Source organism: Cetorhinus maximus, chromosome 15 (genome assembly GCF_964194155.1).
Source record: "Cetorhinus maximus chromosome 15, sCetMax3.hap1.1, whole genome shotgun sequence".
NCBI lineage: Eukaryota > Metazoa > Chordata > Chondrichthyes > Lamniformes > Cetorhinidae > Cetorhinus > Cetorhinus maximus.
Window position 1 is genome coordinate 25,585,844 of NC_135893.1, and position 72,089 is coordinate 25,657,932.

The following is a 72,089-nucleotide window of genomic DNA, read 5'->3' on the forward strand; positions in this document are numbered from 1 at the left end:
ATTAGTTGGGGGGGGTCAATAACCAGAGGGTATAGATTTAAGGTAAGAGGTAGAAGGCTAAGAGAGGAGTTGAGGAGAAATCTTTTCACCCAGAGGAAGGTGGGAGTCTGGAACTCACTGCCTGAAAAGATGGTTGAGTCAAAAACTCTCATAACATTTAAGAAGTATTCACTTGCGTTGCTATAGCCTCCAGGGCTATGGCCCAAGTGCTGGAAAATGGGATTTGTGTTGTCAGATCTTTGTTAACCAGTGCGTACATGATGGGCCAAATGGCCTCCTTCTGTGCTGTAAACATCTATGAGTCTATTAATTTTATTTTTAAGCAATTTCTGGAAACGGATAAAGCACAACAACTAAAACCAAGTGCATTTTTGTAACAATATCTTTAATTGTTAGAAACAAAAATACATATTATAAAAACACTGTTTTGTTGAAGGTATTTCATATTATGGCAATTGTTTACAGAAGAATGAAAAGTTATTTTATTCATACATTTGTAAATATCAGTGTCCCTTACACTTCCTGGAGCAGGATTATGACTTTTCGTGGGGTCCTGCAACAGAGTCAGTCATTTATAGATTCTGGTTAATGGATAGGAACATTCGCATAGAGAAAACTAGTGAAAATCTGCTGCCCTGCTCGTTAACTGAAGGGTCTAAATTCTGCACATAAATGTGGAAACAGTTTTTTTTCCAAGTGACATTTCCTACAAAAAAACCTGGAAAAATCCTCAGCGTCTCCAGCCACTGAGAGCTTTAACCCAAGGCAGATAAAGTGCTTAAGGAGGTACCTATTTGGTTCACTCTCTGCTCTGTATGTTCTGCACCAGGCAGAGCATTTATCAACAGAGCCATCGGAGGATCTCCAGACAGCTGACTAAAGCCATTGGAATTAATAAATGTTCAATGAGTTCTGGGAATCACAAGTCTGCTGTCATTTTAAGTATTCTCATCTTCACTCTTCACCCAGTGACAGCATCAAATACTCCCAGGAGGTAATGCATAAGCCAAAAGCTTTTCAGAGCTCCTAATACTCATCCAAAAATTTATCCCAATGGCCCAATCTCAGAAGAGCATCACAAAGGTCAGACGAAGAAAGCTCCTTGGCCAATTTGATTCCATTCCTTTCAAAATACAAATCCTACCCTTTTCCCAGCACAACATCAAGCTGTTCCTTAAGTGTCCAATTTCACTGGGGTAGAGAGAATAAAGATAATAGAAAACAAGTAAAAATATCTGGAGGAGAGCTTAAAGTACTTTGGTGAGCAAAACTCTCAGTTACCCCATGTAAAATACATACAATTGGACCTGTATTAAATGACAATCCCATCCCCCCCTTCCTCCCTCCTCCTACCCCCCACCCCCACCCCCAACCCAAAGTAAATGATTCCAGGCCTTTTTAAGAGCAAACGGCAGATTTCACCCAGCTCTCAGAGTCAGACAGTTGCTGGATCCGAGGAGAGTTGGAAAGGGTGACTCAAATTTTATTTCAGTGACTCCAGTTGTCCTGGTATAAATGACTTCATTCTCAATTCAGAACCACCGGTTAGTCATCTCTGCTCATCTAAGCAGCTCAGGGCCTGTGGACATTTAGAAAGGACTGCATCAGAACAATGTAAGAATGTACAGTATGAAATAATTGTCTGCCTAGACCCTTGCTATGCATAGGTTAATTGATACCATAATGCTCAACTGTATTAGTTCCACAGCACATGTGAAAAGTTATGGAAAGTTGGAAGAAAAAAATTACATTCATTAAATACTTGCAGTTCTGCTGGAAGGTTTTCTTAAAGACACGCTACAAACATTAATATGTCCTAGATTTTACTTTAAGATTATCCTCTTTTAAATTTTTCCTTATAGTTTCTTTCTTTTTAACCCTGTCTTGATGGTGATCATGCTGGAGTACTGTTTCACGAGTGACAGTAGCCTCTTGTAGTAGCTTATTTACTGCTGAAACCCTCATTCATGCTTTTGTTACCTCTAAACATGACAATTCCAATGCACTCCTGGCTAGTCTCCAACATTCTACCCCCTGAAAACTTGAGGTAATCCAAAACCCTGCTACCTTAACTCTGTGTCGTAACTCTGACCAAGTCCTGTTCACCATCATCCACATTTTTTTTCTTTATTCTTTCATGGGACGTGGGCATCGCTGGCAAGGCCAGCATTTGTTGCCCATCCCTAATTAACCTTGAACTGGGTGGCTTACAAATACATTTCAGAGGACAGTTAAGAGTCAACCACATTGCTGGAGATCTGGAGTCACATGTGGGCCAGATCAGGTAAGGTTGGCAGATTTCCTTCCCTAAAGGGCATTAGTGAACCAGATAAGTTTTTATGATAATCGATGATAGTTTCATGATCACAATTACTGAGACTAGCTTTCAATTCTAGGTTTTATTCATTGAATTTAAATTCCGCCTGCTGCCGTGGTGGAATTTAAACACATGCACCCAGAGCATTAGCCCAGACCTCTGGATTAATAGTCCAGTGACATTACCACTATGCCACCATCTCCCCCATGTGTTTAATGATCTACATTAGCTCCTGGTTAAACAACATCTTGATTTTAAAATTCTCATTATTGTTTTCAGATCCCTCCCTGGCCTCACCTCTTCCTATTTCTGTAATCTCCTACAGACCCACAACCCTCCAAGATATGTGCACTCCTCCCTGAATGTAGAATTAGGTCAATCACAGTGGCTTCAATTTTCCTTTATTATGGAGCAGATCTATCATTTCGTCTCCAGTGTCAGCGAAGAACAGGCTTTCATCTGTCTTTTCAGACACAAGACCATTGACTGTCTGCTCCTACAGCCACACATCCTCCAGAAACTCCTCCACTTCAGTAATGTCGCTGTGTTTGCTCCAGTCCCTCTACTTCTGGCCTCTTGAGCATCCCCAATTTTAATTGCTCCATGATTGGGGCCACACCTTTAGTTGCCTAGGCCCTAAGCTCTGTAATTTTTCTCTCTAAACCTCTCCACCTCTCTACTTCACTTTCCTCCTTTAAGACACTCCTTAAACCTTACATCTTTCATTAAGCTCTTGGTCATCTGACCTAGCATCTCCTTATGTGGCTCAGTGTCATATTTTGCCTTATAATTTTCCTGTGAAGCGCCTTGGGATGTTTTATTACATTAAAGGTGCTATATAAATAGAAGTTGTTATTGTTGGTAGTTCAACATAGTAGTCACTTTTGATGTGTGAGGCTGGACACTGGTTGGTGGTGGGTTATATGGTTGTTGGGGACATCACAGACAAGCCCAATTCTCTGTATTCTAACTTCACACTCAGCCATTTTCGAACAGGGGGTCACTAGGCAATGATCAGGAATGGGAACCCAGCCAATCCATACTGGTGTTTATGTTCCACTCTAGCCTCCTCCCATGTTTCCTCATCTAAATCTACCATCATAATCCATCTATTCCCTTCTTCCTCATATACTTGTCTAGTTTCCCCTTATCTGTGTCTAAACTATTCACTCAACCATTCCCTGAATTCTACATTCTTACCACTCTTTGGATGAAGAAGTTTCTTCTTAATTCCCTATTGGATTTTTTTTTCTTTCATGGGATATGGGTGTCTCTGTCAAGGCCAGGGTTTGTTGTCCATTCCCTTATTACCCTTGAGTGGGTAAGTGGCTTCTTGGGCCATTTCGGAGGGCAGTTAAGAGTTAACCACATTGCTGTGGGTCTGGAGTCACATGTAGGCCAGACCAGGTAAGGGTGGCAGATTTCCTTCCCTAAAGGACCTCAGTGAACCAGATGGGTTTTTTTGATAATCAATGATAGTTTCATGGTCATCATTGCTGTGACTATCTTTATATTTCACCAGCTGCCCTGGTGGGATTTTTACCCATATCCCCGGAGCATTAGCCTCTGGGGATCACTCGTCTCTGGATTACTAGTTCAGCAACATCACCTTGTCTCCCTTGTGACTATGATTTCTTGGTGACTAACTCGTATTGATGATCTCTAGTTATGCTCTCCTCAACAAGGGGAAACATTCTCTCTGTATGCACTCTATCGAAAGCTTTCATAATTTTAAAGACTTCCATTAGGTCACCCTCAGCCTTCTTTTTTCAAGAGAAATGAGACCCAGTCTGTCAATCCTTTCCTGATATGTGTGCCCACGCCTTTCCGGTATCATCCTTGTAAATCTTCTCTGCACCCTCTTCAATGCTTCTGTATCTTTTTTTTAATCATCAGGCGACCAGAACGGCATACAGTACTCTAAGTGTGGTCTAACCAAAGTTTTATACAGGTTTAGCATAACTTTCCTACTTTTCAATTCTATCCCTCTAGAAATAAAAATAAAGAAATTTGGTTTGGTGTTTTTATGGCCTTGCTAACCTGTGGTGCAATTTTCAATGATTGGTGTATTTATAGTCTTGGATCTTGTTGTTTCCCTGCCCCACCTAGAGTTGCTGTTTCCAAGTAGTAAATGACCTCCCTATTCTTCCTACCAAAATGTACTACCTCACATTTATCTGTGTTGAACTTCCTCTGTCAATTATTTGTCCATTCTGCAAGTTTACTTGTGCCCTCCTGTAATTTGTTGCAGTCCTCCTCAGTATTCACTATCCCCTTGCAATTTGGTATCACCAGCAAATTTATAAACTGTATTTCTAAATGTTCTGTTGGGTTTGAATGTTTTGGCTCAATGTAGAGATCTTGACCTTTGGCCCTTTACCTTTTTGGGGAGGCAGCATCAAAACAAGACTGTTTCACTTCACCAGACAGTTATTTACTTACGAGTATCCACCAGACATTTTCTTAATGATGACAACAATAATTGTTAGAACGATGATCACAGCTACAATGGCACCAACTATTATTCCGATCAGGGTGAGCATTTCTAGGAAGTCCTTCCCTGGAAAGAGGACACAGGAACAATGTTATTAGGTAAATGAAACTGACTCATGCTCTTATCATGTTGTGTCTTGTGAATGAATTAGATGTGATCCTCAATCAGCCCGAGTGTTTTCATTTCTCGCTGGTGCTGACTTTTGCTGCTAGTGTATGCTTTCACAGGGAGGCACTATCCTCTGGTACCTCCCACAAATAGCCATTCTTCTTATGTGCCCTTAGGCAGGGTGTTATTAGGCTATTCCACCATGGGTGGCAGCAAAGCTGAGCTTGATCCTGCCCTTGGTCAATGTCCACATACCTTCTGTCTAAAAAGGGTTGATGGATGGTGATCAGGAGCAAGTATTCTGTCTGATATCTCCCTCCTTAACCTTCAGTTGCCCTGTATCCTATTTAGACCTTTAACTTATGTCATGGTTTCCACCTCAATTTCAAATGTGGTAAAGCAGTTCATGCTTTAATAACCCTCTATGTGAAATAAATCTCATCACACTTTCTCTTCATTCTTTAAGTGATAATCCTCTGTCTATGCCACTTTATTACTGATTCACCAATCATTGACTTTCTACCTTTGCAAAACATTTTGAAAAATACTATTTAACCTTGTATTGAATCCTCCTTTAACCTTCTGCTCCAATGAATAAAACAGTTCTTGAACCTTTGTTTATAATTTTAACCTCTCGTTTATGGAATAATTGTAGTGAGATTGGAGTGCTGCAATATTACCTCTTTGCTTTTATATTCTGTACCTCTTGTGACAAAGACTAGCATATCATTAACTTTCTTAAGCTGCCACACAGTATTAAGCAATTCATTTCAGAAAAGTACCTTCAGTGTCATCAATGTCAGGTATGCCATCCTCAGTTGAATTTGACTCTGTTGAAGATGCGGTGCTTGATTCATTGCTGTCTTCGTCAGTGCTAGTCCTTTCATTTCCTGGTACAGGGGTTGCAGACATTGCGGAATCATTTTTGTCCTCAGTTCCTCCAAATGTTACCACTTCACCTTCATTTGAAATGTTATCTGTAGTAGGAAATAAAATATAGAAGTTAATTAGTCATAAGCGTGCTCTTTTCCCAACCCTTGTGCAATCAGCCCTATCAAATACCTGACACATTTAATTTCTTTCCACAACCCACGTGCAACCTAGCACAAGAGCAAAATATTGGGTTGCTGGAAATCTGAAATAGTCCCAGAAAATGCTGGAGATGCTCAAAAGATCTGGCATCATCTGTGGAGAGTGAAACAGAGTTAACATTTCAGTACTGACAAAGAGTCATCAACCTGAAACGTTAACTCTGGTTCTCTCTCCACAGATACTGCCAGACCTGTTGAGTACTTCCAGCATTTTCTGTTTTTATTTCATTTACAATCAACCCCATCAACTACCCAAACTCATCCATTTACTCTTCTTCCACAGGCCATGTACAAAGTACCCCTTCAACTACCCAACCCCATTTATTTAATCTTCTTCAACAGGCAATGTATGATCTACCCTGTTAACTACAAAACCACATGTATTGATCTTTTCCGATGACCATTGTTACAATTATGAGGTTTATAAGATTGTAATGACTGGGGCTGTTTCTTTAATTTAAGGTAGAATGAAGGGGTCATGTAACCTATTATATAGTCTGCCTGAACAACAGGCCTTGGTGGGGGGGCTGTTAAAGATTAAAAGAAGGCCTAGATTGTTTTGCTGGGAAGAATGTCTAAGGTTGGAGACAATGGCAGCAGCATCTGTGTTTACAGTGATTAGATTGGTAGTCTCCAAAGTCCCAGGAAGGTTTTGAGAATGTCAGGTTGTAAACAGTTATGTTTTAAACTGTCCATTTAATTCAAAGAAAGAAGAGAATTAGTGTCTAAAAGATAGCTAATCAACATTTTTACCTGGATACAAGGCCCATGAAATTCATTTTGCCATGGGGGTGGGCTATGAGGGGGGGAGGGATTCTACGATATTCCTGAAACTCACAGAAACTGTCAGTCTACCAGTATCTGGGAGAGAGGGAGCAGCTAGAGGCTGGAAGTCTCTATGGGTAGAACTTTATGGCCCCATTGCAGTAGGGGCAGGGCCATAAAATGCAGAGAGCTATTCAAAAGTCCATTGACTTCGGCAGGAACGGAAAATCCCACTGCCTCAAAATTCAGCCCTATTGTTCACTGTGCAGGAATGCAGTTGGGAGCTCATGCTCAGATTAAAAAGACTAAATTCATGAGGATTTGAAATAAGGCTAGAAGATTTGCCTAGCTTGTGCTAGAGAGAGAATCACCAGTGAAAGACATTTCTGGGATTAAAAGTTACGAGCTGAGAAAGGAAAAGAACAGAAGTAAACCCTCAGGCACTAAGAATCACTTTGGACTGGATCTGGGAGAATTGAATGCCTACTTAAAAGACAATATAAAGTATATCTGTGAAATGTGTTTTTTCAGTTGTGTTAAAAGTAAAAGGGGAAGTACTGTTCTGTGGTTCAATGTTTAAGTTGCCTACAAAGATATTGTTTAGTCAATAGTGATTTTAGCCTATTTGTTACAGTAAAAATCTTAAAACGTGAAATCTTGTTGTGTCATCCTTTCAGCTATCAACTGAAAGTTTGAATTTTTTTTAAAGTTATCAGTCTTTGCATGGATCGTAACACCATATAAAATCTATCTTATCAAATCTATCTACCCTGCTCATTTAATCTACTTCCATAACCCATATATAAACTACCCTATAAAATGCCTGATAGGTCCATTTAACCTCCTTGGATAGATCATGCACATTCTACCCTACTCCACCCAGTTAATTTCCTGAAGGAGCCTTGTGCTCATGATCCAAGACAAATAGCTTGATACATTTACATCATTTGTACCTCACAGATTTTAAAAGACCAGCCATGTCTCTCCTGGATCCTCTTTTCTCCAGTTAAGACAAATTTAGTTCTTTTGTGAATTTTAGATTTCTTTTGTGGATTTTAGTTAAAAAAATACGTGTGTAAAATGGGAATAAATGGGTTGATACGCTTTTGAAGGTGGAATGTCCAAAATCAGATACAGTACAAGTGTTTCACCTGTTATCTGTAAAATGTTGGAGTAATTTAGTTCCACAAATATTAAACTACCGTTGAGATGTTCCCCAGTGGTTGAGTAGCATTGTTTAGGACATTTTCACTGGAAGCTTTCCATTAAGAATCAATAATCACATCCAGATCATTTTCCTTTTCTCGTATTGCTAAGAGGTATCCTTTCATATATCCAATTGTTGGCAGTTTCTTGTGCCAATATGCATTGTCTACTTATATTTACAGGGATACCCAGGATTAAAGGTACATACTGTTAACTGTTTCTGCTGACTGCAAGTAATATACGTTATGGCCTTAGTTGCAAAAGAGTCACTACAGATGTATTGCTCATAAGAAATATTTCTTGTCGCTTTTCAATTTAGATTTCAACTGTGGCTTAGTTTATTGCACTCTTGGCAAAAATTTTTGTGGCAACAGAAAGCCAAAATGGCACTGTAGCCCCAAATCTGGAAGTCCTGCCCCCACCATTTTCACCAGGGGCATGCAGTTCACGGAGGCAGTGACACATTTAAAAGTGCAGCTGTCTTCACTCAGAAGAAACTCTTGTCAAAGAGGTTTCTGAAACACGACTTGTGGGATTTACGAATTTAAGGAACAGGTCCAAACCTACTGGTGTTCTTTGGAATGGTCAGGTACCGCTTTCGGGATTGTTAAGATTGGACACAAAGGTGTGTAAAAGATGGATAAGATCTGTTGAACTCTCAGGCATCAATTTTTCGGCCCTGTTGGCATCGGGCATCATGGCGGTTGGTGGGGGTGGGGGGTGGGGGGTACAATATGGCTTGAAGGCTAAAAATTGATTTCATGCCAGTGTGAAAGCACAGCATGATCATCCGAAGGTGTTGGCCATGATGGAACGCTAATCCTGCTGGAGGTCAGCTTGAACCTGTTTTACATCCCGCTAATGAGATGCAAAGTAAGGCCCGACCAGAATCGTCTCCCCACGCCCGACTTACTGTTACACGGCGGGAAAACACGCCGGCCCAGAACACATCTAGACAAGTGTGACATGCAGAAGTCGGGACTTACCGTTAGGGCCTTGCTCAGATGGCAGACATCCAAGGAGCAGAATATGCTGGAGGCCTACAGCTACTGGACACTGGGGGAACATGTGCATCACATGCAGGGTGGATTCTCAGGGACATGTCTCTTGCCGTGAAGTGGCTTACAGAAAGTGGGAGGTCTCCGTTGATGTCTCAGGTCTGCTTTGGAACATCATAGTATTAGCCATGGGCTGCTATGGATGATCGGCAAGGGAGTGTGGAGACAGGAAGGTCCAGCTGTGAGTGGGGGATGAAGGTATACCTGGGGGTAGGGGGGTGGGAGAGGAAGGTCTAGGTTTGACTGGGAGAGGAAGGTGTACTGGGGCGGGGTGAGGTTGGGGGGGTGAAGTTGGGGAGGGAAGAAGGTGTCAGGCGGGGTTGAGGTTGGGAAGCGGTGGGGGGTAGGTGTCGGTGGGTGAGGTTAGGAGAGGGGGAAGAGGCAGTACAGGCAGAGGAGGGTGTAAAGGAAGGGGTTCGGAGGGGGTAGGAGTTCAGAGAGGGGAAGGAGTAGGCTCGCGCTATGGTGTGCTTTAAATATGACGCCTAGAGCAAGGAAGCGCCGAGGTCATGGCAGGGTAGGAAAATCCTAGCCAGCCTGCCAGTGATCCAGCGTGTTTCCCATGAATGCATTATTAATGTGATGAACGCAGTTGAATGGGATAATACAGCGCAAAAACCCACTATTGTGGCCAGCAGGCAAAATGTCCTTTTTCCCGCCTGCCACCACACTTTGTGCAAATCTGGGATGATTACATCCTCAAGCTATCAAGTCCTTCAAATCCTCTGCTCTTTAAATTTTTAAAGAAAACAGCTGGCTGTGTCTCTCAGTGAAAAATATTGGTGCTTGCAATTTCTATAGCTACTTATTATCGTAAGCCTGATGGTTATCATTATAGTATTAGTACTGCTTGACTTCTTCCACAACTTATCATTTATCACAGTGGGGAGGCTTGTAAGTTCACAGATTGATTGACAGCATCAAGTGGTTATAAAGGGATTAGCTGTCTTTGCTGTAGGGATTAGGTACTTGAATGGATTTAAATATATCAAATGGGCTTTTATAAATGATATTTTTAAAAATATAATAAAGTCTGTAATAGATACTTAGAACTTTTTTAATTTTATCTCACCATGGTTCCTGAGGTCTGCCTATGGTGGAGTCTGGATGAGTTAGCATGGAGGGTGTAATGGCAAGGGATGATGGGTGGGGGCTCATGAGTTGGCATAGGGGCTATAAAGGGCCATGGGACATGGGAATGTGGGGATCATGGATTGACATGAGTTGGAAGTTAGCATAGAGGTTATAAGGGACCATGGGGCTGGGTGGGGGTCATATTTTGGCATGGAGAGTATGAGGGGCCATGGCATGGGTGTGGGAGTCATAGTTGGCATGGAGGGTATGAGGGGCCATGGGGGTGGATGGGAGCATGAGTTGGCATGGATGGAGCATTGGGAATATGTGGGGAGTTAAGGGGTGTGAAGGTGAGGGCTAGAAAACTTTATTGTTTTATTATAACTGGGACAAAGACACAGAGCACTGAGGCGGGCCTTTTAAACAGCTCACCTTGACACTCAGCAGCCCCTGTGGCTGACTCTGCATTGCTTCCAGGGACGGCGGGCCTGACTTTTTAGCATTTGCCCTACTCCAGATTGGGTTCAGAGAGTCAGGAAGTTTTCCGACTCTGCACGTCTGACTCAAGAGCAAAGATTTGGGCCCTTGCCTCCAAGCTGAAAGATTGTGGGTTGGAGCCTCACTTGCAGAAACTAGCAGAAAATCTATGTTGACATTTCACAGCAGTACTGAAGGAGTGTTGCACTGTTGAAGGTGCTGTCTCTCAGATGAGATATTTTGCCAAGACTCTGCCTGCCCTCTCAGAGAAAAGCAGTGTCCTGGCCAATACTCAACACTGCTAAAAAACACATTACTTTGTTGTTGTTTATGGGTGCTTGCTGTGTGCAAATTGCCTTCCAAGCTACAACAGTGACTACACTTTAAAAATACTTCATTGGCTATAAAGCCCTTTGGGATATCCGTAAGGTTGTGAAATGCACTATTTAAATGCAAGTTTCTTCTTTTTGATTTTAGGCGTTCTATTCAATTTAGTCAGCTGGACGCTTTGGTCAGATATAGACATGCTAGAAGACCTCTGAACTCCTCAGTAAATGACTGCTGCCTTTGTGTGGAAACCAGTGAATAGATGGGCATCTGATGCAGTTAAGGAAAAAACAGTATTTGTTACCTTTTGCTCTGGGATATTTTCAAAGGAATTTGGGGTTACAATTTAATTGAATTATATCCAGATACAGTCAACCTGAAGCCAACAGAGGCACAGGGCTAGTCAATGGAGCCTATGATGAAGGATAGCCACCTAAGATGCAAAGGTATAATTTCTTAAGGAGCTCATGTGTCTTTGTTACTCAGAGGTATTAAGGTATAATGGCAAGGGTGGGCAGACTGTCCTCAGTCATGGTTGATGGAATGGCAGAACAGGCTCAAGGAGCTGAATGGCCTACTCCTTCTTCTAAGTTTTTGACATTGCAAAGAGATTAGTAAAGATTTTAATTGCTGTAATATATAGTTTGTGCTCAATTCTGCCCATTCAATTAATCTGTCTAGTGGTTTATAACCCTGAAATCTAACAAGATGTTATTGTTCCAGCCTACTGAAGACAAGAAGGTTAGAGGACGATGCGTGATATATTCCCGGAAGCCAAGGGCAGTACAAGACATTTCTCTTTCACCCTTGGTCTTGCTATATTTACCCAGATATTGGACTGGTGAAGACAAACATGGCTTGTAGAAGAAACAAAACCTGTCTACGGAAGAGGGAACAACCCTAGAACCTGAGGAACTATTGAGCATGCAAATCCTAAACATAACAATCTGTCTATGATGAAACCATTTTTGTGCTGTTTATTGAACTGCACCATAGCAATATCCTGAAAAAATAATTTGCCAGGGCTTACATATGGTTCGCTAGGCAAGGTACTAAAGGGCACTGGTGAAACCATACTCCAGCATAGAGAAGACAAAGGGAGCAAATTGACAAAAAAATGGAAAGAAAAAAGGATCAGTAATTATGAATATGCAAAACATCATTAACATTGTCAACACAGCATATTTAAGGGGAGATTTTCAACTTTGACATTCCCAGATGTCAGAAAGATATAATAATTTTCATAACGTTATTGGAATTTATTGTAAAATAAAGTAATAGTGGGGTGTGTGTGTGTGAATCAAAGGCAGCTGGTCTGAAGGCTTTGATGTAACAGAAGATAAGCTAGGTTTGAAATGTTAAGTAGGTAAACTTAGGTGTAAAGGGAACATTTGCATTTCTAAATAAACCAAACTAGATTGATTTCAAAGGAGGGGTGAAATGTGTCACCTAGCCAGGAGAAGTTAAGAAACAGTGTGTTTATTTTTCCCAAAGATTACCGGTAAAATTGGTACTATGAGAGATTTTAATTATCAGAGAGGTAAAGTCCAAAGACATAGTGAAACAATGGGATTTTGCATACAAAAGGGAAAATATGTATAAAGCAGCGAAGGCTGTGTACAAAGGAAGGCATTCTAAGATCTCACAAGTGTGAAAACCCCCAGCATCTAAGCCTCAAGCTGCTGTTTACAAAGAACTGAAGTTAAGAAAACTCACTTTGAATTGGATTGTTCAGGGTACTGTGCATCGTGTACATAAAATAATTTCTTCTATTAATAAAGGTTTAATTTAGTTTTGTAAGAAACCTATAAGACTTGGTGGTCTTATTACTACTGAATTCAAAGCACACATCTCAAAATTATACAAATTGCAAAACAGTTGTGGCAATTGTTTCAAGTTTCTCTCTGGGACTTCAGCGGCTCAGCATTTACCCTTGGCTGTGCCTTTACAAAGTTGGGGGCTGTTTGTGGGATATATTTGAGATCCCTTACTTGGTTTGGAGTTGGTGAATCTTAAGGCTATGCGTACGAGAAGTGCTTTGAATTCAGGAGTTGGTGTGAGGTTTTTTTTGGAGTTGTGAGACTGCAATATGGCTTTGGCAGTTGCTAAGATTTGTCTGGGAGTTGAAGTTATAATTTTGGATGGTTTATAAAAGGTAAATAAAGTTAAGTTAATGGAATTGGCAGGTCAATTATAATTGTGGTCACCTGCAGGTGCAAAGGAAACAGGCATAATTGAAGGTATAGTGCAGCATTTAAAGTTGGAAGTGATACCTGACACTAGTGAGACACAACTGGAAGTGGCGAGAATTCAGTTACAAGTGAAGAGGCTAGAACTTGAACAATCAAAGGAAATGAAAAAACTTAAGCTAGAGGCAGCAAAAAAAAAGAAAGGGCAGAGAAAGAAAAAGAACAAGAAAGAGAAAAGGCATTTCAAACTGAGCAAACGGAAAGGCAGGAGAAAGAAAGGAAGCTGGAACTGGAATTCCAGGCAAGAGAGAAGGATAAAGAAAGAGAGGCAAGAGAGGGAGAGAGAAGGAAAGAGAAAGGGAATACCAGCTTAAAAGGCTGTGAGTTAAAAAAGAAATCTCACATTCTGAGGAAAGTTCTGATGATGAAAAGACCTTTAAGCTAAAACCCAGTGGGGAGATGTTTATGTTTGTACAATCTCTTCCAAAGTTTGAGGAAAGAGATGTGGAAGCATTCTTTATTTCATTTGAGAGGATAGCTAAACAGATGAAATAGCCGCAGGGAAATTGGACATTGTTGTTACAATTCAGATTGGTGGGTAGAGCACATGAGGTTTATGCTTCACTGTCTGAAAAAATGTCGGTGAACTATGATCTGGTGAAAATGGCTATTTTGAGTGCATATGAGTTGGTTCCTGAGGCACACAGGCAGAAATTTAGGAATATGAGAAAACAACCTGGGCAAACTTATGCTGAGTTTGAAAGAGTAAAAAAAAGTAATTTTGACTGGTGGATTTGGGCATTAAAGATAGAAACAACATATGCAGCTCTGAGAGAGGTAGTTCTTTTGGAAGAATTTAAAGATGAAATTCCTTCGATGGTGAGAACTCATGGGGAGGAACAGAGGGTTCAAACGGTAAGACAAGCAGCAGGTGATTATGAGGTAGTTCATAGAGCTAAACCTTTCTTTCACCACCCTTTTAAATCAGAGAAGGGTAGAAAGCGGGAAGGTGAAAGGAAGGCACGTAGTCAGGGAAGAGAAGGAGTAGGTGGAAATTCCCAGGAAGTTTTTTCTCAGCACAAAAACAGAAACAGAACCTGGAAAAACACAGCAGGTCTGGCAGCATTGGCGGAGGAGAGCACAATTGATGTTTCGAGTTCTCATGATCCTTCAACAGAACTAAGTAAAAATAGGAAAGGGGTGAAATATAAGCTGGTTTAAGAGGGGGGTTGTTGTTGGGACAAGCAGCCAGTAATAGGTGGAGATAACCAAAAGCTGTCACGGAAAGGAAGGTGCTGAGGGTAGAAGTGACATTTGAAAATTGAGAGGATGAATTTTTCCCTCGTCAGGCGGGCGTGTGCCCGACCCGAATGAGTGTAAAATGACGTCATCGCGCACTCGCACGATATTTCGGTTGGCGGGCGTGTACAGGAGTCAGCAGCCCATCTGCCGACATTCAAGCAGCCTTAATCAATTAATTGACTGGAGTTTTTCACTACCCATCCGACTGTTAGGTTGGCGGGCGGGAGAAAAGGCCAAGCGGCCTTTACATTTGTGGCGATACCTCATCCACAGGCGGGATGAGGTTTCGACCAGTGTTTAAAAAGATAAAAACTTTTAACACTCCTACTTAACATGTCCCAGAGTCACATGAGGGGACATGTTTTCATTATTTTAAACATCTTTATTTTTATTGTTAAAAATCTTCAGCCCCCTGAGACAGCTTTTGCTGTGCGCACCCACGCGCACTTCAGCGCTCACGCTCCTCCCGCCCCCACCCCACAGCACTGAGCGCTGCAGCACGCGTTTCACGCTAGCTGGCCGTTAATTGGCCAGCCAGCGTGAAATTGCAGTCAGGGCCTGATCGCAGGCAGCGGTTGACTTCGCGACCACTCCCGGGCCTGCTTGCCACGCCCGCCTGACAAGGGCAAAATTTTGTCCGAGATATTTTCATTGTAATAAAGTCGCACACACAAAATTTGTGTGTTGGAAATTGCAGGGAAAATCTGTTGGAATTATAGGGGTAAAGAAAAGTTCTGGAAGTAAAAGTACTGTGGGTTCTGAGGTTCAGGTCCAGGAAAAACCAGTGATTTGTGTACAGGTAAAACCAGAAGAATCAATGGTAGGTAAAGAAGAGGGAATGTGTTTACCCAAGAGAATTCTGAGGAGTAGGTTGCAGAAATGTTTAAAGATTTCGTATGTGAAGGGGAAGTTTTTCCATGTGGACAGGGCGGAGTAGGTAAAGATGTTAAAAATTTAAGAAACACAGGGAATTCTTAATGTTGTGGGATAGTGACATTTGTTGTTCAGAGGAAGTGTTGCAGGAACAGATGCTAATAAGTGGGGTCCATGGAGATGCACAACCTATTCCATTGTGGAAGGTAAATTTAAAGAGTAAGTGGAAATCAGGTGAGGTGATTGTTTGAGTGGTGGAAAAATTGCCCATTGCAGGGGTTCAATTTATTCTGGGTAATGATACAGCTGGGTCACAGATGTGAGTGATGCCTATGGTAGTTGAGCAGCCTGCAGAAGTGTTTTCAACAAAAGTGTTGCAGAGAGAGCATCCTGGATTGTTTCCTGATTCTGTGATAACAAGATCAGAGGCTCACAGGTTGAAACAAGAAGAACAAGAAGTTTGAAGGCAGAGAGAAGGTGTGGAAGTCCAATTAGCTGGCAATGTGTTTGATAAGGTTGTTCAGGAAGAAAGACTGGAAAACAATGCAGCTGAGGTGTTCAGTTCAAGGCAGTTGGTAGATTTACAGAAAAAGGAGACACAAATAAAACATTTATATTAGACAACACAGAAACAGAGGCAAAATGTGTTCCAGAATGTTATTACCTTAAGGGTAATGTTTTAATGAGAAAATGGGGGCCTTATTATTTCAGCAAATGAAAGTTGGAAGGAGGGTAATACCATTTGGATATAGAAATGAGATTCTGAGGATAGCTCAAAAAATTCCAATGGGGGTACATTTAAGAATTGGAAAGACACAGGTGAAGATACAAAAACATTTTTTTTGGCCTGGATTACATAGGGATGTAGTCAAATTCTGTAGAACGTCACATATGTCAGGTGATAGGAAAAATACAAGCCGGCACCTTTAATTCCCATTCCAGCATTTGAAGAACTTTTTACTATGGTCATGATTGATTGTGTAGGACCCCTCCCCAAGACCAAGGGCAGCATTTTTCACTGAGTGGGTGGGTGTGTGCCTGACCCGCTCGAGCGTAAGATGATGCGTGATGACGTCAGGCAAGCGTCCCAACATCATGGTGCACTCACGCAATATTTCACACGGTCCCGCCGACAATTAAAAGGCCTATTAAGGCCATTAACAATGTAATTGAATTAAATTTTCTGCTGCACGTCCAACCTTATGGTTGGCAGGCAGGCGAAAAGGCCAAACAGACTTTGCATTTTTTGCGAAACCTCCTTCACGGGCAGGATGAGGTTTCAATCCGTCATTTAAAAAAAGTTTTTTAATTTCATCCTAATTCTTAACACGTCCCTGCTCCTGTGACAGAGTCACATGAGGGGACATGTTTTATGACATTTTAAAAATCTTTATTTTTAATTTTCAAAACTCTTCATCTCCCTGAGGCAGCTCTGTGCCTCAGGAAGCTTTGCCTGTGCGCACTTGCGTGTATGCGCGAACTTGTGCGCTCGCCCTCCTTCCCCCTCAACACTGGCAGTGCTGAACGCTGAAGCACACGTTTCACACTAGGCAGGCTTTAGTTGGCCCACCAGCGTGAAATCGCGGTCTGGCCCTGATCGCGGGCAGCGGCCGGCTTCCTGACTGATCCCGCCCACCCCCATTGAGCCCGCCCGACAAGGGAAAAATCCTGGCCTAAAAGTGGAAATCAGTATTTAATAATGGATGTGTCTACCAGGTTTCCTGAAGCAATATCTTTGAGAAATATTACAACCAAAAAAATTGCGGAGGAGTTAACTAAATTATTTTTTACAATATACGGTTTTCTTAAGGAAATACAATCAGATCAGGGTTCAAATTTCATGTCACAGCTGTTTAAGGAAGTTAATGAATAGTTTGGGAATAAAACAATTTAAGTCAACAGGTTACCATCCTGAGTCAGAATGGGCTTTAGAAAGATGGCATCAAACTTTAAAAACTATGATGAGAATGTATAGTCAGGATTATCCACTGGATTTGGATAGGGGAATTCCATTCTTGTTATTTGCTACTAGGAATGCTCCTAATGCATCGACTGGTTTTAGTCCTTTTGAACTAGTTTATGGTCATGAGGTAAGGGGAACACTGAAATTGATTCATGAGAAACTGGTGAGTCAAAATTCAGAAACTATTCACCTGGATTACGCATCAAATTTCAAACAGAGATTGGACAGAGCAAATGAGTTGGCTAGGGAACATTTAAAGATATCACAGCAAGTGATGAAAGTGAAGGCAGACAGGAAAGCTACAGCTCGTAGTTTTGTTGCTGGGGGAAAAGTGATGGTTCTGTTACTGGTACTAAATGCAAGGGTTAGTGGGCCTTACACGATTGAAAAGAAATTGAATGAAGTAAATTATTTAATAACTACTCCAGATAGAAGAAAGAAGCAGAGGTTGTGTCATGAAAATATGCTTAAGATGTACTTTGACAGGGAAGAGGACCAAAAGGAGGTGTTAGTAGTGGTAGATAATGAGAAAGAAGTAGAAATGCAAGATTCTGAAATTGATTTTCCTCTAATCAAACTGGATAATGAGGGGGTACTTGAAAATTTAAATGTAATATTGAGTTACCTTCCAGACAAGTGTCAAAGTGATTTGGAGAAGCTATTGTGATCACACAAAGATATAGGTGGGAATAATCTGGGAAGGACAAACTTAGCTATATATGATGTATGTGTAGAAGTTTCATCTTCACTAAGGCAATGTTCTTATAGATTAAATCTGGCAAAGTTATCACAAATACAGAAAGAAATCAAATTCATGCTTCGAAATTATATAATTGTGTCTAGTTGTAGTAACTGGAGTTATTACAACTAGCCTATTGTGCTGGTACTGAAACCAGATGGAACACAAACACTATGTGTGAACTATCAAACGGTGAATGCAATGACAAAAGCAGATTAATATCCTTTACCACTGTTGGAAATTGTATTGAGAAAGTGGGACAATCAAAATTTATCACAAAGATTGACTTGCTAAAAGGATATTGATAATTACCATTGTTGGAAAGAGCAAAGGAGATATCAGCTTTTGTGACACCAGATGGACTTTATCAGTTTAAAGTCATGCCGTTTGGTATGAAAAATGCACCTGCAACATTTCAAAGGCTGACAAAGTAATTGCAGGTCTGATCAATAGTGCTGTTTATATTGACGACTTGATGGTTTTCAGTTAGACATGGGAGGAGCATTTACAACATCTGGAAGAGTTATCTACTCAATTACAAGAAGCTAATTTGGTGGTGAGCTTGGCTAAAAGTGAATTTGCAAAAGCACAAGTTACGTATCTAGGCCAAACCATTGGGCATGGTGAGGTGGCTCTGAGAGGCGTGAAAGCTCAAGGCTATCGTGGATTTCCCCGTACCTACAACAAAACGATAAGTTTTGAGATTTCTGGGCATGAGTGGGTTTTATTGGAAATTTGAACCAAATTTTAGCAGTGTGGTTGCTCCATTGATTGAACTATTAAAAAAGAACAAAAAGTTTCAATGGACACAGGAGTGTCAGAAGATATTTGACAGTTTGAAAACTGTAACACCAGTTTTGGTCATACCCAATTACACCAAGCAATTTAAGTTGGCCATTGACGCAAGTGATATAGGCATTAGGGCCATACTGTTACAAGAAGATGACACTGGAATTGAAAAACTGAGAAGGTATTTTTCACAGAAGTTGAATATACAATAGAGAAGATATTTAACGATCGAAAAGGAGACTTTGGGGTTGATGTTAGCATCGCAGGGTTTTGAAATTTATGTTGCAAACAATTCATCAGAAACAATTGTTTATACAGACCACAATTCTTTAAAGTTTCTGGACAAATTTTGAGACAGAAGTGCAAGACTATTCAGATGAGGTTTATTACTGGAACCATTTAATCTACAGATTATACATGTGATGGGACAAGAAAATATGATTGCAGATGCATTGTCAAGAGTTGAAGCTTAAAGGGAAAATTGGACATTTAAAACCTGGATACTGGACTGGAATGATTTCTGTTGATACCAAGGATTTATATATATTATGTTAATGCATGCATCTGGTAATGTAATAGTGTAATAAATGTAGGAGGTAATGGAAGATGGGTTCAGAAAATGAAGCTGTCTTTTTAAATTATGATGGTTCATTCTTTAATAAGGAGGGGGGTGTCAGGAAGATATAATATTTTTCATAATGTTTATTTTTCCCAAAGGTTACTGGTAAAATTAGTACTATGAGAGATTTTTATTATCAGAGAGGTAAAGTCCAAAAATAGTGAAACAATGGGAATTTGCAAAAAAAGGGGAAAACATGTATAAAGCAGCAAAGGCTGTGTGTAAGGGAAGGAATTCTAAGATCTAACAAATGTGAAGACCTCCAGCATCAAAGTCTCAAGCTGTTGTCCACAAAGAACTGAAATTAAGAAAACTCACTTTGAATTGGATTATTCAGGGTATCGTGTTTCTTTGCCTGGATCTTTTAAAATCTATGTGTCTTACTGTTGTCTTAACAAAAGTGTAACTGGGAGTTTAGATTAAGTAGGGGATTTAGAAGTTATCATAGTAGTAATTTGCGGATTTACGTATGCACTTAAAATCATTTATTCTATTAATAAAGGTTCAGTTTCATTTTGTAGGAAACCTATAAGAGTTAGTGGTCTTATTACTACTGAATTCAAGGCATGCATCTCGAAATTTATACAAATTGCAAAACAATTGCGGCAGTTGTTTCAAGTTTCCCCCTGGGATTTGAATAGCTCAGCATTTACCATCGGTTGTGCCATAACACAGAACATGTCACCTGTACATATTGGATAATGGCTCCCCTGCAGCTTGTACGCTGCAAGGGTACAAGACATTCTCCATACACCTTTCTTCTACCTGAAGTTCTGAAGGTGGTACTCTGGCAGGAAAATACTATTTCTGGTGGCAGAAATGGCCATTTTTTCTCACTGCCAAAAGTGGCTGATCCACCCCACACAACTCCAGAAGGCAGTTCTTTGTTTGTTGGCCTGAGCAGACTTGGAGGTGCCAAAATGAATTGCGGAATTGTGACTTTAAAAAAGTAGTGCATTCACAAGCTTGTACATTCAGTCCAGGATATAAACAGGGTGATTTGTACTGCTCCAGGAGCCCAAGGTAACTGCTACAGGATTACTTCTTGAAGCAGTTCTTCAATATAAATAGACCATAAATCAGCAGAACACAAACAGGTCAGTGTCAGAGGTGAATACTTTTGGATCAGAGAATAAAGGAGAGACAAACCAGGCACAGAGACAAGGTTCCAGCTGTAAATCTTTTCCCAATCTGAGTACAAATCTAGGAACAAAGCGTACTTTTCCGTGAGGAGTGTGAGGAAGAATCAGCACTGAAAACAAAGCGAATAACAACGGACTGGAAGTTTAATTTGGGCAGTAGAAAATTAGATCTGAATTTTAGCTGCAACTAGAATCATTCAACTTGAAGCAGTTTGTTCCTTTGTTCTAGATTCTGGCCTTTAGGTGTGTCTGTCTTGGTCTCTGTACTTCATTGACACTCAGGCTGTACTTTGGGAAAAAGTTAAAAATGAATCTCGTTTCGGCGATGCATGCAACATGTAACAAAGCATTCTTTTGATAGTTGAGAAGTTTCCAGCTCATCAGAACGTGAAGAGATGGTGGAGGTTATTAGGGGAAATTCCATGATTTGAAGCAGAATAGAAAAAGGAGAATATGGGGAGAGAAGTGTACAATTTACCCCAAAGAATTGGGGAGGGCACATCCATCTTAATACCACCCCCCCCACCCCACCACCACCCCGCCCACCCCGCCATGCCTGTGGATGATCAAAGATTAGTTGCCAATTCCGGTTTTGAATTTTTGTGTTTTGGCCCCGTTGCCTTGCTTTACCAATGTTGACAACTTGAAACGCCCCACGTCTTCCAATGCTCTGGCGAACACCAACTAAGTTTATAACAGTAACTGTGCTAAAGTGGCTGGCACCCCCTGAATCAGGATGCCAGCTTCTCTGTGTTTCTCACAATGAGGTGCAAAAGCATAATATTCTCTTTCTGATCCTCAGTTCACAGAATCAAACCCCATCCCAGCTTCCAGTGAAAGTGCTAAATATTGAGAAACATTGGGAGCTGAATGCTGTGCTCCACATCCCAGCCTCAGCAGGGATGGTAGCGTCAGTTAGAATGCAAGACATGGCATTGTGAGTACGAAAAATTAACATGAATATGCTTTTCTTTTGGCGGTGTTTATTCAATATCTCTGTTATACAGACCAGAGGTTCTCAGGATTAATCCAGTCTGTTGGCTGAATTAGTTGATCATAGACAAAGTGACAGTGGACACTGCAATTGGCTTCACCACTTTTGGGTTGCGGGAGAGCAACAAGTTGTCCTCTTTTGATTGCTATTTACCTTCTGAAAGTACAAATCTGTAGACTTTGTTTGTGGACAAGGATTTGGCTTGGCTGAGAAAGCTCCTGTGTGTTCATTAAAAGATTCACAAAATGAATAATGGCATTTTGGTGAGTTAGCAACCAGTGTCCAGTATCTGTGGATCTCTAACCCATCAAGAAGCCAGCATTTATTGAGAGAGAGAGAGAGAGAGAGGGAAAACATACCAAAGAAAATTGGCGATAGTCAAAAAGTTGGCAGGACATTTAGCCTTGGAAAGCATCAGATACAAGCTCCAGTCTGTTTTTTCCCCTGGTATTGAAACACACACATACACACTGCGTAGTAATCAAGAGTAAGAACACCATTGATGTTTTTTGCTCCCAGCTTAGGACTAATGTATGACCCCTTCTGGAAACCTGGCTGGGATCAGCTAACTCAACACAGATTGAAACTCAAACTTTCATCTGTATAGTTCTGTGCACACCCGGCAATTCATTGATCTATTGAGCCATCAAGGCATCTAACCGGCAAATGAATTTTAATGGAGAATTTGATGTCTCTGTGTGCATGTCTGTGTTTAGGTTAACATGTGTATTTTAATATCTGTGTATCTATCTGTACTTTTTTCCTGTGTGTTCGTGCGTGCATGGTACATTTTTGTGTATTTGTACAAACTTGTTTGTATCTGGAAGAGCAGACTGAGGGAGCAGACAGAAAGTAGGAATCGGTTCCAAAGTAGCTCTGAGGTGATAAGTATATAAATATGGAAAATATTCTCCCAGCTCACAGCCACGAAATAAATCATAATTAGCCAACTTGGGACCTGTTCCAGTCATTCACATATTTACTTACTGATGTCTCATCAGAATGTGCAAAAGTAAAGTGAGGTTATCCCTCTAATCATTTCTCCCTCTGCTCAGAGTACTTGAATCTCACTACTCCTCTCCCAATAGGCTGATAGAAAACTTCCTGTGAGGGGATGGGGAGGAGCGAATGGGAAGCAACTAGAGAACATAACCTTACACCTAGCTGCTTCTTGGTAGAACCAACCTCTGTGAACTTTTTTTATTCATTCATGGGATGTGGACATCACTGGCAAGGCCAATATTTATTGCTCATCCCTAATTGTAGTGGTGAGCTGTTTTTGAACCATTACATTCTGTGTGGTGTAGGTACACCCATGATGCTGTTTGCTGGGAGTTTCAGGATTTTGACCCAGCCTCGATGAAGGAGTGATGATATGGATCCAAGTCAGGATGGTGTTTCACTTGGAGGAGAACTTGCAGGTGGTGGGGTTCCCATATGCCTGATGCTCTTGTCCTGGGTAGCACAGATGTCAGATTTGAGAGGCACTGTCAAAGCAAGTTGCTCCAGTGCACCTTGTGGATGGTACACACTGCAGCCGCAGTGCACCTTGTGGATGGTACACACTGCAGCCGCAGTGCACCAGTTGTGGAGGTTGTGAGATGTAAGAGACACAATTTGTATCTTATTTTTTCTTTAGGTTTTTAGCAACATTCCCAGTTATCTTACGTACAGGTGGCAACAGGCTGTATTTATAAATAATGAAGTGATCACTCCTGACCTTGACAGAAAAAAGATGGCCTCTTAATCCTCCATTGGCAACCAATTGTGACTCATGTTGGCTGAGACAATGGGAATCTGAGTCCAGGTAAAGCCTTAAGTGAACAAGCTCCGTGTTTTTGGCGAATGAAACAAAAAATCACAGCCTTAAAATAAATTCTCTTTTGCCCAGTGGCCTGCCAATTTTTCAGTGATAATTCCAATGTGTCCCTTTGACTTACTCTTGGTGATCATATCTTCAGTGGCCTGAGATCCATGTCCTGGAATTTCCTCCCTTAATCCCTTTGATTTTCTATCTCCCTCTGTTAGGATTCTTCTTAATAACCACCTCTTTAACCAAGCTTTTGGTCACCTCTCCTGATATCTCTTTCTTTGACTCAGCTTCCATTGATTTTTTACTACACAGGTTTTGGGATGTAAGTTTATAACGCTACATTTTGTTTGAGGTGCCTTGTATTTTTCCGTGATAAAGATGCTACATAAATTCAAGTTGTTGTTTATCCTTTAACCAGACTGAAATGTTCCTCAAAATCAACTTAATAAAGAAGCAGTGTTAACATTACAATCCTCCAGCCAACATTGCAAGCTCCCAGCAATGCATAACTGGAATAAAAGTTACCATTTAATATGAAACTTTACAGTCACACTGGCTTTTATGAGAGGAAAATGTTGTTGTGTCAATTTGAAAAGTAAGAAAAAAAACATTAGTCCACCGGACCTGATGCATCTGGGCAACAGTGAAAGCTCATACACCATTAACCCACCCTCTAACCACAGTATTCTCCCAGAGGAAGCTGAGAAAAACCTGAGGCCGATTCAGGAAAAGGTCCAGAAAACTCACCTCCGACTCCCAAAGACAATCAAGCAAAGCTACAGGATACCGAAGTAGCACTTAACTCCTCAAAATCACAGCAATCTGTAACTGAAATGTCCTCTCTTCAAGAGCTTATCAAATTCTCTTTTAATCAATTATAGCAATTGTTTATCAATCACATTTTTGGGCAATTTGTTCCAAAGGCATAACATACAATGTTGTTTATGTTGCTTTATTCACTGATTTCCCCCCTGCCACTATTTTCTCCCCTCCTATCCTGAAGGTGCTGACTTTTGCTATGGTGCTATCTGCCCTCAAGGATACTGAGAGGATACAGCAGCAAGCAATCAGAATAATTGAGATTGGATTATGAGGAGCAATTACATACTTTGGTCATGTTCCTACTGGAACAACCAAGGTTGAAGAGGTGCCATGATTTTGTTTTTAACCTTCTACAGAGACTAGATAACGTAGACAATGACAAGCTGTTTCATTTTGTCTAGAATAGTAGAACTAAAGGATGTGGCCTGTGCTTACAGGAAGAGAAATTCAAAGTAATCTGTGGAAACATTTTAGTGAGTAAATGATAAATGAATTAGCTCCCTAGGGAAATGGTGAAAGCATATAAGTGTTGATTCATCTGAATCTAAATTAGATTTCTTTCAGAAAATAATATTTTGGGATGCAGTGTATGAGTAATTTGAGACATGACATATGGCAAGTGTTGTATGGTTAGTTCCCAAAGCTCTCCACCATGGTGGGTTTTTTCTCTCCTCATGTCTGGGCCTCTTGTAGACTAATTGATGGGAGATTGATTGCTATGGCTAGCCAACAAGTCCATTATTGTTATATCATGGAACTACCAGAATAGCGCAAGGCAAACTAACAAACCTTGATCTTCCATCATCCTGCAATTCCTATGTTCTTGTTGGCTTCTCTGTGGCACCTCAAACAAAATGTTGGAGGAGTTATAACTTACATCCCAGAACTGTCTAGTAATGCAGCAGAAAGCAACCAGGAAGGACTGCAAGCTGTAAACTGATGTCAAGTGTAATAATAACTACATAAACTACTCCAGCCTCGTACTCGTGGTTCATGATGTTATCTGGGCACCAGTGAAGGCGACAGCCTTAAAAACACTGCCTGCTTCCTATTACTTTGAATGTTATACTAACTATAGCAGTAATCTGAAGGTGACAGTCCTGTTCTTAAACCCACAAATACTTTGCAATTCATTTGTGAAACAATTGGAAACAACGGCCAGGATTTTACAGACACGCCTTGGCGGGGCTGTAACACTCGGGCCCACATGAGGGCAGTGGATGATGTTGGGGGCGGGGGGGGGGTGGGTACACAGGATTCAAGGAGAGCTTTTATTTACTTCAGTTGCTGGGGCAAGTTTGAGATGTAGAGTAAGTGACACAAATACAGTTGGTGTATACAGCTTTTGTACCATCTGATATTTTTGTTAGTGCGCTGCATACTTTCTCAGGGACTTTGGTCATTTTAGAAGCCGGTGATAGCTTAGGAAACATAAAGACATATTACCAGCTGCTCAGGTTCATGGTCAGGCTTCAGAAGTGTATGAAGTAACCAATGTTATTGCTGATGCCGGGTCAAGTGAGTGCTACACATGTCCTGTCGTATGATGGTGAGCTTTAACCAAATAACGGCAGCTCAAAGTTGAGTTTGCACCACTGTTAGGACAGACAGGTGGCGTCTCTTGCAGTAAAGAGTTTTGTTACAAGCAGCTCAAAGAGCACCGTGTGTCTGTCAGAGTTTTAAAACCCCTTTTGAAATAGAAAAGGTTTGGTTAGGTACAACATGCCTGTTCTTGGCACCTCTTACACACCTTCTTAATAAATAGAGAAATGGGACTTGCATTTGTGTAGCACCTTTCAAGATGTCAGGATGTTCCAAAGGACTTTACAGCCAATGAATTACTTTGTTGTAATGTAGGAAGTACAACAGCCAATGGTCCCACAAACATCAATCTGTTAAATGAACTGACAACCAGTTGTTAAGGGACAAATGCTGGCTGGAATTCTGAGGAGAACTCCCCTGCTCTTCTTCAAAATGGTGCCATTGGATCTGTTACATGGAGCTGAGAGGGCAGGCAGGTTAATGTCCCATTGGAAAGATGGCACCTTTACAGGTGCAGCACTCCTAAAGTGGTGTGCTGGACTGTCAGCCTAGATATTCTCACCATATCCCTCAGTCCCATCCCTCTCTCCAGAAACACATTCAATTGTCTCCTGACTCATTTGTTCTATCCCTTGTGGTGATTTTCACACTAAATTATTTCCCATTCCAGTCCATGCTTAGGATAAAAAAAAGGTTTTTTCTGACCAGCACCTTTCTTTATTTTCCTTTCTAATTTTACTTTGAACCTTTCAAACAGGGAGCAATACATTGGTATCAACATTGTGAATTTCCTTTAAAATCTCAAGATCTCTTGCATTGAGTTATATAGAAATTTCAACATGGAAGCAGTCAAACCACGTTCATATTGGTGTTTATCCTTCACACAAGCATGTAGTCATCCTTATCCCATGTCTCCACTCTGTTTTCATCTGCCTTTGTCCTACAACAATCAGTGTAACCTGTCCATAAATGTTAAGGATCTGCTTCAATATCTCTGCTGATGTGTTTCACAGTCTCACAACTCTTTGTTAAAAAGGTCCTCCTTCTTTCTGTCCTAAATTTCTTGCATTTAATAAGATATGCTCAGTTGTTCTAGTCCCATCAATCATTGGTTGATCCATCAATCATTTGGCTGGATCTAGTGGAGCCCACAGGTGGACTGGACATGGTGGTGGGTGGGGGGGTTTGTGGGGGGGGGGGGGGGGGGCAGGAAAATTAGGCAGGAATATCCGCATCAGATTCCTGATGTTGGGAAAACTGTACCCAATTAAGGAGGTTGTGAAGGGCCTGTTGCGGCACTCCCACCTGCCAGCAGCAGGAAGGCAATTAGGCTCATTAATGAGTCACTAAAAGCCAATTATCCCTGAGCCCACCAGGATTTAATAGTTGCTCAGGAATTCTTTCAAGCCTGCATAGCTTTCCCATGCCTCTCAAACTGCAAACTGAAGGGTTGGGTGAGGTGAATCCCACTCTGTGCCTGATCAAGGGACCTGGCATCGGGAAGGGGGTGCACTGAAGGCCACTTCCCTGTTTTTCCCTCTGACCAGCCCCCCTCCTCGCCAACAATCCCTCCCTGCGATCCCTATCTTGCCCTCACTCATCTGTGTCTTGGGATCCAGTGTCAATCCTGAGTCTGGGCCTCAGTGCGTTACCAGTAGCAGCCACTGCACCTGGCAAGGCTGCCTATAATGGGAAACTCTGCCCTCCAGGAGCCTTAATTGCATGGGAGGAAAAATATGGCTGACGGGCAAGTAATTGCCTGTAGCCTCCTCCCTTGGAAGCAACACAGGGTTCCCACTGATTCTCTAACTGATGGGGGCGACCCATGAAGCTAGAACAAAATCCAGCACAGTTGTTCCTTTCTACTCTGTCCCACTCTACTTTTAAACACCTCTTTCATATACTGGTGCTTGTCACACCCACACTTCGCAACCCCAGCCTCACCCTCCCCTTTATCTCCCAAAGGTGGTGATTAAGTAGAATGTGCCTATGTTCTCAGGAGTTTAGAAAAAATGAAAAGTGATTACATTGAAACATATGTGATCCTGAGAGGCCTGACAGGGTAGATGCTGAGAGTTATTTCCCTTGGCTAGAGAGTCTAGAACTAGGGGGCACAGTCTCAGGATAAAGGGACAGTTATATAGGATCAAGTTAAAGAAACATTTCTTCATTCAGAGTGTTGTGAATCTTTAGAATTTAAAAGGGCCGTGGATGCTCAGTTGTTGTGTATATTCAAAGATGAGCTTGATAGATCTTTTGGAGAATCGGGGGATAAGGGGATTAGGCGGGAAGGTGGATTTGAGGTTGCGGATCGACCATGATCTTATCAAATGATGGAGCAGGTTTGAGGGGTCATTGGACCTATTCATGTTCCTATTCCTTAAATCCTTTTGTTTTTTTCCTTATGTCTGAGCATGGACAGTGAATTCCCAGAAGCTGTTCAATGATGGTGATCATCACAGAGGAGCTCGAGGGCAATTAATTCATGTGCGATGGAAAGTGATTAGGAACAGGAGCCCTGGCTCCCTTCCATGAACCTAGAGCACTACTGCCATCCCGGATGAGAAACTCAGCACAGAGCAGGAAATTAACCTTGGGCAGAATTTTTCCGTTGGTGAGCTGGGGGAGGGGCCCGCTCGCCGACACGAAAATGATGCGGGATGACGTTGGGAGGAACCCCCGATGTCATCCCACCCCATTTAAATATTCAGGAAGGCGGGGGCACAGAGCGATCAGCTGTCCACCCGCCGACCTGTCAATGGCCAATTGAGGCCATTGACAGGATAATTAAGCCAATTAAAAGCCCTGTCCGTCCAACCTTAAGGCTGGTGGGCAGGCCAGGAGCCCCAGCGGGCTTCTGAAAAAACATGAAACCTCAACCACCAGCGGGCTGAGGTTTCATGTCTGTTTTTAAAAACTTTAATAAAGTTTATGTGATATTTATTAACATGTCCCATCTCGTGTGACTTTGTCACATGAGGAGGATATGTTAATAATTTTTAAATTTTTCCATTTTTGAAGTTTATAAAACTTTCGGTGCTCTCCCTGAGACAGCACTTAGTCTCAGGGAGATGTGTGCTCTATCATGCGCATGCGCGAAACAGCGCACTCTGACAGTTGGGGATTCCCTCCCCTCACCCCACGCAGGAAGCGCATAGCGCTTCCCATCGGGCGGCCTGCTGGGCGGGCCCACTCAAAATGGCGGCGGGGCCCGTTTCAGCGGCAGCAATTAGCTGCCCGCTCGCCGCTGAGTCGGTCGGGCCTGCCCGCCCATCAAGGGCAAAATTCTGCCCCTTGAGTTCCTGGCTTACATGGCCCCAGTGGATAAATACACTGAACTATCAGAGCAGTCTTTAAATTCCATACTGGAACAATAGTGTAAAGGGCGGAGAGGGGTAAAAGTTCCTCGATTGTGTTCAGGAAAATTTTCTACAGCCGTATTTGTCCAATCCAACAAGAAAAGACACACTGTGGGACATGGTTCTTGGAAATGAGGTGGGCCAAGTAGACCAAGTGTCAGTGGGGGAACATTTAGGAGACAGTGATCATTGTATTGTACATTTTAGGATGATGATAGAAAAGGACAATGTGCAATCCAGAGTAAGAATAATTAACTGGACAAGAGCCGACTTCGATGGGGCAAGAACAGAGCTGGGCCAGATAGACTAGAACGAAAGATTGGCCTGAAACTGTAGCTGAACAATGGGCTACCTTCAAAAAAGAATTGGTTTGGTCACAGTCAAGATATATTCCATCGAAAGGGAAAGGTAGGGCAAACAAATCCAGAGCTACCTGGATGAAAAAGGAAATAGAAATTAAGATGAAGAAAAAGTGTGCTTATGACAGGTGTTGGGTAGAAAATACAACTGAGAACCAAGGGGAATACAGGAGGTTCAGAGGGGAGGTGAAAAAGCATATTAGAGAAGTGAAGAGGGATTATGAGAAAAGACTGGCAGCCAACATAAAGGGGAATCCTAAAGTCTTCCATAGGCATATAAATAGTGATCGGGTGGTAAAAGGAGGAGTAGGGCTGATTAGGAACCTAAAAGGGAATTTACACATGGACGGAGGGGTCATGGCTGAGGTATTAAATGAATACTTTGCATCCTTCTTTACCAAGGAGGTAGATGCTACCCATGCCATGGTGACAGATGAGGAAACTCTGTCTCTAGAAGGGTTTAAAATTGATAAGGAGGTAACAGAAAAGGTCAATGATGGTAATGCTGTTGATGTGGTGTACATGGACTTTCAAAAGGCTTTTGATACAGTGCCACACAACCGACTTGTGAGAAAAGTTATTGCTCATGGAATAAAAGGAACAGTAGCAACGTGGATACAAAATTGGCTGAAAAATAGGAAGCAGAGAGTAATGGTCAATGGATAGTTTTGGAAGAAGCTTTATAGTGGAGTTCCCCAGAAGTCGGTGTTGGGACTTTTATGCCTTGGGTAAATGAGTTCATTGGCCAACCGAGCTCTAACTGCACCCCTTCCTATGTTCTCCTCAATTGCTGCTTGCAATCAATAATGGGGAGAGACTGATGTAAGAATAAACAGTGATGGTTCATTGAGACATAGGGCAGAGCACCAGATCATACATGCTCATTCAGAAACCTCCAGAACTAAACTTACAGTTCCCAGTTGCCCACACTGTGCAATGATTCATCAATGCTGTCAGATGATTCAGCACACTTGCATTCTCTTAAAGAGACAGGGTACCTCACTTTATCCCATTGACAGGGTACCTCGCTTTACCACAGGGACCCTTGCTTTTCCTGATATATATATAAATTATCTAGATCTTGGTGTGCAGGGGACAGTTTCAAAGTTTGCGGATGATCCGAAGATTGGGAGTGTTATAAACTGTGAGGAGGACAGTGTAGAACTTCAAAAGGACATAGACAAGTTGGTGGAGTGGGCAAATAGGTGGCAGATAAAGTTCAATGTGGAGAAGTGTGAAGTGATACATTGAGCTTGGCGGGCGGATGCGCTCATGACCCGGCCGAGCGTAAAATGACGCGCGATGGCATTAGGTGAGCGCCCCGACGTCATCGCGTAGTCTCGCGATAGTTAGGTCGGCGGGCGTGCCAGAGCTGGCAGCTCACCCACCAACAATTAAAAGGCCTATTAAGGCCATTAAGTTAACAATTATCCTGAATTTTTCACTGCCCGTTCAACCTAATCATTGACGAGCTGGCGAAAAGGCCAAGCGGCCTTTGCATTTTTTAGGAAACCTCATCCATGGGTGGGATGAGGTTTCATAAAACAAATAAAAATAAAATAACAATTTAACACTTGAATTAAAAACACGTCCCTGCTCATGTGACAGAGTCACATGTGGGGACATATTTTATGACATTTTTATTTTTGTGCATTAGTTTTTTTAAACAAAGTTTCATCTCTCTGAGGCAGCTCCATGCCTCAGGGAGATTAAGCGCTCTTTCGCACGCATGTGCAAAGTTTGTGCTAGACCCGCTCGCCCTCGTCCTCCCGCCTGCACAGGTAGCGCTGAGCGCTGCCGCTCGCGTTCCACGTTGAGTGAGCCTTAATTGGCCCGCCCACGTAAAATCGCGGTGCAGTGCCGATCGTGGGTGGTGATTGGCTTTCCGAATGCCCTTCCCGTCCCCACCGAGCACCCCCGCGAAGGGTAAAATTCTGCCCACGGACAGACAAAATAAGGGGTGAAATTTTGAAGGGGGTTCAGGAGCAAAAAGACCTGGGTGTATGTGTGTATAGATCATTGAAGGTGGCAGGACAGGTGGAGAAGGCAGTTAATAAAGCATAAAGTATCCTGGGCTTTATTAATAGGGGCATAGAGTACAAGAGCAAGGAGGTTATGCTGAATTTATGCTGGATTATTGTGTGCAGCTCTGAGTGCCACATTATAGGGTGTGAACACATTGCAGTGTGTGCAGAAGAGGTTTATAAGAATGGTTCCAGGGATGAGAAACTTCAGACAAAGATAGATTGGAGAAGTTGGGACTGTTCTCCTTGGAGAGAAGAAGGCTAAGGAGAGATCTGATAGAGATGTTCAAAATCATGAGGGGGCTGGGCAGAGTAGATAGGGAGAAGCTGTTCCCACTCGTAAAAAGGTCAAAAGCGAGAGGACACAGATTTAAAGTGATTTGCAAAAGAAGCAAATGTGACGTGAGAAAGAACTTTTTCACACAATGAGGATTTGGAATTCACTGCCTGGGAGTGTGATGGAGGCAGGTCCAAAAGAGGGCAATAGGTGATAATTTGAAGAGAAGCAATGTGCAGGGTTATGGGGAAAAGGCAGGGCAATTGCACTGGCAATAATGCTCACTTGGAGAACCGGTGCAGACACGATGGGCTGAATGGCCTCCTTCTGTGCCGTTAAAATGCTGTGATTCTGTGATGTGACACCTGGAGGAGCTGCAAATGCTGAATGAACTATAGATGCTTGGTCATAACAAAAGTGAGTTAAATGGGGTAGGTCCACCGTGTTGGAAGACGTTTCAGCTCAACCCCTCCTGCAATAAAATGCTTTGAAAACTGAAATATGTAACACCAATCTGGTATTGCATCAGCCAGCATGTTTTTTTACATACTTCTAATCAAGTATTTTGATATAACATTTGAAAAGACTAATATTCCCTGTTTCCAGTGGAGGGACTCAGGTCTTAGATCTCAGCCTTGGTGGCAGTTCGTGTTATTATGGACCTCAGTGGCCCAGAACATGAACAGTTCCTGGACACCAACAGAGCGCCATATCAGGCGCGCCTGTGATATCCTCCGAGGTCAAATAGCCAGTAGATTCTTTGTACAATTAACTTTTCAATTTCTACTGTTAAATTCCCATTTTTGCCCTTTCTCCCCATTCTTAACTGACAGCAGAAAAATGCCAGAAATGCACAACAGGTTAATCAGCTTCAGAGAAACGGGTGGTGGAGATGGGGCCTAACATTAGGACAATTCTGAAGAAGAGTCCTTAGCCAAGATGTTGGATTTTATTGTCTGGATGATGAACTGACCTTGTGGCATTTGCCATTTATAAGCTTAGATTTCTAATATTTGCAGTTCTACAAATTTAGAGGCCATTTAGACAAGTAACAGCTGGTGACAGGGATCCTCACCATGGCAACACATAATGTGGAATGCTGCCTGCAATACTCCCACAATCAGAGGACAGGAGCCCGCAGCCCCAATATTCCAAATATGCATTGTTGGTGAGCAAGCTTCCCCATCTCCAGTGTGACCTCAGAGGATTCCCTGCTCCTGGCTTTTCTCCCTTTAAACTTTGTGCTATTCCAACGCTTTCTGCCCATATGCGCCCTCTGGCCTATTAGTTGTCGCAGGGATCAATGCCTTTTTGATTTTTGTCCACCTGTGTCAATGGGAGAGCTAACTGAGCAGCAAAATACTGTCTCATAGTCTGATTAAAAAGGGACTGCATTGAGGGCTGAGATAATTAGGCAAATACCTAACACATGAGACCCATTTCCACAGGCGCAGTGAGCAAAAAGAACAACATTTCCTTAGCAACACTCAGCGGCCTGTTGGAGAAAGCTTAACCAAATCAGGAAAAAGTTTGGACACAAAGGAGGAAATGTGCCAAAAATCCCGGAATGGGGTGGAGAAAGAAGACATAAAAGGGAATGGAATGTTTGAGAAGTGTCCTGAGGGGATTGGAGAAAGAACAAGTTCAAATATTTCTTGCATGTGATCTGAACTGTATGCACGTTTACAGAATGCTGCTGTTTAGGAGCCCTCGCCCTCCCCCCAAACCCACCCCCCCACCCCCCAAGCAAGGGTCTGGTAAGCCACCGTTTGTAGTACACGGCCGTACCAATCCTCCAACACGTCTCAAAGGATCAGTTCCCCATTGAACGAACCTAACGCCAAGAGAGTCTTCTGAGAAGCCAGTATTCTTTTGCATTTCGACAGCATTGTCTTGTAAGCCCACCGCGAGTTTCACTGTCACACAAGTTACTCTGGGACTTGGACTGGACAAAGAGATTCAAATCCTGCTGCTAACCCATCACTGACCAGCCACCATAATGACATATAAATAGCCCCGCTTACAGCCCCACTGTGTTGAAATAAAAACTGGAACCATCTCCTAACCCATTCTCCCTTCAAAACTGTGGAACGCTCCACTTCCCTAAGTATTCCCATCCTTTTACAATCTGCAGGCATTTAAAGCCAGGACTCGAAGTTGGTTAACCATTACAAGAACATTATCCTGTGCTCTACTCCCTATAGTGACACTGTAATTAAAACACAGATTATGGGCAGGATTTTCCGCTCGTCGGACGGGCGGGACCGGGAACGGCCGGGATACAGCCCGCTGGCCACGGTCAGGGGCTGATCGGCCCCCCCGACTGCGATTTCACGCTGGCTGGTCAATTAATGGGGGTGCATGCACTGAAAGCTCCCTGAAGGCACAGAGCTGCCTCAGGGAGCTGAGGAATTGTGGATCCAAAAATAAAGATTTTAAAAATGAGAGAAACATGTCCCCACATGTAATTCAGTCACCTGAACAGGGACGTATGAAAAATGATGTTTAAAAATTTTAAAAAAATTATTTTTGGAAACCTCATCCCGCCCGTGGCTGAGGTTTCCTAAAAAATGCAAAGGCCTGGCCAATTCGCCCACCCGTCAACTGATTGGTTGAGGGGACAGCAAAAAATAGGTTTAACTTCATTGATTAAGGGCCTTAATAGGCCCCTTAATTGTTGGTGGGTGCGTTGGCGACTCCCTCACGTGCCCGCCAACTGAAGTCGCGTGTGATTTTACGTCCAATCGGGTTGGGTGTGCTCCCACCCACGGGACATAAAATCTTGTCCTATGAGTTTTCAAAGCTCAAAATTCATAAGTAATATGGTTTGCGTTTTAAACACAGGAGTGGGTGAACAAGTGGTACAAATGTGCATGATGCATATATAATTCTACGCATACTGATACACACAGTGTTTGTGCATTGTCAAAAATTTAGAGAGGTTTTAAGCGCTTACATCATTTTGTGCAAACTATTCTTGTAATATTGTACCTTTGGTGTCACAGATGCATCTTGTCCTTCATTCATCGCGGGCATAATTTTTCCCAGTGAATGGCAGGAAGGAAGCTGGGAAGTGGGGGGGGCAGGTGGGGGTTACAGGAGATCAGGTGTTTGCTTACAGAAAATAGTGCACTTCCAAAGGATTGTTAATCTATTCAAGGGGTAGCTCGGGGAGTACAGGCAAGATAAGCTGAGCGGGCTGGCAAGGTCCCAAGGCTGTAGATTTTGAATGCCAGAGGCCAGGACTCAGATCCTGTTTAAAACAAATCTGCTTTATGAGCACCGAATGGCAGTTTAACCGCTGCCTGCAGGCACTGTTTACTTTTCCCTGAGACTCATGGCACATCCTGTATCCGATCACATCTCCTCACCTCAGCCAAGCGGAACTCTTAAACCTCCAACTTTTTTTTAGGTTCAACAACGCCTAATTAATCTTAGGCATGTTTCATTCGTCTAAAATTGACCCAGCAAGGAAAAGGAAGACTCACATCTATATAGTGCTTTCTATGACTACCTGTGCCACAGGATCTTTGACATCTACTAAAGCAGGTAGATGGGGACTTGGTTTAACATCTTATCTGAAAGATGGTAGCTCCGACAGTGTATTACACTGGAGCGTCAGTCTTTATTTTTTGTCCTCAAGCCCTAGGAGTAGGATTTGAACACGAAACCTTGTTATTCAGAGGCGGGTGTGCTACCAACTGAGACACAGCAGCAAATATTGATAAAATAGATGTAAAATACTGATGATTGGAGCTCCCCCAGATGTCTTAGTGGGCGTATAAATTGCCTACTGCAGCAAGGAACCACCCAGACCACAATAAGTGTTTGCCCAGCTTTTAAGACTCTTCAGGAGTCTTCATCAACCTCCAGGAGACTGATGCAGGAGAAAAATCATAGAGGCATTAAAAAAAAGTATTTTATTTTCCCATTTTCCCTAATCACTTTCAATTATAGGTTATAAAAATACTGGGCGTGGGGAGGGAAGGTGATTTGAAGGGGCGGGAGGTCACATGATGAAACCTCCAGGATTATCACCAGCCAGAGTTTGCAACTGCAAAGCAAAATACTGCAGATGCTGGGAATTTGAAATTGAAGCAGGAAATGTTGGAAATACTCAGCAGGTCACAGGTAGCATCTGAGGAGATAGAAACAGAGTTAACACTTTAGATTTGGCGACCTTTCATTATTGGAACTGACAAAATGTCATTGACCTGAAATGTTAATCTGTTTCTCTAACCCTTCCACACTGCTTGCAAAATCATCCTTGGCTTGGTTTCTACTCATATCCATTCACTCATCCGTACAACTCCAATGTTCAACTTTATCCTGCTGCCCTCCACAGGCATTCTCTCCATCCTCCTCCCTTCCTCCATTCAGCAGCAAAGGAACAACCCCATCCCATGTAGAATTTCAGCATCTCAGTTTGTACCTGCACAACATCCAATCATGTTCCCGACCGCACACGTTCAAATCCTTTTAAAAGTAGTGTTTCTTATCTTTTGTAAACTGGTAGTAAATGGTTACTCGCCTGGCGCCTCAGCTGTGGGGACAGCACCGAGTATCACCATCTGAGGCCGGCAGCAAAAAACAGACTTCAAAACAAAAATCCCACTATTTTCAGCTCTTCTGAAGGCTGTGTCCCAGCTCTCTGATAAATTAGCTGATTTTGGTCATGGCAATAGTAATGGTGGCACAGTTGGCCTTGGTGTTCCTTTACTAACCAGCGAGCCATGTGTGTGTGCGTGTGTGTGCGTGTGTGTGTGTAGAGCGAGGGGAGGTTGGGGACTTAGTTCTCACTGTCTCACCTCATGGGGCTCAGGGTAGCTACTGGACCCATAGAATGATACTGCACCATGTGGCCTCACTGTAAGGCCCTCCAGAGACCAGGGGAGAGAGCTGGAGGGTAGGTAGAGGGGACTTGCTACGATAAATTGTGGGGGGCCCACAATGCAGATGTGTGTGGTATCAGCTCACACCACAAACTGAGGATCACATCTGTGGCCTTCTGGTCAATGCTGCAGTTCATTTATATACATATGTCAAGAATATATTCCACATGTGCATTAGAAAGAGTCTCAGGAAGTATTTCAGGGGACTGTTTGTTTATGGCTTAGAAATTATATTTGACGCTAATGTCTTTCCACAGAGGCATGTCTCCTTTCAGACGGAGCTACATATGCTCCCTGAATACACTGGCAGTGTTAGTATTTATAAATATATAGTAGGTGAGCCTCTCCCTAAGCACCTCTATAAACAGAACTGCCCAGAATGAAAAAACAGTAAAAACTGGGAAATAAGAGCACTGGTCCGAACTGGTCTTGTACACCTTAAAATGGAACACCAGTAAAAACTGGGAAATAAGAGCACTGGTCCAAACTGGTCTTGTACGCCTCAAAATGGAACACCAGTAAAAACTGGGAAATAAAAGCACTGGTCCAAACTGTTTTTTCCTTCTGGGTAGGTTGCTCCTGAAGGCTTTAGCAACTAGGTCCAAAGAACAGTTGGCACACACTAGAAGCTCGAGGCCAGAGGTTCACTAAAGTTGGGCCTCGAGTCTTATTTTCATAATTACAGTGAGCTAATGTCACCTGTTGCATTTCCAGAGGCAACTTGCCGCTTTGCTCCATTCCAGTTTGGCAGCTTCATCCTAGAGGAGGAAGGGTAGGAGAACGAGTAGGGTAGTGTGGGAGTAGTGGCTGCACGTGAGATAGATTTGAAATAAGCAGCCCACAGAGGTCTCTTTAAGCATGGCTGGTAGGCCACATTTAGATCAAATAACCCTGAACAAACCTGGTGCCTGCTTTGCTCAGCACTGTCCATTTAACTTAAGGGGTCCTTAAACAGCTTAACACATGCCTGTTTGAGGTGGCTGTCAGGGTTGGCAGGGAATACCCCTTTACAACTATGGAGGTGCACAAAATACAGACGTACATTGGCTATGGGACAATATTACACAAAATTTATGCTTTTTGCCCCCATTTTCCTGCAGGGAACCTGGATCTGCCATAAGCATGATGCACCATATTTAGCCATAGTTTCCACTTTAGGGATCTCCTTAATGGGGGAAGTACATCTCAGATGCTGGTGTTAGTTAGACAGTGGATAATACTGCTATTATATTTACAGCCCAATTAGAAGTGTATGAGTGAACTATTTCCCGGTAGTTCACTAAAGATATTAAGTTATATAAGTCAGCAAACAAGGAAAAGAACATTCAGCCAATCAAGCCCAATCCTTCCACAAAAGCAAAATACTGCAGATGTTGCAAATCTGAAATAAAAACAGAAAATATTTGAAATGCTCAGCAGGTCAGGCAGCATCTGTGGAGAGAGAAACTGTTAACACTTTAGGTTTGGTGACTTTTCATTAGGACTAACAAAAGGTCATTGATCTGAAACGTTTAACTCTGTTTCCCAATCCTTTCACACCGCTTGCAAGATCATCACCGGCTGGGTTCCTATCTTATCCATTCACCCATCCATACAACTCCACTATTCAACTCTATCCTGCTGCCCTCTGCAGGCATCCTCTCCATCCTCCTCTCTTCCCCCATCCAGCAGCACAGGAACAACTTCATCCCATGTAGAATTTCAGCATCTGCACCGGTACCTACAACATCCGATTAAGGCCCCCAACCGCACACTTATTCAAATCCAAAAGAAGTACATTGTCTTTTGTAGACTGGAAGCAAAAGGTTATCTGTCCAGTGGTGCATCAAGAGAATGCCGAGTATCAATATATGAGGCTGGCTGCAAAAAACAGACTTTAAAAAAATTCACCCACTACTATTTTGTGCTCTCCTGAAGGTAGCGAGAACTTTCTGGGGTTAAGCTGATAGGCATCAGTACATCATCGAAATCGTCATTATTATTGCATATTTTCATGGTGTCATATTCTGGTTTAAAATGTTCCTGTGAAGAGCCTTAGGATATTTTATTACATTAAAGACACTATATAAATATAAGTTGCCATTGGTGTTATTGTTACAGGCTATTTGGAACTCGATGCACTACTGCTTAACCTCATCCTGTCCTCTCCCAATATCCACACACATTCATTTTCCAGCACGTGTATCTAGGACCAGGACTGGGAGTAGGAATCTTGGCAAATTTTTAACTCCAGGGTGCTGAGGACAATTTAAGTCTCTGTTATCACTTTGGCTGTTTGACAAATTTAACACAAGAACCTTCCTGTTTGTAATGCTCAGCTACTCACTAAACTTACTGGGAGAATATCCTTGTGCCTTATAAAACTTGACAAATAGATGGGTGGGAGAGCTGCACATTTCCATGGACCTAACATCAGAATGCAGCCATCAAGCCACATGTGGCTCCAAGAGAGAGAGAGAGAGAGAAAGAGAGAGGATGAGGCCTGCTTATCATTTCAGCTGGTCAGGAGAGAGGCAAGAGCAGTTGTGTTAGGGAGGGCAGTAGAATCCAGGTGTGACAAACTAATGTAAATTGTACTGGATTATAGACACCTTTATATACTGTGTTCACTGATTGAGACTAGCCACTCTCATGCCTATGAGTTGACAAAGGATGCTTTCATCCATTAATTTGGGCTGGATTAAGATTCATGCTCAATGGTGAAATACCAGTGTCCAACACACAGCACCATCCTGCCACTGTCACAGATTGCTTTTATTTTGTTCTTCCATTTGTATATTTTTATACTATAAACTTTGTTGTAGGTACAGAGCTGAGGCCAATGGAGAAGGGGAGGAGAGTCAGCTAAGGAAGATGTGAGACACTGGGTTAACAATCGGTTTTATTTAACCTGAGGGCTTGTCAATTGCCCACAGAAACATTAGCCCAGGATAAAGAGGGTCTAATTAAACAGCAGGAGAAATGGTGCCAGAGAGACAAAAGATGTAAACACAGGATAAGATTTACATTGTACCCAATTTGATACCCAGACTGGTATCCAGTTTGACATCCAGTTTCTTGTTTACAAGTGGCCATTTGGGGAGCTGGTTTTCATCCACATATGCAAGAAAGGGCCAAATTGAGAGGATTTTGCTCCCAGAATGGAATGGTGTACAAAACCAGAACCTTCATCAATCAGTTTGGATCAATGAGATGTTAATCTTGTACAGGTCTGTTCTGCCCTTTATGGTTCACACAAATTAGTAAATCACAAGCGTAGAAGATGGACAAATGGGAATTGAACCATGAGAAAGTGTCCCTGAGCCAGAGAGAGGGAATTCTAGCCTGTGTCCCCATTCCTGAACACTATCTAGTGGCCTCCTTTGGAAAGCAAAAGATGTTGACTGTTTAATGGGCGGCATTTCCATGGGTACCAGTCATTTTCCATTCACTCACCCATATAACCAACTCAGGTGGACATCTCAGGTGAGTCTGGTCCTATCTTCAGCTGACAAATGCAGGATATCCCAAAGCACCTTGTGCACAATTAAATACTTCCAGACCTGCAATCATCGGTGTTATATAGGCAAATGCAGAAGCCAATTTGAACAAAGGAATTTCCTGCAAGCTCTAAATGAGCTAAATGACCAGTTATCCATGTGTGATGGTTTAGTTGAGCTGAAGACAACTCCTTCCTCTTTAAATAGTGTTATGGGATCTTTTATATCCACTGGATCAAGCTTATGGGGTCTTGGTTCAGCACCACCAATAATGTGGCACTCCCTCAATATTGCACCAAAGTGTCTTCCTAGATTGTATGCTTAAATCCTGGAGTGGAGTTTGAACTCACAACCTTCAGAGGTGAGAGGGCTGCTAACTGAGCCAAGCTGTCACACATAGACCTAAAGATTGCTCCGCACATGCTGCTTGGATGACTAAACCCTCAATATGGAAGGCAGGAGATGTGTGCTTGTTTCCAGCCAGAACTGTCACCTGCCATATTAGGTAAGGAAAAACCAGAGATGACTTTTACTCATGCCTAAAACAGGGGTTAGGGCCTTATGTCTGTTTGAGATCCTCTTCTTGGAGCTGATTTGCCCTGAGGCAACCAGTGGCAACCCAAAGAGGGTGAGTAACTTAATTAAATGTGGAGCAGGAAGCAGGACTCCACATTAAAGGAACCAATCGCCACTCCACTCTCATCACGCCTGCCCCCGACTCCTTTCCCCTTCACCACTGCTGTCGTTCCAAGTCCCAATTTCCTCTATGCTGCTACCTGACCCTCATGACTCATGGCCTGAACCCGAGCAATTCCTGATGCCCAAGAGATTCCCAACACTCTGTGATCCCTGACCCATGCCCTGACCCTTATCCCTATCCCAAACCTCAAGACAAGCCCAGATAAAACCTGGTCCAGGCCATGATTCCTGACAATACTAACTTGAGGACCACCGCAATGTTACGTCTCAAATTTAGATTCATCTTCCTTGGGGACTCTTCATCTTCCATCAGGAACATTGGAATGAGGTCTGAGTTCCATTATCTGATAGCCTCCTGCTTCACTGCTTAGATGTGGAGGGGCGGGGCTGTGAAATATACGCCATTGCAGTGCCAAACTGGCCGCAGCCCAATGTCCAGTCCAGACAGTTTGCCACAACATGGATTCTTAACTTAATCTCCTGAAGAAAAATTCTGTATCAACACTCCCTGGTTCCCAAAGGAAATAAACCAATCTCCAGAATATTCATCCATCCTCATGTTCATGACAACATTCCACCACCCCTTTAGTCCATTAGCATGCAAGTCCACTATGTCCCATTTGATATTTATTTATGATTTTCTTCTTTTTTCTTTTCCTGAGGTGCTGGAACACTTGTAAGTGTATCCCATACAAGGAGCCACTCGTGTGTAACTATTCCTCAACATCCAAGCACGTGGAAGGGTAGGAATCCTGATTGAACACTGGGCAGAGTCAATGAGATCAAGCGTATTGCCTATACTGACATCGAGCTGAGATCAGCAAACTCAGCACAGCCACATGTCTGAACCTAAGGCTTTAATTGTCTGTATCATTTAGTCACACAACATGGGGAACGTTCTACAATTGCCCAGTCAGCCATCAAGATGTGCTTGGAGCATTTTCTATTAGAATGATTAATCACTCAGTGTGAACATTGCTATTGGTCTGTTGAAAATTTGTTTAACACTAGCATTCCTAAATGCTTTTATTTACATGTATTTACATTTACAGCATGTGTCTGTCAGGACATAGGGACTCATCAAAAACGACCCAGCCCTGAACAAAACCACTAAAGTGTGTACCATGAAGTGGTTTCAAAGCTGTAATTTTATCCCAGTTTTTAACTTTGGTGAGACTTCAGTGAGGTTACTGCCTACTGCCTTACTGCATTTGCCGTCTGCTTATTCACTATCTTCATAGAATAATCTCAGAGATCCTAAGCGTGGGATTTCTCAGTCACTGTAAACTACTTTTCAGTAAAGCTTCTTAGTGTGCACTCGTCCAATATTTGTCCAATCAGGCACTCTTCATTGGTCGTAAATGAATCATAAAAAAGACAACTCAGAGTCAATTAAGACCCCAAAATGCAACACAGAACATTTCAAACAGAATTAGAATGCCTGTTTTTAAAATAATGGAACTTTTCCCAATTTTCCAACAAAAAGTAAGTTTTGTAAAAAGCTAAATGTTTTCATATAAACATTTCTCCTTGATCACATAAACCATTGTGTATCTTTGAAATATTTCTGTGTTTAACATCACTGTGTCTTCCATATAAATGGCATTAGAGATCTGTCACAAAACTGTTAATTATTAATACCCCACCCTTCCCCACCCATCCCCCATCCTCACCCACCCCATCCCCACCTCAAATTTGAAATAATAATTTTTCTTACCTATCTGGGCTGAAATACAGAGGAATACAGCCAGTGTCAGGAGAACTAGGTGTCTGAATCCCATCTTGTACATACTTATTTCTTTTATTGAAATGAATCGACTACTCAGATTTAAAACGAAAACCAAGCAAGGTCCTTTGGGTACTTGAAAAGCTAAATTGCCGAGCAGCTTTACAAACCAGACTTTGACAAACTTGGCGAGCAGTCTGGGAGAAAACAAGGAACAGCCCTAACTTCCAGACTCCTATATATTTGGGTTGGAAATTTTGCAGGAAGAGGCACTGTGACGCCTCCTAGTGAAGTGGATTGGGTGTGGATAAAGGTGGTGGGGAGGGCTGGGGGGAGGAGGCACAGGGGGGGAGTTGGAATGATGTCATCTCAGGATAAGCTTGAGACTCATTCAGTCTATACCCACTTTAAACAGTGTGGGCTGGTGCCAGCAATCAAGATCTTTCATCTAAAAGGAATTCAGCTCTTTGAGATATATTTAGTGAGGAGTTCAGTGGGGGGATGGCCGAGGAATTAATGGCTGCGTAATTTGTTGTTGGAGAAAGAACAACTTGATGGCTGTAATGAAAGCATTTTTAGATTATTGGTTATAATTCTTTTACTATCCAAAAATATTCCATACCAAATCACAAATTAAACCAACATTTGCTTCCTGTTTTGTTAATACTTTTCCCCTCCAATTACCTCCTCTGAAAGTTTCAACTCAGGTACCAGGCGCTCTCCCGAGTCTGGGCAAATCATTTGACTGTGGGGGCAGCACAACCAAGTTCAATCCCTCTCCTCAATGGATATTTGCTTTCTGGGGCATTTTTCCTGTCTTTAGTGCCCTGTATGCATCAGTTCATGAGAGAGGCATGGATCAGGAAAAGGGACAGAAACCCTGTTACAGCCCAGGAGGGAATCTTCGGCTTCGTCGAGGTAATATGAGGGAGTGCATCACCCACTCCATCTTCATCCATCAGATTTGAAAGAATGGAATGGGAATCAGGCAGGTTCTCTCCACTGGATTATTCCCAGACCGAAAATCGAAACATTACCTCCTGCCCCATTCTCTGCCCCCTTTTCTCACTACCTACAATTCCAGCAAGCAGGGGGTGGACCTGAAACCAACCCGAGATTCACTAAAATATGGTAATGACACATTCCCCACCCCAACCCCCCTTTTTTTCCGGCCTTCATCCCAGGTCCCTGCCACCATAAAGGAAGTCCAGAAACATGTCAAACACAGCACATTATCATTTGCATGGTAAACGTGAAAGAAAGCATGCTGAGGTGATCGACAACAGCCAAGCCCTCCAAGATAGCACACTCATAGCTGGCAACTAGTGTGGGGGATTGTCCTCACAGGGTCCGATTCAGTAAGGAGCTAGATGTCGAGCAGTGCTATCTGTTGTTAGGACACATCCTGTTGACATGCGGCATAGGGCTGGCACAGCCAGTGACAGTAAAGGTCAGCTGCAGACTCTAGCCTGTCCTCACCTCCTTCCAGGCATGTGGGCGTACAAGTCTTGCACAGTGGAGTGACTCTGAGGGAATCCCTCTTCAAAGCTATCTTGGGAAAGGCTACCTCCACTTCAGCAGTGGGTAAACAAAGGGTTGGTCCTGAGTTGCTCCTTCCCACGTCTGCACATGTTGCCTTTCTCTTCTTCACCTGTCATTTCTTAATTCCACTCCACAATCTCCACTCCCCCCAACCCAACTCTCATTTTGAGAGTGGTTGCAAATGGATTGATACTTTTTGAACCTTTCCAAAGGTTTTCAGAATTGTTGTCTGCCAACGGCGATTCTTCCATTCAATTTGCTCCATTCCTTTAAATTTCATTTAGAGGCTCCCAACCATAATATGCTCCCTACTCCTGACCTAGTGTGCACCAGAATCTGGTCAATAATTTTGTAAATGGTCTGGTCAAGAAAATTTGATTTTTGACTCATGAGCACAATAATCACTTTGACCTGATTTACTCCAATAGATGAGCATCCAACAGGGGTCAATGGAACAAGGTGAGAAGCAGGCTGATTTCCCACTCCTTCAATCCAAGGAGCCACACCAGAGATTGAGGCCCAGATTTTCACCATGACTCTCCATCATGACAAAAATAGCAGAAATAGCTGAAAATCCTAAGCCACCACCAACCCCACAAAAACGGCACTTCCTATTTATGCAGGGGTGGGAATGGAGTTGGTCCAGAGTCAACACATGCACAGTTTACGAAGGCAGATGACCATTTAAAACATTAGTTACTTCCACCGAAGTCGGATTTTGGTAGGTAGAGGTAAGGTACCCCTTTGGATATTGTCCTGGGACACCTTTGGGAGAGGTGCACCCTTTGGGATTGTTAAAAGTATGCATGATTGTGTGTAAAAATTGCATACATTTATTGGAACTGTCAAAGCTGTCAAACAACTGTCAGAGCTGTCAAATAACTGCCAAGCTGTCAAAGAACTGGCAAAGCTGTCAAAGGATTTAACTCTGCTGGATTTTAAATTTAAAAAAAAGTGTGGAGTTAAAAAATTCAGTGCTTGATACTTCATTTTGTTAGTTGACATAAGCCTGAGGGTTAGTTAGCATTATAGGGTTTGTGCCGCAATGACTGATTTTGCAAACTAACATTATCACAGTGGGGTGCCTATTAAGTGAGTAGTTTGGTTGACAGCTCCAAGTGGTTATAGAATAAAAATGCTTGCTTTCATAAAAGATTAGTTGAAGGAATTTCAATGTATTGAATGTTTTCTTTTATCAATGATAGTTTTTTTAAATTAGTGATATCATCAATTGACACAAAATGTTATTTTATGTCAGCATGGCTCTGGAGGTTTGCCTATGGCAGATGCTAAGTTAGTTGGCATGGAGTTGGGTAAGGGCAAAGGATGGTTGTGGGGAGCATGGGTTGACATGAGTTGACACTAAGTTTGCATAGGAGCAATAAAGGGCCATGGGGATGAGTGGGAGTGTGGTTTGTCATAGGGGCTATAAAGGGCCAAGGGTGTGCTTAGTGGGGCATAAGGTGGCATAGGGGGCATAAGGGGCATAGGGGGTATGAGGTGCCATGGGGTTTGGTTGGAGGGCATGAGGTGGCATGGATTGGCATGGACAGGCCATGGGGAGTGAGGGGGTGAGGGGATGTGAGGGGTGAGGGCTGGAGGAATGTTTTATGTTTTAATCTTTTTTTAAAATTTTGGACACATAGCTGGAGCCCCAAGGCAGGCCTTCTGCCCTACATGCCTCCACAGTTGGCAGCTTCCTCATTTCTTCCCAGGCTGCCCACCCTGACTCCTATTCTAGCCCATCCCCCCAGACCCGAAAATCTGATGCCCAGGCAGCCATTTTTAAAGGTTGGGTTCACGGAGCTGGAAATTCACCCATCTCTGAGCACCCAACCCAGGAGTGAAAATCTGGGCCTGAGTATTGTGTCCTTCTGAATGGAGCAGCTACAGCTTGCCTCAGTCACAGAGCTTTAAGCTACCTGTTCTGTTCCAGTGATGCATACAGGAGTGCTTTGGGCACCTTCAATGTCCTTTACCACTGTTAGCTTGTACTCATCTTAGTTTGGCTCACTTGCCTCTGATTCAGAAAGTTGTGAGTTAATGATCCATTCTAGAATTTCAGCACATAATCTAGGCTGACACTCCAGTGCAGAACCAAGAGAGTGCTGCATTGTTAGAACTGCTGTATTTTAGATGAGACATTAAACTTCCATCTGTCTGTCCTGGTGGTTTAGTCGGATGCCAAAGATCTCAGTCATTATTTGAAGAAATGCAGGTAGCTTTCACAATATCCTGACCAACATTCCTGTCATCCAACCAACTAAATTAACCAGCCATTCCTTGCAGTTTGGAATCTTGATGTGCCCAAAATGGCTGCTGTGTACAACTGTGAAACAAAATCATTCACTGTATGTAAAGTGCTTTGAAATATTTCTGAAAATGTGATAAGACACTTTATTTGTACTTTATAGGGATTTTCTGAATACCTTGGAGTGATAGTGGTTATAGCATCTTTAAAGTTTGTTTAATGCGATTTCCATGAACTGCTGCCAGTACTTTTATTACTTCCTTCTTAGTGTCTTGCAGCATCTGTTCAGTTGGCCTAGATGCAGCATCATTCCACTGCAAACTGAGAGCAGTCTGCACTAGCAAGAAACCTACAATCACTCCCTATACTGCGCCCTCATCACCAACACTCAATTTCACTGAGCTAAAGACGTTTGCGAAAGGACCAAACCTTCAAACATTGCGGCTCTGCACAATTGCCTTCATCAATAACAACATTTTCAGCAACATCATCATCTACAGTAACTTGTATTTGTCTAGTGTTTTTCACATGGAAAAACATCGTAAGGCATTGCCCCATGGCATAATCAAATCAATGAACACCAAACTAAAGAAGAAAATATTAGGAAGGGGTGACTGAAAGTCTGGTCAGAATGGTGGGTTTAAATGAGGGTCTTAAAGGAGCAGAGAGGGAGATGGAAGCAGAATCTTAGGTAGGGAGGGGCCGAGGCAATTGAGGGTATGCTCACCAACAGTGGAGTGAAAGGAAGGGGAGATCCACAAGAGGCCATCGAGTCAGAGGCATTGGAACACTTGACAGGGGTGTGATTGCAGGGCTGTAACTGGCTAGAATTATAGAGGGACAAGGTCAGACATGAAGTGAGGGTACTGAGCCAAACACAACAGGGAGATTCCAGGTACAACAGCAGACATTAATACAACTGCCTTTAGAAAGGGAGAAGGAAAAAGGAAAAACAGATAAAAGGTCAAGTCCATGTGTGAATTAGGGGAGGCGATTGAAAGCTTGGGATTGAAGATAGGTTTTGAGAAGCTTATCAAAATGTTGAGGTGGAGCTCAAGAGGGTGGGTCCAAAGCAGCTAAAAGCTCTCCTTCCAACAATGGGATAAAAAGGGGGGCAGGGGTGCACCAAAGATCTATGCTGAGATCACAGTGGTTAAACTTCTACATTTGGGCCCAGCATTCGACAGTTAGGGATCAAAAAAAGAATCAACCACAATACCAAGCCCTCAGTGGTGTACTTATATGTGATGAAGGCAGATTCAGGTTCAGATGGGAGGTTCTCCACAATCAAAGTTGCTTTCATGTAGGCACTGACCTAAACAATGGCCAATGGGCAGGGCAGCAGAGGGCATCCAGGACCTATAGACTGATACCACAATAAGAGCCTATGTGAGGCAGAGCTGAGAGGAACTCCCACCCACCCGCTTGACTTGCTGCTGGCTTTGGTGAATTCGCCAGCTCAGTCTTATTTAAATACCATCAGCAGGCCCCTGACACCCAACAACAATGGGAAGTGGGAAACGACTTCTGCTGCAGGATTCCAACACATGCAGCATCTTGAAGTACCAGGCATCATCCTCAAAGTGTTACAACCTAGAGAAGCAAATGTAACCCATAAGGCGTTTTAGATGGATTGTCACTGTCTTCATTCACATTCTCACCGCAGCCTCACCACCCACCCACTCTGGTTAGCCTCATCCCAGGACATGGGACACCTGCTGAGCGTTAGCCTGAAGTAACTTCCAGCATCATTGAGGTGGTAGTCACAGAAAATGTGGTAGATGGTGCCGCACATCACTAACATCTCAATATATACAACCACCTGAGTTTTTGGGGGTATTACCAACATCGGGTGCAGACAATGCCAGATAATCAGAAGCCACAAAATTGGGTGGGTTATGGTGCCTACCCAGAATATTGCATCTCCACCCATTGTGGCATGGCAAGAAAACCAGTGACAGCAAAGAAGGAAATCCTTTTGGGTCAGGAGAGGAGGGAGTTGAGTTTAGGGGAAGGAAAATGATTATGGAGAAGGGAGAAATGGTAAACTCAAAGAGAATTATAGGCAAAGATGAAACAAAGTATGACGGAATTTTGGATCGGACAGTGTAAAATCCCAGCACACTCCAGAAAAATCCCACAGAACTTTTGATACCTCCAAGCTCAATCCCATCCTCATCACATCCATTGTCCAGCAAGGTTCAGCAAGTGGTGGGGAATGGGAGCTAAGTTACACTCCCTATACCAAAAACACTGATGCTAATTGTATCACCCTTGCTGACCTAATGATGAGGGAATTTTATTTTCTCTCAGAGAGTCGCTAGTATGTGGAATTCTCTTCCACAGAGAATGATGCAGGCTAGGTCATTGAAATTATTTAAGGCTGAATTAGACAGATTTTTGATAGACAAGGGATTCAAGAGTTTTGGCGGGCAGACAGGAAAGTGGAGCTGAGACCATAACCAGATCAGCCATGATTTTATTGAATGGCGGAGCAGGCTCGGAGGGCCAAATGGCCTACTCCTGCTCCTAAATCGTATTACCTTAACTCTCTAAGCAACTCTTCCATCCGGTAATGTAGATTTTTATTCTCTTGAGCGTAGAAGATTAAGAAGGAGATCTAATTGAGGTGTTTAACATGATTAAGGAGTTGGTAGGGTCGAGAGAGAGAGAATTGATTTCCTCCAGTGGGAGAAATCAGAACAACGGGGCATAAGATTAAAATTTGAGTAAGGCTGTTCAGGGATGACGTCAGGAAGTACTTCTTCACACAAAGGTTGTAAAAATCTTGAATTCTACCCCCCAAAAAGCAGTTGACACTAGTTCCATTGAAAATTTAAAAACTGAGATTGTTACATTTTTTGTCAGGTAACAGTACTAAGGATTATATAAACAAGGCAGGTAAACGAGTTGAGATACAGGTTAGCCATGACCTAACTGAATGGTGCAACATGCTCCCGGGACTGAATGGCCTTCCCTTGTCCTATGTAATCTAACTGTCCAAAGCCCATCTTTCTCGACCCACGACTCTACCATCGAAGCTCATTCCACTGAGTATTCCAACTCTTCCAACCTAGCAATTACTGATTATAATTAAAAACTCCAAAAGTCATTGCAGGATTAGAGAGTGAGTTATATTTGTGGATGGTTTAAAAATACTTTTGGAAATTTGAAGCTGGTGTTTGGAGATCATGAGATCAAGGAATGCATCTGTTTGCATTTGGGGACTGTGTTAAATTAACATTGTGATTCCCACTGTTGTGCAGGTTGTCGCTGGTCTGTCACACTGTCTCTGTTCAGTATGAAGTACTGTGATTATTGGTGCTGAAGCCTGTCACAGTCAGTGTTCACTTGACCTGTCTGTTTCTGTGGAAGGCAGCCTGAAGTAACCATAATCTTTCCACCAGGTAATTTGCTCAAACATGAACAGGCAAAGAATTCTCCTTCGGGCATCTCTTAGATTCGCAGCGATGGCCCTCTTACCTCACAGCGATGGCCCTCTTACCTCACAGCGATGGCCCTCTTACCTCACAGCGATGGCCCTCTTACCTCACAGTGATGGCCCTCTTACCTCACAGCGATGGCCCTCTTACCTCACAGTGATGGCCCTCTTACCTCACAGTGATGGCCCTCTTACCTCACAGTGATGGCCCTCTTACCTCACAGCGATGGCTCTCTTACCTCACAGTGATGGCCCTCTTACCTCACAGTGATGGCCCTCTTACCTCACAGTGATGGCCCTCTTACCTCACAGTGATGGCCTTCTTACCACCAAGTCAGAAAGTTGTGGGTTTAAATCCCACTCCAGGAACTTGAGCTCAAAACTCCAGGCTGACAATCTAGCAAAGTACTGACAAAGAACTTCATTATCGGAGGTGCCATCCTTCAGATGAGATGTTAAACCAAGGTCCCATCCACCCTTATGGGTGGACGTAAAAGATCCCAGAATTGTACTTTGAAGAAGAGTTGGGGAATTCTCCCTGGTGCCTTGGCAAATATTTGTCCATTAACCAACATCACCAAATGGATGATTTGGTTAATATTGCATTGCTATTTGCGGGACAAATTAACTGCAGCATTTCCTACATTACAACAGTGACTACATTTCTAAAGTACTTAGTTCGCTATGAAATGCTTCAGGACATCCTGAGGTGTGAAAGACGCTATATAAATGCAAGTCTATCTTAACAGGTGCGTGGACTCTGTCTAAATAAATTTGACTGTGCATTTCTGGAAGAATTCAGCTCGCACATGCTGAGCAGCAATGGAGACATCTCCCAGCAGGAAGTGAGAGAAAGTAGGAGGGAATAGCCCATACCCAGCTGGTCCTTGACCCACTGGTAGCTGGCTACAGGGAGCATTGACCATACAGCTGCTCTCCAAGCAGTAGAGCAATCAGGCCAGAGGGGCAACACATAACCTGCCAGCTCCTGTACCAATGGCACCCTCTCCTTATTGAGATGGCCATCCTCAGCCCTCCTGGACCACACACAGAAGACCATTCCTCAAGTGCATGGGACATTCGCCTCACTTATAGGACAATACTGTGAAATCCAAGATGGTCAGTCACCCTGCTCTGTATCACACTTGCAGGAATTTCAGGGCGGAAGTACTGCTGGGTCAATTTGAGCACTGATCCCAATGCATGTCCTCATTATTGTGTTTTATACCTTGGGGATATGCACAGATGACACACACACGCCAAGGGGGCTGAAACTCTTCAGTTCCCATGCCACCATTGAAGGTAAGACAGGGAGAGACTTCTGGCTGGCACACGAGTGTTGGCTCAGAACTCCAATCCCGGGGCTGGAGTCATTTACATAAACACTATCAAGCCAGTGTATTTCATCTAGACCGCTAGAAAAGCAGGATTGGCAAAATCTACGGCAGGGGTACTTCATCTCACCAGCCCTGGTTTACACTTGCCCCTTCTTGCTAGAGATTTTGATTGTCTGGAGAATGTCCCCATGCCCCACTCCTCCCCAACAGCATACATGCCTGTATCAGGGTGGCCAACTCTCGGGGAGAAAATTTAGGGGCACTTTGACGTGGGGAAACCATGTGAGCAGGCAGGGGTTGCTGATGAATCTGTGAGAGCAGAGTGGGGTGGCGAGTCGGCAGGGGAACATGTCCGACAGGGTGACCGGGAGCATTGCAATTGCACAGATGCATACCACGCATGCGCAATATTTAAAGGGCTGAGATATGTGAAAAACGGCATCCTGGCAACAAACAACTGGCAACTTAGGACAATTGCCTCAATTACAGGACCATCCTGTAAAACCTAGGATGGTTGGTCACCCTGCCGTGTACCACCCTTGCAGGAATTTCAGGGCTGAAGTACTGCTGGGTCAGTTTGAGCACTAATCCCAATACAAGTCCTCATTATTGTGTTTTATACCTTGGAGATATGCAGAGATGACATACACACACACCAAGTTCTATGTGCGAACAGGACTTTACTACAAAAACTTTTTAAACTTATCTGCAAGCTACCAGCTTGCCTTCAGTTTCTCTTTCTCCATGACCGCACCCAAAGGCTTGACTAATAGCATGAAATAGAGAGAACAGTCAACAATCAAACACCAAACAATTGAACACAACACTCATCCCAGTCCACACAGATACACTGTCCTCCTCCAGCCATTCCTCGATACTGGTCAAAGAAATGATTTCAACTGGTCTCAGCATTTTAGTGAAATAGTGGGAAGATGTCCTTTTGACAATCTTCAAGGAAATTCTAAACACTTTAAAGGATATAAACTAACATAGGAAATCTTCCCACTATATCTACATTGCAGCTTAGACACAGCAACCAGAGGAAAATACCTCCTCCCCCTGTAAACGATAGGAAGACAGCTAACTATAACAACAACTTGTATTTATATATTGTCTTTAACATCTCAAAGTTTTAATATCCTTCACAAGACTATCATCAAACAAAATTTGCCATATAAGGAGATATTAGCCCACATAGGTTTTAAGCAGCGTCTTAAAGAAGAAAAGAGAGGAAGAGAGATGGGAAGGTTTAGGGTTATAATTCCATCTTCAGCATATGGTTGCTTGAGAACAAATGCAATGCCACTGCTGATGCCTCAGCAGCTATCTGCACAATCCAGCTGTCAAGTCTTAGGCCTGAAACAACAGCAAAATACTGCAGATGCTGGAAATCCGACGTAGATGCTGGAAATAGTCAACAGCTCTGACAGCATTTGAGAAGAGAGAGGCAGAGTTAATGTTCTTGCTCCATGCCACTTCCTTTTGGCTTGCATCATCATCCCTTTTGCCATTAATCTCTCCTGCCTTCCACCCTCTCACAGACCATACATTTTGTTATTTCCTCCCCCTCACCACCATCCCCCCACCCTCTGCCTCTGTACTTGTTTAAAACCTGTTAAATCTCTCATTTCTCCCTGTTCCTGTGAAAGGTCATCCTTCTTCTTCTTTTGGCTTCTCCCATTTTCCTTGGGGTTGCCACAATGCTTGTTGATCACCGTTCTCCATCTCCTCCTGTCAGTCACTTCATCCAATCCTGCTGCATTTAAATCTCGCGCTACTGCATCTTTCTATCTGGTCTTAGACCTTCCCTTTCTCCTTCTCCCTGGTATTCCTATCTCCATTACTCACCTCACCACATTTCCCCTCTTTCTTGCAATTGATGACCATACCATTTCAATTGCCTCCCGGCTACTTCCTTTGATGCTTCCACAATCTTCACTGACCTACTGATGTTCCTGTTCCTAATATTGTCCTTTCGTGTCACTGCACACATCCATCTCGGCATCCTCATCTCATTCATATCTAGTCATTGTTCCTCTCTTCTTTATGTTGCCTAAGTTTCTGCACTATATAACAAGGCCATCCTCATTGTTAATAGGATCCAAGCCAGCTGGTGAAGCCAAAACCAAGACACAGGGTTTTTCTTTATTGAGAGAGTTTGTTGACTTGTTCAGTCTTCCGGCTCTCCTCACACTCAACACAGTGTCCCAGCTACCCCCTATTTATATGTGCTCAAAGGCAATTAATACCCATCACCTGTTTCTCTTAACCATAACAATATAAGTGACATTAATTAACCTTAGCAATGTAATTGACAAGACATTAGCACTCACAACTTTCATGTAGATTCTTTTCATTTCTTTATTTCCTATAAAAGGTTGTCCATTGACCTGAAACATTAACTTTGTTTCTTTCTCCACAAATGCTGCCTGACCTGCTGAGTATTTGCAGAATTTCTTGTTTAGTTCTCGGACCTTGGTCTGTGAAACTCTACCATGGTGGGCAGTGAATTCGCCCAATGTTTTGAACTCAACACAACCCATGGTGCCCTCTTGAATTAAGTACGAATATTTGTTAATGGTCACAAAGTTTTCTCAATCAGAAGAGAAGCTCCTATGTGATATTTGTGATTCATTTACCCATCCCTGTGGAACCCCTCTATTCAGTATTTTAGCATAGATGTAACACACTTAACCTATATCGGTTAACATCTCCGCAGGAACAAGGGAGAGAAGAATTTCGGACTAACATTTAGAGCCTGCAGTGAAATAGCAAGGTTTAAAGAGAGAGAGAGAGCTTGAAAGAAAGGGAGACAGAGACAGAGAAAGGCAGAGAGAGGGAGAAAAAATGTAGAGATTGCTAGAGTGCCATATGTGCACACTATGTTGTAAAGCCAACCCTACAACCCCAGAAGTGGCTCCAAACCTGTATTGATTAAAGCCTATACTCGAGACCATTGGAGTGTGTGCCCTGGGGAGGTCACATAAGGAATAAAGGTCAGGGAATAAAAAGAGAGATGTCAGCTAGTCATCAGTATCAGTTTCTCTGCTGAGAAACAGTTTGAGTTAGTCTGTGCTGGGTGTCTTCCCATAGAGTGACTGAAAATTGATACTTAATTTTTTTTTAACTTTAATTAATTTTATTGTGAATGTGTACTCCGAAAAACACAAAGGATGCAGCTTAGAACTGGATGACTTGGCCCTTCCTCTTCTTGTCTCCACCCAGCTCAAAATGCTTGCACCTCTTGATGGCCAACATTCTCTTTGATCGACAGTTGGGCTCCACACATTCCAGTCTCAGCACAATCTTCTTTGTGGTCTTAGCCTTTTTCCGAAATATAGGCTTTGTCTGTCCACATAACCACTCTGCTTTCTGTCATAACGCCTCTTACCCTGTGCGTATAAGGAATCCTTTCCCTTCTGTAGAGAGAGCTCCATAACTTTCATTAAGCACAGCCCTATAAGCAGGATCCTCTTCCCTTTGATTCTCTGCTATAAATACACTTCAGAGATCCCCTGCCAACTTGCAGCCCTCAATTGATCATTTGGGCCAAGAGCCTTGACGTCTTAAAATAAAATGACAGGAGTCAATTTAACTAGGATTCAGAGCCAAGCCACAGATTACTAATGGGGTAGGTGCTGATGGTGGATGGACAAACAAACATAGGAATAAATTCCCAACTGGACTGTGCACCAGTAGTTATTTCTTCCCTTTCATGATCCCCTCCCAGTGATCTCTTCTCTTGAACTTGCTGACTACAATTGAGATTTAGGACCATAATCAATCTCGGGCACTTCACCCAAGAGGCCATATGCTCCCTGTGTGAGCTGAGAGAGGGCGTGCCAGCAATTTATTTTCAGATGGGATGGGGGATATCACAGTTCAGCTGATGCTGTTGTTATCCAACCGCTACTATGCTGGACTTTTAAACAAGATTGGCTGGAGCAGGACCCCTTGGCTGATATTTCCCCTTCCTAAGGCCAAACGCAGCAGTCCAACTCTACCCCGGAGCCTAATATCAGCACCATCCAGGGATTGGACTTTGGAACTTCCTGTGTTTTCTTGATATATATTAATTACCTGGATTTGCACATATGGGGCATAATTTCAAATTTTGCAGATGATACCAAATTTAGAAATGCAGTAAACAAAGAGATGGACATGAACTGATTTCTGGTGGACATGGACAGTTGGAACGAAATGGGAAAACACATCACAGATGAAATTTAACAAAGAGACATGTGAAATAATACATTTTATTAGGTAGAACAAGAAGAAGCAACATCAACGAAATGGCACAATTTTAAAGGGGGTGCAGGAAAGGGAGACCTGGGAGTGTATTTACACAAATCTTTCAAGGTGGCAGCACAAGTTGAGAAGGCTGTTAAAAAACTGGTGGAGTCCTTGATTTTATTAATAGAAGAATAGAGTACAGAAGGAAGGAAGCTATGCTAGATCTTTAGAAAACACTGGTTATTGGCCCAGTTCAAGGATCATGTTCGATCCTGGGCACCAACACTATAGGAAAAATATCAAGGCCTTGGAGTGGGTGCAAAAGGAATTTATCAGAATGGTGCCGGGAATGAGGGACTTCAGTTAGAGAGACTGGAGAAGCTGAGATTGTTGTCCTTAGGGCAGAGAAGGTTAAGGGGAGATTTAACAGAGGTGTTCAAATCATGAATAGTTTTGACAGTGTAAATAAGAGAAAACGTTTTCCAATATGTGGCTGAAAAATCAGTGACCAGATAAAACAGATTTAAGATGACTGGAAAAGAGTAAAATGACATGGGAAAAGCATGTTTTACACAGTGGGTTGTTAAGACCTGAAATGTGCTGAAGAGTGGTGGTAGCAGATCCTATAGTGACTTTCAAAAGAGAATTGTATAAATATTTGAAGAGAAAAATAATTACAGGGCTGTGGGGAAAGGGCAAGGGAGTGGGATTAATTGGATGGCTTTTCCACAGACCAGTTCAGGCATGATGGGTCAAATGGTTCCTTTCTGGGCTGTATCATTCTATGATTCCATGAAGAGAAAGAAAAAAAAACCATCAGAATTTTACTCAGGCTCAACTCACAGAATGGATTTAGCAAATGGCCGTGTATTTAAATATATCGAACCTTGTTTCTAAATTTGTGAGCTGGGGTGATATGCAGCTGGTTTCTATATATACTCCATTCAGTCAGACTGTACCTATTCTTGTTGGACAAAAGGTTCTATTTCCCTTACTCAGGCCCCTGAGGACTGGTGGTGTAACGTTAATTTCTATTAATATTACAATAACTGTGTTGTGCTGTATGAAAACCCAACCATTTTTCCCCCACTCTTTGGTTGGATGTCCTCTACAATGTGTGTTTTATTGAAGTTGCATCAGTCAGCCAATGAACAGTATCAATGGGACACAGAATCTCAGCTCTCAGTGGTTGCTGGGATGGGGATAGGGTCTACCTATAATTGGTTAGCAGAGTAGGGAAAGGCGGAAACAGAAATATCCACAGATGTTAGAAACCGTAACCGGGAATTTCCTCAGAGGTTTTCCTGTTCTCCCATTAGTTGGAGGTGCAAGGGAAACCGCTGTGTGGATCTTAGGTCAGTTCAGCATCGGGCTCAGTTGTGATGTCCTCCCACCAATATGCCCCTTATTCTGACCCTGTGGGTCCAAACAGAGGGTGCTGGTCCAGGGTCCTGACACTGGCACAAGCCAACACTTTCTGAAGTGGGCAGGAAAATAGGTTGGAATGAAAATAAGTTGTACACATAGACATTTGACCTTATGCAGCTGCCTGTGATTCAGGCTTGGCTCAGACTCATCTAATGGCCCTTCCAACTCATCATTAAGTCTATGTTCCTTTACGAACTCACACCAGTGAGTTATAAAATCCATCTGTAAATGTACAGGGTGTTAGTGAGACCACATCTAGAGTTCTGCAGGACAGTTTTCTCCTTTATGTGGTCTCCTTTATTTAAGGAGAGAGGCAGTTCAGAGAAGGTTCGCCAGGCTGTTTCCTGGATTGACTTGTGAGGAAAGGTTGAGCAAGTTGGGCCTATACCCATTAAAGTTTAAAAGAATGAAAGGTGAACTTAGCGAAACCGCTAAGATTCAAAGAGAGTTTGACAGGGTAGATGCTGAGAGGATGTTTCCCCTTGTGGGGGAATCCAGGGTTAGGGGCCATAGTTTAAAAATAAGGGGTCTCCCACTTAACCTATATGAGGAGGAATTTCTTCTCTCAGCGGGTATTTCGTCTTTGGGATTCTCCCCTCCCCGGCAAGCAGTGCTGGCTGTATCGTTGAATATATTCAAGGCTGAGTTAGACAGGTTTTTGATCTACAAGGGAGTGAAGGTTTATGGAGAACAAGAAGGAAATTGGTGTTGAGGCCAAGGTCAGATCAACCATGATCTTATTGAATGGCAAAGCATGCTCGAGGGGCCACTCCTGTTCTTATGTTCAATAGGGCAACATATTACTTGAACAACATTTGCCCATTTCAAGTCATGCTAACTATGATACATAAAATTTACATAGAAAATAGAAACAGGAGTAAGCTATTCAGCCCTTTGAATCTATTTCACTTCCAATTCATTAGATCTGTATTGAAACTCCATTTACCCATCTTGGTTCCGTAATCCTTTTAAATACCTTTACCTAACAATAATCACAGAAACAGGCTATTTGGTCCAAATGGTTTACACAAACCTACTCTGACCTTACTTCATTTGATCTTATGAACATATCTTTTCTCCATCATGTACTTATCTAGTTTCCCCTTAAATGCATCTATGCTATTCACCTCAACTGGTCTCTGTGGTAGTGAGTCCCACATTCTAACGACTAAAGAGGTTTTTCCTGAATTTCTTATTGGATTTATTCCTGGCCACCTTATATTTGTGGCCTCTAGTTCTGAACTCATCTACAAACTGTTAAAGGGCCACATTCATAAGGAAAATGTTTTGGAGTTGGGGCTGCTTCTAGAGACCACACTTGCTACAAATACAGCACTGAAACAGTAGCTGCACATGGGGAACACAGTGCTGTTACCAGATTCACCAGGGACTATTGAGTGGAGTCAGGACATCAGTAGGAGACAGGAAGTGAGAAAACTACAGACAACAACATGTTACAGGATCCCGCTACACCACCGCAGCAAGCACTCCAAGGGCCACTACAGTACAGGTTATGCACAGTGTAAGACACCCTGCATAATGACTATGAACACTCTCAGGTCGCTCAGCACAAGGGGTGGTTGCAGCTCCCTCTGCACTCCCTCATAATGAAAATGAAATCCCAGTCGTATTTCGCCATCAGAAAATAAGTGACCCAAAAGTAAAACTGGAATTAATAAGCAGGCCACTGTCTCCGTAAGGATCAAAGGGCTCACGTCGCTCTGACAGGTTTTGATGAGCCCCCATTTCATGCTTTTTATCCATCCCAGCATGTTAACACCCAAAGCCTCAACTAACTTCCATCTCATCTTGCTCAGAAGCCCTTTATTTTCACTCATTGGCTACTAATCATTGTGTGGACGGCCATAGACATATTTTGAGAAATAAAGAAATTAAAGGAAGGACAGATTTCAATTCCTGCTACAATGACAGTAATTACAAACGGCAAATCTTGGAACACCTTATAATCTAAATTCTCAATTTTAAACTTCCAATCCTTCGCTGAGAACTGGCAAGCAAAGGGTTAAAATCAGCGGCCACGTCCTTACTTCCAAGTTCCACTGCGTTGGTGCCCGTTGCCAGTTCAAGTCCTGCGTTTCGGGAAGTGTGCGTGAAGAGGAAGGGGAGACATTCTGAAGAAGAGACATAATTGACCCAAAATGTTAACTCTGTTTTTCTCTCCACAAATGCTGCCAGACTTGCTGAGTATTTGCAGCGCTTGCTGTTTGCATTATCCCGTAACGCTGTCTCACTCCCCCCAATATTAGACCCTCCCAGGAATCTTGCATGTTTGCTGCTGGGGGAAGAAGGGATGAGTGGATCATGATACTCCTCCACAACCCCATCAGGCCTGAATAATATGTGTCTAATGAAAGCCAGGGGACCACCAGGCTCAGTATTGAGCACACCACTGGGATGCTGAAGCAAAGGTTCAGCTGTCTGGACGGGCTGTCTTTAAGATGCCCCATGAAGAACCTCGGCATGCTCTTGCTGTGCTGCATCCTGCACAACCTCAGACAGGAGAGGCCTGTATCTGGAGAAGGCACAGCAGCAGCAATCCCCATTGGAGGAGGAAGGTGATGAAGGAGGCAAAGATCTGGCAGCAGTTGGAGGGCCCCCTCAATGCTTTGAAAGTAAGAAAAGTGACGCATGGACTAATTGCTTCTCAATCCCCGGCCATGTAACGTTACACAGAAACCCTCTGTATTAACAGCCCTGCTTCCATCCTTCACTACTCCATTCAGCCTGTAATAATGTAAATTCAAATCGTTCTGAGCATTTAATATATCATTCACTGAGTCCAGACTTGGGAGTTGCTATTAAACCACAGTGCAAATCAGAGTGCCAATTGTGATAAAGAGGCTTAATTTAATGATATATGTAACAAGTCCCTGCAATTCATTCCACACACAAGTGATCAACACATAGTGCTTTTCCTCAAAAAGGTTTTCTGATTGGTTCAATTCTATCAGTTGCTCCCCTATTGGCCTCAGCACATCTGGTGGAAGACAATTGTTTCTCATGCGAGGGGGGGGTCTTGACATGGCTTTGAGGTGCTCGAGTCTGCAAGGGTTTATGAACATATGAAATAGGAGCAGAAGGAGGCCTTTCGGCCCCTTGAGCCTGTTCTGCCATTCAATAAGATCTTGGCTGATCTGCTTGTGTTTCAAATTCCACATTCCCAACTACCTCTGATAACCTTTGATTCCCTTGCTGAACAAGAATCTATCTACTTCTGCCTAGAGACCCCCATCTCCACCGTCTTCAGAGGCAGAGAATTCCAAAGTCGCACAACCCTCTGAGAGAAATAAAATTCTCCTCATCTCTGTCCTAAAAGGGAAACCTTTAATTTTAAAACAGTGCCCCCTAGTTCTGGATTCACCTCTAACAGGAAACATCTTTTCCACGTCCACCTTGTCAAGGCCGTTCAGGATCTTATATACTTCAATCAAGTTACCCCTCACTCTTCCAAATTCCAGCAGAAACAAGCCCAGTCTGTCTAACCTTTCCTCATAAAATAACCCACTCATTCCAGATATCAATCTAGTAAACCGCCTCCAACACATTTACATCCTTCCTTAAAAAAGGAGACCAAAACTGCACACTATGTTCGAGATGTGGTCTCACCAATGCTTTGTATAACTGAAGCATAAGATTCTTACTTTTATGTTCAATTCCTCTCGTAATAAAGGATAACATTTCATTAGCCTCCTTAATTAGTTGTTGTACCTGCACACTATCTTTTTGCAACTCATGTGCTACAACACCTAGATGCCTCTGCACCTCAGAATTCTGCAGCCATTCTCCGTTTAAGTAATACTCTGCTTTTTTATTCTTCCTGTCAAAGTGAATAACTTCATATTTTCCTACATTATACTCCATTTGCCAGATTTTTACCCACTCACTCAACCTATCTATATCTGTCTGCAACCTCCTTATGTCCTCTTCACAACACACATTCCTACCTATCTTTGTGTCATCTGCTAATTTAGCCGCCATGCCTTCACTCCCTTCATCTAAGTTATTGATATAAATTGTAAAAAGTTGAGGCCCCACCATAGACCCCTACAGGATTCCACTTGTCACATCCTGCCAATCAGACAATCAGACACCATTTTGCATATTCTCTGTTTTCTGCCAGCCAGCCAATCTTCTATCCATGTTAATATGTTACCCCCTACACCATGAGCTTTTATTTTCTGCAATAACCTTTGATGTGGCACCTTATCAAATGTCTTCTGGAAATCCAAGTACAGCACATCTACAGGCTCCCCTTTGTCCACAGCGCTAGTTACTCCTTCAAAGAACTCCAATAACTTGGGTAAACATGATTTCCCTTTCACAAAACCATGTTGACTCTTCCCAATTACCTTGAGTTTCTCTAAGTGCCCAGCTATAACCTCCTTAATGATCGATTCTAACAACTTCCTCACGACAGACATGAAACTAGCTGGCCTATAGTTTCCTGTTTTCTGTCTCCCTTCCTTCTTGAATAGAGGGGTTACATTTGCTACTTTCCAATCTGATGGAACCTTTCCAGAATCTAGGGAATTTTGGAAAATTAACACTAACGCATCTACTAACTCATTAGCCAACTCTTTTAAGACCCTAGGATGAAGTCCATCAGGACCCGGAGACTTGTCAGCCTGCAGCTCCGTCAGTTTGCTCAGTACCACTTTCCTAGTGATCGTAATTTCACCAAGTTCCTCTCTCCCTTCCACCTCCTGATTTACAGCTATTACTGGTATGTTTTTGTATCCTTTATAGTGAAGACAGAAGCAAAATATTTGTTCATTTCAGCCGCCATTTCCTTATTATCTACTATTAATTCCCCACTGTCACTCTGTCGAGGACCAACATTCACTTTACTTACCCTTTTCCTTTTTAAATACCTGTAGAATTTCTTGCTATCCGTTTTTACGTTTCTAGCTAGCTTCCTCTCATACTCTAATTTCTTTCTTCCGATTAACTTTTTAGTCATTCGCTGCTGTACTTTATATTCTGACCAATCATCTGACTTGCCACTCATTTTTGCACAGTTATATGCTTTTCCTTTAAGTTTCATGCTTTCCTTGACTTCTTTAGTTAACCACAGATGGTGGGTCCTCCCTTTAGAATTTTTCTTTATAGCAGGAATATACTTATTCTGAGTATTCTAAAATAACCCCTTAAATGTCTGCCACTTCTTCTCTATTGATCTAACCCATAGCCCAATATCCCAGTTTACTTCAGCTAGCTCAGCTTTCATGCCCACATAGTTTCCCTTTTCTAAGTTTAAAATACTAGTCTTAGACCCACTCTTCCCCCTTTCAAACTGGATGTAAAATTCAATCATATTAAGGTCACTGCTACCTAGCGGTGCCTTCACTCTGAGGTCATTAATTAATTCCGTCACATTACGCAACGCCAAGTCTAAAATAACCTGCTCTCCGGTTGGCCCCAGAATGTGCTGCTCTAGAAAACTCTCTTGAAAGCATTCTATGAACTCCTCATCCAGGCTACTACTGCCAATCTGATTTTCCCAGTTTATATGTAGATTAAAATCACCTGTGGGCAGGATTCCCCCTTCGTCGGGCGGGCGCAGCGGGCAGGCCCGGGAACGGCCGCGAAACGGACTGCCGTCCGAGATCAGGCAATTATCGGCCTGCCAGCATAAAACACGCGCTGAGATCCTCAGCGCTGCCGGGGTGGGGGCGGGAGGAACGCGAGCGCTGAAGTCTGCGCATGCGTTGGGGAAGCGTGCACTGAAAGCTCCCTGAAGGCACAGAGCTGCCTCAAGGAGCTGAAGAATTTTACAATGAAAATTAAATCTTTTAAAAATAAGGGAAACATGTCCCCACATGTGACTCAATCACATGAACAGAGTCATATTAAAAATGATGTTTCAAATTTTTTTAAAAAATTACTGTTGGAAGCCTCATCCTGCCCGTAGTTGAGGTTTCCTCAAAAATGCCTGGCCTATTCACCCACCCGTCAACTGTAAGGTTGGATGGGCAGCGAAAAACAGGATTAAATTAATTGATTAACAGCCTTAATAGGCGAGTGAGCAATGATGTCAGGACACTCGCCTAACATCACCGCACAATTTTACTCCCGATTGGGTCAAGAGTGCGGCCGCTCGCAGGATGTAAAATTCTGCCCCATGATTATTGCTGTCCCTTTGTCACAAGTACCCAATATTTCTTCTTGTATATTTTGTCTTACACTGTGGTTACTGTGAGGGGTCCTGTAGACCACTCCCTCTACTGATTTCTTTCCCCTGCTATTCCTCATCTCCACCCAAACCGATTCTACATCCTGATCTCCTGAACCAAGGTCATCCCTAACTATTACACCAATGCCATCCTTGATCAACAATGCTACCCCTCCACCTTTACCCAGCTTCCTATTCTTCTTGAATGTCACATACCCCTCAATATTCAGGACCCAATCCTTGTCATCCTGCAGTCGCATTTCCACAATGATTATCAGATCATATTTATTTACTTTAACGTGCGCTATCAATTCAGTTACTTTGTTATGAATGCTACACGTATTCAGGTGCAGTGCCTTTAGTTTTGTCTTTCTGTTATCTTTGTAGCATCTAGTCTTGACTATTGGTGTATTCTTAGGTTTTATCTCCCTGTTCCGTCCTGCTAGTCTATGAACCTCATTTCCCATATCACTATTATGGTCTCCTGCCTCGAATCAACCCCTTGATTTGCCACATCTACCCAAGCTTGGTCCCTCACCCCCCTTATTTAGTTTAAAGCCCTCTCTACTTCCCTAGTTATGTGACTCACAAGAAAATGCATCCCAGCACAGTTCAGGTGTAGACCGGTCCCAACGGTGCAGTCCCCACTTTCCCCAGTACTGGTGCCAGTGCCCCACAAACTGGAACCCACTTCTCCCACATCAGGCTTTGAGCCACGCATTCATCCCTCTAATCTTATTTGCCCTATGCCAATTTGCACATGGCTCAGGGAACAATCCAGAGATTATTACCTTTGAGGTTAATTTGGTACCTAGATTCTCATGCTGACTATGCAGAACCTCCTTCCTTGTCCTACCTATGTTGCTGGTAGCTACATGGACCAGGACCCCTGAAGCCTCCCCTCCCACTGTAAGTTCCTCTCCGCCCTGAGCAGATGTCCCAAACCCTGGCAACATAGCCTTCTGGACTCTTACTCTTTGCTGCAGAGAACAGTGTCAATCCCCCTCACTATACTATTCCCTACTACCATTACATTCCTGTTTGTACCCCCTGCTTGAACAGCTTCCTGTACCACAATGCCATGACCAGCCTGCCCATCTACCTTGCAGACCTCGCTTTCATCCACACAGGTTGTGAGCACCTCAAACCTGTTTGACAATTGAAAAGTCTAAGGCTCCTCCACCACTGTCTGCACGGTCCCTTTACCTGCCTCGCTCACGGTCACATCTAAGAGGCCTAACCGTCTTCTGGAACAAAGTGTCCAGGTATTTCTCCCCGGCCCTCACGGGTGCGCAGTGTCTGCAGTTCAGCTTCCAGATAAATAATCCTGATCCAGAATTCCTCTAGCTGCTTACGCTTTCTGCAGATGTGTTTGTCCTGGATTGCCTTGGTGCCCAAAAGCTCCCACATTCCACAGTTGCAACTTAAGACCCGTCCTGCCATTGTTATTTGTGTTATTTAGTTAACTTAATTTAATTATTCACTTAATTAACTTAGAATATTTCCTATGTATACCACACCTCTTTCCCCCGTGCACCAAATTCCCACGTGAACATAATTCGCTACTCACTTAGTCTCCGTCTCACTCCAGTGTAGTCGCCTGTCTCCTCGCGCACCCCTTGCTTGGTTGGACTCTGCACTTTGACTGCTGCCAGAACAGCCTGGTCTAGTTTCCTTGCTGGTACCAGGGCTGGTATTCGTTGAGGGTGGTGGCAAGAGAGGAGTGGTAATTTCATCCTGAGAAATGCTAATGTGTGCCACTCCCACCAAGCCACTGCCACTCCTGTGGGGATGGGATATGTAGTCATCGGGTCTGGTGCATACAGGGTTAATGTGGGACTGAGTACAGTACCGCCCACACAGTGATATGAGAAGGTACATGACCCAAAGCCAGAGTCAGTCTAGAGATGGACAGAGATATGTAAAGACCTAGGATGGAGTCAGCTCCATACCTGTACCCTCTACTGTATATTTGTATATAGTTATGAATTATTAGTAAAGATTTACCGGTAATATGCTCAAGACTAGGAAGCCTACTTCATGGTGTCCAAAGTTGGATTCTTCAGGATGGGCCTCTATACTTCCACTCATCCACAGGGGAGCAGGCTGCAGAAGGTGACTGACAGTTTCAAAGTCCTTGACTATTCCATCAAACTCTTCAAGGTGGAGCCCAGAGTTTGCTTGGCAGCCACTTGTACTTTATCAAAACTGCAGTGGCTGGCAACGCTGACTCTCTTTGTGATGGCCTGAATTTAGCATTCCAGGAGGTAGCCACACTCTCCAGAGCAGGCTGCAGGGAGAAGTGAGGAAGGAGTTATTGTATATTTCATATCTCGGACCTTTGCAGAGGTGACACTGGTTTCTATATGTGTAACAGGTTTTATTCACAGTGTTTTAAAATGTCTACTCCATGCTTCAGCTCTGGCTTCCAACTCTTACTACAGCATTGTATTCTTTTCTGAGTCCACACCCAGCCTTAACCAGTCAAGCACAGTGAGCATCAATAGTAAACAGACTCACATAACCAAACGCAGACCAATTGAACACCACAGGATGTGCTGGGAGGAGTTGGTGGTTGCATTTCCCTCCCTTTCAGCTTCTTCATTTCAAGCTCTGATTGTCTCCCTTTCTCCTCTATTCCCTCTCTTGCTCCCAGCCTTGTTAACGCTGACATTCTCTTCCCCCAGTCTCAGTCCGTGCTTCATCCTCCAACCCGAAGCACCACATCTGCTTTTTATTCTCCAATCTTCAGTGCCATTCATAGCCTCCTCCCCTTCCAACTTCTTCTCGCCCCTTCAGTGCTATTCATTTTCCCCCTGCAAGATTCGCTGACTTCCTTATTGCCATTCATTGCCCATGCAAAAGTCTGGCTGCTATTGATAGAACAGGCTCCATGCCCACACATTCCCCAACCCCGCCCTCACCACTAGTGGCAGTGATTCCCGTAGCTATAGGGAGGAACTCCTGTTACCTCAAGAGTTCCCGTCTGCAGTATTCCATGGCGAGTGGTACTGCCATTAGTGTTGTTGAGGAGAGAGGTGTCCCAGGCCAGTCAATCAGCACTGGGGCTTGTGCAGGAGCAGGAAAAGATGAGCAGCAGCATTGCAGAGCAAGGGTGGAATATTATTGACAAACATCAGTGTGGAACAGTGATGATTCTGTGCGGATTAGGCTGTGATGTGTCCCCATGGTTAAATAGCCTGCAGATACTCACAATCTAGAAATCAACTTGCATTTATATAACGCCTTTAATTCAATAAAATGTCCCAATACGCTTCACAGCAGCATTACCAAACAAAATTTGACACTGAGCCGCACAATGTGATACTAGGACAGGGGATCATAAGAGATAGGCTTTAGGGAGTTTCTTAAAGGAGTGTGGAGAAGTTGAAGTAGAAAGCGAATTCCTGAATTTAGGGCTTTGGCAGCTAAAGACATGACTATCAATGATGAAGTGATGAAAATCAGGGATGCACAAGAGGCCAGAATTGAAGGAGTGTGGCGATCGTAGGGCTGGAGGTTTCAGGGACTCTTGATGTCCCGCAGCAGCTCTCTGCCACTCTCTGCTGGACATCTGAAAAACTGCACCTGTTTGCTGCCATCACCATTCTTGGTTCCCAGAGGGCATTTTGTGGGAGATACTCAAACTAAAGGGTGAATTATAGGGTTAAATCTTTCGAATTCTTTCAACTGGTATCAATACCGTAGTTCAAGACAGTCTCCAGTCTGTATTGTCACATGATTGAGGAGGCACTATAAAACTATATCTCCCTGCTCTTACTCATAGTGGGATTATATATTATTAAACTCCTTAGGGTAGAGTGTCTCCTCAATTATGCTGGTTTCTTTGGCGTAATTCATCCAAATTTGGCATAACCGGTGCAAAAGATTGTGGAATTTTAAGCACAAATTACGTTCAGCAACAATCGAGTTTTCACGATCTTTTGCGCTTGTTTAATAAGTATTGCACTGAAAACTGACCTTGCCCTCAGTGTGAATTAATTAATAGTAGGATTTTCCGATAATTGCCCTAATTTGCAGGGCTTCAAAGAAGCAGGTTTTGGGCACAAGGACACTAACATACATGCTTCAAATGTTTTTGACTTAATTTCTTTCTATTTAATGAGGAGCCAACTATTGTACTCCCAACATAACTAGCAACTGGCTCTTTATAATTTTAAAAGTCATCGTTAAAATTGCAAGACCCACAAGGTGATGATAAAAATGCTTATTTTTGTGATAAACCCATTTTCAGTTGTATTAATTAAACTGCACCAAGTGACCACTCTTGAATATATTAAGAAATAGATTTTATCACAATCTTAAAAACAATTATGCTGTAAAATGCTGTGTGGGCTCGTGCTGGTTCAAGCCAGATTTTACATTCAGTGATATTCAAGTAAGTTTGAGCAGAAACTCAAGAAAAATGAAATACTTCTCAAAACTGGCTCAATTTGATCACTGACTATGTCTGAAGTGCTTGACACTGATTCTTCAATGGGAGCTATTACACTAATAGCCTCAATGTAAACACAGATGTGAAGCATTTTCCCTATTTTGCTGGTTCCAATTTTGCATCACTGAATGGTATGTTTTAAAATAATTTATGCTTTCGTTTGTCAGATCAGTTGAAATGGTGACAAGCTAATACTACAAAAAGAAAGACCTGCCTTCGAATAGCGCCTCATCATATCTCTCATAAACGTCTCAAGGTATTTCACATGCAATGAACTGTCCCGATAATTTTTATGGAGCAAACATACAGACAATGAGCTAGGTCTCAAAAACATGAATGAAAGGTCAACAGAGAAAAAAGGTTCGCAAAGCTTGTCAGCAAGATTATTGGAAGGGTTAAAATGGAGTGTCGATAACATGACACAAGTGCGAACAATGGGGCAAATTTTAATGAAAGAAGATTATCATTGAGAAGTTAGACCTCTTGCTTAAGGCAGATTCCTGAGGCCATACTGATCCAGAGCATGAATGAGAAGTTTCATGACAGCAGATCATACCTGACGAAAGAAACTCTTCCTTTACGTTAACATCATTCAAATCACAAATGAACAACTCTGAAACCACCCCACCCACCCCCACTGGAGCTGTACCTTGAGTGTCCTGTCTTCCATTCTTAATTAGCACTTTTCTTAGACAAATGTCACCGCCTTCAACACCTCTTTGATCCTTTTGTCTGTGACATCTTTTGATTATCTGCTCCTATCACTGCTTGCTTATCTCCACAATCACCACACCCTCAACTTCTCTCTCCCCCCACCCCCCCCACCTTGAACCAGCTTATATTTCTCCTTTCTCCTAACTATGCTTCAGTTCTGCCGAAGGGCCGTGAAGGCTCGAAACGTTAACTGATTTCTTCTCCACCGATGCTGCCAGACCTGCTGAGTTTTTCCAGGTAATTCTGTTTTTGTTTTGGATTTCCAGCATCCGCAGTAGCTTTTAGCTTTTTGTTTTTAACTCTGAAAGCATGTCAGTGTGATCTTAAAATTTGTACTTGAAAGATTAACTTGCCAAACCACGCTGAACCCAGGACATTGACTGTTACTATGTAGTGTATGTTAATTGAATTTGTTGTAATACAGAAAATTAAGTTTCCAGTTCTTATAGAGGTTTACATTCTGCTCATTGATACGTCTGTCATCTTTTTGGAGTTATAGGGTAAAAATGATTGTGCAAATACTTAACGCAATCATACCAAGCTCTGGTATCTTAACTGAACAAACAACTCATTTAAAATAAATAGGCCAGGACCTGTTGTGAAGTAGTGGGGGAGAGAAAGCTGTTGCAAGTGGTTAAATATTCATACAATAACATCACCAGCAGTAACTTATACTCAAATTGCTGTAATTACTAATATCAAACATGATAGTGCTAAATGTAGTACAATTAAATTAATTAAAATACTTATTAATAACACACAAGGCCATTTCTTGAGCTGAACTCTTGAGTTGAATGGTCCTCAGTCAAACTATTTTGTTTGTGCTGATGACTCAGCTGTAGTTCAAATATTTTTAATTGAGCCATTTTATGGCTGACAATTCAAAAAAGTGACATTATTGTTAAAGTCCTGATGTATTTGTACCACAATGCTAAAGCTTCTTCAGATGTACAGCGTTTCGTGTGCATGTAGGTTAGGTCATTGCACCTATTCCAGTTTCTTACTGGGGCAGAAGTTTTAGGGAGGGTGTTTTTGCCATTGGAGCAGTCAATACAAGGTGGCAGTGACTTTGCTTTGGCTTAATTAAACCCATCAATTCTCATTTAATTCCACTTTTTTTTTGTCCAAGGCTGGTTCCGTCGGCTGGAGAGTCGGGATTTTCTGGCCCCGCCCACCGTCAGGATCTTCCACTTCCGCTGAAAGTCAGTGGGCTTTTGACTGGCCGGCTGCATCCCTGCGGCGTGTCCCGTCACGACAGGGCCACAAAATCCTGACCATAGCCTCAGGATGAGGGCGTGGCCATTTTGCACTGGGGTGAGGAGAAATTTCTTCACTCAGAGGATTGTGAACTTTTAGAATTCTCTACCCAGAGAGCCTTGGATGCTCAGTCATAGAAGATATTTTTTGGATATTAAGGGTATCAAGGAATATGGGGATAGGGCAGGGAGGAATATAGGGATATTAAGGGATATAGGGAATATAGGGAATATGGGGAATATTGGGATGGGACAGGGAGGCGGAGTTGACATCAAAGATCGGCCATGTCCTTGTTGAATGGAATGGTTGAATATAGCAGGCTCAATGGACCTGTGACACTCCTGCTCCTATTTCTTCTGCTGTTATGTTCTCAGTAAGGTGACTTGTTATTGCTGGATAGTGGAAGGCTTTCCACTTCTATTTGTATGTGCCAACTGGCAGTAGGTGAGTGCTCACTGGGGGCATTAAGTGCTGCAGTTCATCGGATATCACTGTGAAACAGATCGCAAACATGAGGCACCACAGATTGGCAGAATGCATACTCAATTTTCCCTGCCACCATCCAGTTGCTGACCCCAGCTGTGTGGAGGTGCCGGGTGAAGCCTTGCTGCTTCTCCAAGATGAGAATGGGTAGTCGAGAAGGAGAGTTCACCCTGAGGAAAGCCTGGGTCAGCTCCTAGCAGCTAGTTTGCTGGCTAAGGAATAGGAGGAAGACTGCATTTCTAACTGCTGTTGGAAGCCCAAACAGAGGAAGGAAAGGTTGGGGGACAGGAGAGGGAAAAAACTCAAATGTGACAACAATTTATGAGATCATACTACCTGTTTGATGGGGCAGTGTAGTGGTTTTACTCTGAGTTTGAACTGTGCTGCAGCTAACCTCACAGCACTGTTACCAACCCTCCAGAGTTGCTCTGGAGTCTTCAGAAATTAATGATTAATCTCCAGGACACTGCAGTGAGCAACCTGGAGAAAAATCACAACAACCTTAAAAGAAATTGTGTGATTTTTTTTTAAAACATGTATTTGAACAATGTTATTTATTAGTTAAAATCACCTTGGAGATGGCAAAACACGTTCTTTGGTTGGCTGTCAAGAATCACCCAATCAGCTGGCACTGAGTCTGTTCACTGTCCAGTTAGTTTGGGAAGGTGATGTGTCGTGTGATTGGCCGTGTTGAGTGACCAATGGCGGGAACGTAGGGGCTTGGGGCTTGGGGGCGGGGGTTGTTACATGGTGAAACTGTCAGGGATACATCCAGACAGATTAGCATTGGTAACCAACACTCAACACTGGGACCAAGCACAAAACCTGAGGAAATGTCCCATTTCTTAGCAACGATAGGCCTGTTGAGCACAGAATTGCTGGTCTCAAAAAAATCACTGTTAACTCCACCGTTTTGTGGAACTCAACCCCATCAGCGTTCTTTGGTGCTATTAGTCTAATTATAACTGTTCTTGGATAACAGGGCTTTGGCAGGAAGTGGCTTTTAAATTTTGACCATTAATGTCTGATTCTCTTTGAAGAATAACAACTATATTTTTGTATAGCCATTGTGTCCTCATCTATTTAAGCCTCCCGTATGTTAAAGCACTATATAGCACAACTGAAGGGAATCTGAATTAAAGGAATAGTTATTGTTTGTAAAAGGGCCTATGCAGAGGCTGCAAACAGTTTTCAGCCAACCTCCAGTCAGCTTTAATATTGACATTTTAAAAATTTAATTGGAGCAAGGGCTGTTCAGTGGCTTGCTCAGCCATTTCAAAGGGCAGTTAAGAGTTAACCATATTGCTATGAATCTGGGATCATATATGGGCCAGACCAGGTAAGGATGGCAGACTTCCTTCCCTAAAGGGCCCAACAAACCAGATGAATTTTTACAACTATCAATGATAGTTTCATGGTCACCATTACTGGGACTAGTTTTCAATTCCAAGTTTATTAATTGAATTTAAATTCCACCAGCTGCTGTGGTAGGATTTGAACCCATGTCCTGAGGGCATTAGCCTGGGCCTCTGCATTACTAGTTCAGTGACATTCCCACTATGTCACCATTTCCCCATTTACATCATGTCAAAGGAGACAGGTAAGCAAAAGCTTGGTCAGAGGTAAGTTTTAATGAGTGCCTTAAAGAAGGGGAAAGAAGCAGAGAGGTTTCCGGAGAGGGAATTCCAGAGCTCAGAGCCCAGGTAGCTGAAAGCACTGCCACCAGTAATGGAACGAAGGAAGTGGGAATCCGCAAGAGGCCAGAGTTAGAGGAATGCAAAGTTCTTGAAAGGTTCCAGGGTTGGACGAGGTTACAGAGTTAGGGAAGAAAGCGAATGTGGGTTGGGCTTAAACTGACCTTAGGCAGAGGAACCATGTTTGTATACAGCAACTTTGAATGTGGCAGAAAAAGTACTGGTCAAGGCTTCAGAATCTGCCCTAACCTCATTAACTCACAACATGGACTCATATCTAAACTAAAGGCTGGTGCTTACAATATGGAACAGTGTTGTAAATATTCTGTATCGGCAGAGCTGTGAGTGTGTGAATAGCTTGTCCAAAGGTTCATTAAGTTTATTCAATAAGTAACAGCCGGGAGACTGGAAGTTCTTTCTTTGCTGAGTTAGCTGATTTCAACTGGGCAACGTAGGAGCAGCAATAGGCCATTCAGCCCCTTGAATCGGTTCCATCGAGACAAGAGCAGCAATAGACCATTCAGCCCCTTGAATCGGTTC

The 72,089-nt window shown here is 42.9% G+C and overlaps 1 protein-coding gene and 1 pseudogene across 1 annotated transcript; both read right to left on the reverse strand.

Annotated features, from left to right (window-relative positions):
• Positions 1 to 367: 367 nt before the first annotated feature.
• LOC144690555 (uncharacterized) lies at positions 368 to 42,757 on the reverse strand. The gene is made up of 4 exons (XM_078558153.1): positions 42,511 to 42,757; positions 5,702 to 5,896; positions 4,760 to 4,877; positions 368 to 1,579 (listed from the first exon to the last, which is right to left on the reverse strand). Exons 1-4 carry the CDS (start codon positions 42,581 to 42,583, stop codon positions 1,573 to 1,575), a joined length of 393 nt encoding a protein of 130 aa, XP_078414279.1. The 5' UTR covers positions 42,584 to 42,757; the 3' UTR covers positions 368 to 1,572.
• Positions 42,758 to 54,207: 11,450 nt separating this feature from the next.
• On the reverse strand, positions 54,208 to 54,528 carry LOC144691144 (large ribosomal subunit protein eL42-like; annotated as a pseudogene).
• Positions 54,529 to 72,089: the final 17,561 nt, after the last annotated feature.

Bases quoted from the DNA above. Each gene is read 5' to 3' on its own strand.
- LOC144690555 (XM_078558153.1), bottom strand. From the start codon at position 42,583: ATGTACAAGATGGGATTCAGACACCTAGTTCTCCTGACACTGGCTGTA. The intron at 5,897-42,510 runs GTAAGAAAAATT...TTCCTACTACAG, and splicing joins CTGTATTTCAGCCCAGATAG to ATAACATTTCAAATGAAGGT. The intron at 4,878-5,701 runs GTACTTTTCTGA...TCCTCTTTCCAG, and splicing joins TGACATTGATGACACTGAAG to GGAAGGACTTCCTAGAAATG.